Source organism: Lycium ferocissimum, chromosome 4, assembly GCF_029784015.1.
Source record: "Lycium ferocissimum isolate CSIRO_LF1 chromosome 4, AGI_CSIRO_Lferr_CH_V1, whole genome shotgun sequence".
Classification (NCBI taxonomy): Eukaryota; Viridiplantae; Streptophyta; class Magnoliopsida; order Solanales; family Solanaceae; genus Lycium; species Lycium ferocissimum.
In genome coordinates this window covers 24,020,786-24,092,230 of record NC_081345.1, presented here as the reverse complement: position 1 = coordinate 24,092,230, position 71,445 = coordinate 24,020,786, and the positions used below count along the sequence as shown (strand labels likewise).

At 37.3% G+C, this 71,445-nt stretch overlaps 4 protein-coding genes across 5 annotated transcripts; 2 read left to right on the top strand and 2 right to left on the bottom strand.

The window, feature by feature from the left end:
* Positions 1-12,972: 12,972 nt before the first annotated feature.
* Positions 12,973-23,887, top strand: LOC132051877 (protein CELLULOSE SYNTHASE INTERACTIVE 3-like). Its single transcript, XM_059443129.1, has 7 exons — positions 12,973-13,589; positions 14,208-14,309; positions 14,686-17,803; positions 18,672-21,210; positions 21,900-22,354; positions 22,959-23,075; positions 23,313-23,887. The coding sequence occupies exons 2-7, from the start codon at positions 14,245-14,247 to the stop codon at positions 23,475-23,477; spliced, it is 6,459 nt and encodes a 2,152-aa protein (XP_059299112.1). The 5' UTR covers positions 12,973-13,589; positions 14,208-14,244; the 3' UTR covers positions 23,478-23,887.
* A 388-nt stretch (positions 23,888-24,275) lies between these two features.
* Positions 24,276-29,487, bottom strand: LOC132051878 (replication factor C subunit 3). The gene is made up of 9 exons (XM_059443130.1): positions 29,267-29,487; positions 28,493-28,709; positions 27,867-27,946; positions 27,621-27,780; positions 26,467-26,548; positions 25,366-25,495; positions 25,205-25,268; positions 25,062-25,130; positions 24,276-24,606 (listed from the first exon to the last, which is right to left on the bottom strand). Exons 1-9 carry the CDS (start codon positions 29,421-29,423, stop codon positions 24,507-24,509), a joined length of 1,059 nt encoding a protein of 352 aa, XP_059299113.1. The 5' UTR covers positions 29,424-29,487; the 3' UTR covers positions 24,276-24,506.
* Positions 29,488-39,072: 9,585 nt separating this feature from the next.
* Positions 39,073-63,407, top strand: LOC132051874 (kinesin-like protein KIN-7C, mitochondrial). Of its 2 annotated transcripts, XM_059443124.1 has the most exons (26): positions 39,073-39,368; positions 39,760-39,857; positions 40,310-40,399; positions 41,202-41,254; positions 43,096-43,161; positions 43,282-43,335; positions 45,315-45,374; positions 47,923-48,001; positions 50,464-50,531; positions 51,498-51,557; positions 51,753-51,857; positions 52,089-52,193; positions 52,362-52,469; positions 52,570-52,713; positions 53,295-53,465; positions 53,647-53,817; positions 56,977-57,213; positions 58,185-58,325; positions 58,430-58,555; positions 59,567-59,617; positions 59,720-59,767; positions 59,849-60,157; positions 60,237-60,968; positions 61,873-61,962; positions 62,215-62,275; positions 63,131-63,407. In XM_059443124.1, the coding sequence occupies exons 1-25, from the start codon at positions 39,130-39,132 to the stop codon at positions 62,233-62,235; spliced, it is 3,426 nt and encodes a 1,141-aa protein (XP_059299107.1). In that variant the 5' UTR covers positions 39,073-39,129; the 3' UTR covers positions 62,236-62,275; positions 63,131-63,407. The 2 variants fall into 2 exon arrangements, with proteins under 2 accessions (XP_059299107.1, XP_059299108.1); XM_059443125.1 differs by lacking the exon at positions 62,215-62,275 and having other exon boundaries at positions 61,873-61,964.
* LOC132051876 (aspartic proteinase Asp1-like) lies at positions 63,284-67,053 on the bottom strand. Its single transcript, XM_059443128.1, has 9 exons — positions 66,760-67,053; positions 65,507-65,624; positions 65,145-65,371; positions 64,675-64,908; positions 64,451-64,589; positions 64,181-64,375; positions 64,025-64,097; positions 63,667-63,751; positions 63,284-63,574 (listed from the first exon to the last, which is right to left on the bottom strand). Exons 1-9 carry the CDS (start codon positions 66,927-66,929, stop codon positions 63,460-63,462), a joined length of 1,356 nt encoding a protein of 451 aa, XP_059299111.1. The 5' UTR covers positions 66,930-67,053; the 3' UTR covers positions 63,284-63,459.
* Between the last annotated feature and the right edge of the window lie 4,392 nt (positions 67,054-71,445).

The window sequence follows — 71,445 nt, the reverse complement described above, 5'->3', positions numbered from 1 at the left end:
CCCGATCCTATTCCAAAATGGTTTGATGGTTCCAAAACGCCGTGCTTACCACTGGGAGTTGTGGGGCACGACACCGAAGATTGCTATGGGCTCAAAAACAAAATTGAAGCCACGATTAAGGAAGGAGCAATCCACCACCGGAGCTCAGCCCAACATGAACAACAATCCCTTTGCCTACTCACGAAAACGCAAACGTGAACATGATAACTATTGAAGAAGTCAAGAATTTGAAAGAGGCCATTCCGCCAATTGGAAAGATGGAGAGGGGCATGTCTCCAACTTTGTTGCACCAGTGAAGATTGTTGCTACAACTACTCACAACACCGAGACACCGACTATCCGGGTGCCGAACCAGGAGAGACTCTGAAGAAGTGGACTTGTACTCCGTCCCTGGTTCGCCGGGAGTCTTGGTAGATTGAACTGTAGTGAACCTTTAAGACAGCACAATTTTTAAATTAAGGCTTAAATTGTGCCTTTAAACTTTTGTTGTTTTGCCTCATCTTTTGGAAGCTTAAATTGCAAAAACTATGAATGCATTTCTGATTTTCCTTAATCATCTATTATTATTTTCTACTTTATTTATCAAATCTGCCGACTCTATGATTATGACATAAACAAATAGACAACATACGCCTCGAAGGAATAACAAAGAAATTAGAGGACAAGATTCCATTTGGAAGAAAGCAAAAGCCAATAGGTGATGACATAAGCCTGAAAGCTAGCCATCAGTCAAGAAAAATCAAAATACGACATTAGGATAGACAACCTAGTTTGCAACCTTTCCTTAATACACCGTACGAACTACGCTGACCTGATTCCCGTGGTGGGATACGTAGGCAGCCCACATAGGGTTCGGTTGCATTACAACAAAAAATCCAAAATCCTTATTGCCTAAGAATAACTATATATGGCCCGATTCCCTCGGCGGGATTCGCAGACTACCAATAGGCGAGTCAGTCACATTTAGATAAAATCCAACAAACCTTTAACCATTTATATAACAGAACTACGCCGACCTGATTCCCTTGGTGGGATACGTAGGCAATCCATATCGGGTTCGGTCCCTTTATTAGAAAATTTCAAACCATTTTCACGTGTCCTACGAACTACGTTCTGACCTGATTCCTTTGGCGGGATACGTAGGCAACCTATACAAGGTTCGGTCACACCACAACATAAGTTTAGTACACCCTTCTGAGCCAAAACTGGGGCATATTTTGGAAGATTAGACAAGAACAGAGTTAGACATCGACAAGATTAAGGCTACCAGACAGGAAATAGTATAGACAAATGACTTATTAATTGTGTCACGATCCGAGGTTGGCAGAAATATTTTACAACTTACATACATATATTCACAACTTATATACATATAATTACATTTCCTTATACATATACTTACATACCTACCTTTCAAATGAAATACTTTCTTTCAATTGTTTCACTACCGTTCATCTACCGAGGCTTGAACGGAGATCACAAGATCCAAACAAACAAGACGAATGGAGTGTCAACAACGTCAAGCTTCGAGTCAACACGAATCAACTTCCCCTCCCAAACTAAGAATTTTTCTTTGAGTGCGAGAACCTAAAATCGCGAGATCAACGATCAAGTCCATCAAACATGGCCGAGAGGCCTCGCCTTGAAAGCCAAACGGCTTCACTTCCAACTTCATCTTTACTTTCATTCTTTATTACAATGACTTCATGACTTTATTAACAATTATACCTGTTTTGTAGGTTACCGAGATTGAAGATGAATTAAATCAGGATAATGTGTCGCTGTTTGGCTTATCACGATACCGTCAACATCATCAGCCAAACGGCTATATTATCACTTTCCCCTCTCTTTTACAGGAATCTACTTTAACCACTCTACCCTGAATTTTGCAAGAATCAACATGAAGTCTCCGAACACAACCGGAGGGATCATTATCAAGTCTCCGAAGACAACCGGGGGCATCATTCGGCTACCCAGCCTCACATGCATAAGCGTACGGCTACACTATAACTTTACTCTCTACTTTATCATTCACTTAACCTATTTTAACCACTTTACCCCGAATTTTGCGCAGAATCAACATTAAGTCTCCGAAGACAATGTGGAGAGATCATCATCAAGTCTCCAAAGACAACCGGGGGCATCATTCGGCTACACAGCCTCACATGAATCAACATTAAGTCTCCGAAGATAACCGGAGGGATCATCATCAAGTCTCCGAAGACAACCGGGGGCATCATTCGGCCACACAGCCTCACATGCATAAGCCAGACGGCTACGCTATGACCTTACTCTCTACTTTATCATTCACTTACCAACTTTAACAACTTTATCTTGAACCTTACAGGAATTATCATCAAGGCTCCGAAGACAACCGGAGATATCATCGAGTCCCGGAAGACAGTCGGAGGCCTTATCATCATTGAAGTCTTCAAATACAACTGGAGATATTCAGCATAAACATCGTGCATTCATTCAAGTCCCTGAAGACAACCAGAGACGACATTTGGGCCACACTGCTTCATTATAAGCCACACGGCTTCACCCTCACTCTCACACTCATATTTACTATCATGTTACACTCTTTATAATTTTATACTTTCCACTTTATTACTAATTTTGACATGAATTTCAGTCTTTGACAGAAAGTACAATCTACAGAGACATAGCACAACGTGGAACTTTATCTTACGCAGTGAACTGGGGCATAACTTGCTGAAGAGGAATATCAAACTCACGAGCAAGGGTCACGGATCTACTCTCGAACTCAACTCCGCCTGCGTCCACAAACACGTGCTACACAGGTTAATTTCTCTTTCATATCCGCCGCTAAAACTCTACTCAATTAGTTCCTATCATAATCTTGCAAGTCTTTTCTATCCCAATCTCACCATAATTCAACACTGGGGCAATTTTTGAGAATCTGCATCGTACCTAGTAGAGTCCTACTTATGGGTGTGTTGCGCGCCACATTTATAATTAGGAGGCTATAAACATACGTTCCTTTCTCGAACATTCTCATCATCTATCCTTACTCCTCGAGTGCTCAAAGCACAACTCATCCCATGTCTTTTCAAAATCATAATTTTCCAACATTCCTTCTATCCCATAATTTTCCAACATTCCTTCTACCCCCTTAATCTTTTCCACTACCTATTCTGACCCATATTTTCCCAAGTTCTTCCAAGTCATACTTGTTGGTCGGAACAAAATCGGCTACTACGTCAACTTCTTCGCCCGAAAACTCTTACATCGTCTCCGGCCGAAGAGGGGCATCTGTTGACACCCAATTTTGTCCCTTCTTTATTCACATTTTATTTCCTTGGGCTTTTAAATTAATTAAATCTAAATATTTTCGCTACTATTTTTACTGCTATTAATATCATTACTTTCATCTTCACTATTTTATATAAACGTTACTTTCATTACTTTATCATAATTTTTAAATGGTTCGTCATCATTTCATTCTAGATTTTGTACTCGTTAAATTAATTCTACTTTATTAAATCCTTTACTTTCTACATACTAATTATTATTTGTCTTCACATAATATATGTTGTACTAATTGTTAAATTAGAAGCCCAAAAAATAATTTAAATGAAGAAAGAGGAACCCATATTTTCGGACCAACATTTGAGCCCAAACGTCTAGCCCATGTTTAATTCAGATCAGCCCACACCCGTTATTTCACCCGACCGGCCCAATCTCTTTATTTTTTTTTCATCAGCTTCATCTTTCCTAAAAAAAAAACCTAGCCGCATACACTCTCTCCCTTTTCCCTCTCCGCTCCTCTCTCTCTCTCATCTCTTTCCCTTCCATTTTTCGACCACTGCTCCGCCCCCTTTCAACCATGGCAGAGTCAAACAGGCTCGTTTTCGTGCAATACCCTCTGCCCTCCTTGTCGTCTTCTTCTCTCTCTCTACTCTCTCTCACGCCTTTCTCCATTTTTAGCCAAAATCTCAGCCCCTTTAACCTTATACAGACTTTGCCCCACCATTTTGGTGAAAGTTTCAAATACTACACGAAGATATTTGTTCCACGGATCCTTTGATTCCAAATCAAATTAATGACCAGAGATTCATCACGGTTTATTGTCTCTGTTGACTCGAATCAGTCCTTTTGTCTTCTCTCTTCCGTCATGATTTTGACCTCTCACAACGACTACATTTCAGATTTCAAAATCCCGCCCAATTTCGAACCTAGAAAACCCTAACCTTCTCCTATAAATACCATCTTATGCCTCAGCCGAAAAAAAAAAAAAAAAAAAAAAAAGACGAATCCCTACTCTCTACTCTTAGCATCTGATTCGATTCATCAAAAAAAAAGGAAAAAAAAAAATACAAAACTTTAGTTCCCAGAATCCTCAATACTTTCATTCGGACTCGTTTGGCTCAAGGTTCGGGTCTATTCATAACGAGAGAGTAGATTCGACGTCGTCGACGCCCCATTTCACTGTACACAAAACAGGACTTTTCCTCCTCCGCATTCGGTGTTGGGCTAAAATCCCAACAAGATATTCTTCTCGTGTCCAGTCCATTCGAAGCAGTACCAAAAAAAATTGTTGGGCCGAAGCCCAATAGTACCAAAGAGATCACACAAGATATCGAATGGGCCAAACCCATTTAGCACATCCGTTTCTTTTACTTGATCTTTGTGTGTTTGCTTACTTGCCTAACATTTATCTTGTTTTTGTCTTTCTTAGCCTAGATGAATTTTAATAGAATCAGTGGAATAGTCTAGTAATAATGGATAATTAGAGTTTTGAATTTGCTTTCACGGTTTAATAACTCGACTTATTTCGTCGGTTCAAAGTTTCGTTAATTGCTCTTTTACAAGTCTAAACAGGATTGAGTCATCCGATCAAGAATTAAATCCGATTTTAACTACCCACTTACTTTAAATTATAACTTAACATTATTTATAAAGTGTTTAAAAGTTTCCAGGGGAATTCTATTTAAAGGCTAATAATAACTATATCTTCCAAACAAATCATGTTGATCTCAAAATATTTTTAAAATGATCATCCTTTTAAGCATTAAAATCCTCTCTCCGATTTTCGACGGTTTCGTCATATTTTGATATTGTGAAACTTTAAAATTTCACCGATACTAATCTTACAATAACTTTTTTTTAACTTATTAGTCAGCAAAATTTATTCTCCTCAAATGCTTATAAAACGTTACACATTCAGCATTTTTTTTTTTTTTTTTTTTTGTGTTTATTTAACTGAACTTTTTTTATATATACAAATTGCTATTTCTACAAGTCCTATTTTAATAGCACTCTCACAGGTCTATCTATAACTTTTGCAATACTTACAACGTTATTTTCTTTTCTATAATATTATACTTGCACTTAGCCTAATTAATTTGAGTCCGGTCGGATTAACCATTATTAATGGAATTTAGAGGATGCCTAATACCTTCCCTCTAGGTTAGTTGAACCCGTACCTAGAATCATTTGGTTTCGTAGACTTTAAAATAGAGTTAACTTTAGAAAATAACTTTAATTAACTTAGGTGCCCTAATTCACCGTAAATAATTAGGAGGCGACTCCTTAACTTTAAATAACCCCGGAATTACCGGGATGTTATAAACTATTTTGACCCCGGTTAAAATAGGGTATGACAGGTAATAAGGTCAATGACTTCCTCGAAGGATTGAAGATCAAAAAGATTTTGCCGACTCCGTATCACCCAAGTGCAAATAGACAGGCGGAGTAGACAAATAAAACCGTAATTCAAAATCTAAGAAAGCGACTAGAGTCCTCGAAGCATAAGTGGAAGGAAGTTTTGTCGGAGGTACTATGGGCCTGCAGAACGACATCGAAGTCAAGTACTGAAGAAACACCGTTTTCTCTGGTTTATGGTGCGGAAGCCTTAATTCTTGTGGAATTTGGAGAACCGTGCCTAAGACTCTGGTATGCGACGAACGAGTCAAATGAAGAGGCTATGGCCGTGAAGCTTGACTTAGCGGACGAACTTTCGCGAGAATGCGTTGGTCTGTTTAGCAGCTCAAAAACAACGAATTGGGAGATATTACAATCGAAGAACGAATCTTCAACATTTTCAAGTTGGGGACTTAGTGCTTAGGAAAATTACCATGCACACTAAGAATCCCGATGAGGGAAAATTGGGCCCGAATTGGGAAGGACCGTATAAGATAACCGAAGTAACCGACAAAGGTCGTATCAACTAGAAACTGGATACGGCCAATAGCTACACAACAACTGGAACGTGGTACACTTGAAAAAATATTATTGCTAAGGTACGAGTGATAGAACTTAAATAATGTTAAATATTTGCCTATTTTTATTTACATATTTTATATTTTCTCTGATTAATTCTCTATTTTCACAGGTAAAATGTACTTCGTGAAGAGAATAATCAAATTATAATGTGTTATGACAGTGAAAAAGAAAATTGCAAAGTCTATACATAAAGATAGAAAAGATGAAAAGTTCATATATTACATCGAGCTCAATGGTCAATATCTGCAACGTGCTAAAGAGAAGTAAAAGACTGCAACATGTTGTACATTTAAACCTATAAAAAAAGGTGTTCAGAATACAAAATGGAGGCACACACTTTCCAAGAGATAGCAAAAAGTTTTCCTTTCTACTTTTCCTGCTGCCTTTCTCTGCTTGTTTTGAGAAAGTCTTCATAGAAGAAAAGAAAGGGGCCCACTTTGGGAGGGGCCCACTTTGGGAAATCATTCTCTTGTAGGAAGCTAGAAGAAAGAAGTGATTTTAATACGCAGGGACATTTCCTTAATGGAAAAGAATTCTCTACACTGAAGATTAAGTTGGGATATGTTATGAAGAATTCAAGAAGTTGTGCTATCAAAAAGGGAGTTAATACAGTGAAATAAAATTACTATATATTTTTGTTGTTAACTTCCTTTGTTGACACTCACTATTATGCACTATATTACGTCGTCTTTTACATTCTTATCCTGCGCAAAAAATGAACTAATTCTTTAGCAGTCGAAAATATGTTGGATCTAGTTAATTAAATTGGGATACAATAAGCTTAATTACTTGCTACTGATCTTATAATTTATCTCTTTTACCTTATTATATCAATTTTTATTTGCGAAAAAGAAATTAATGTAATAAGTTATATTAAATTTGATATCCGAAAGGAGTCATCTTTAAATATAAGAATTATAGCAGCTATCTCATTGTAATCATTTTATAATTAAATTATATATCTGAAATGAATATAATTTATGAATTATACGAATTGATTATATTCGCAAGAAATATTTAATTCACCAAAGGATTCGTATCTCAATGAAATTAACAAGTGAAATCACTATTTCCAACATCTCTTCCATTTGGTAAATTCCAATCATGATATTTTAATTTTATTACTTTCATAAGGATTATCAAGCAAAAAGTCATTATTTTTACGGTAGTAATCAAAGTAAGAGCGTTAAATATTCCAATCTCTGTGGGATTGATATCTTTCTATACTATAATTTGATATAATACGAGTTTAAGTTTTATATACGCCAGACACTCGTCAATGAGCTACTAACCCTTTGTGAATTTCAGTGATTCTTACCTTTTCCTTGCAGGTTCAAATCGAAGCAAAATTCGAAGAAAGTAGAATTAGGTCTGAAAACACGTGTTGCACTCTTTTTTCCTTAAGATCAGTTTTATCCCGAAGTGGGTTTTCCGGCAAGATTTTTAACGATTCAACAATGTATAACGTCTTACTTTCTCATTTAAAACCCAGGCTAAATGTCATGGACTCGAAGACCAGCTAAGTACTGGGGACTAGGGATTCAACAACGTCGTTTTCTATAGTGTTCCTCTGCTCATGCTTCGCACACAAACACTAGGGGACTATGATATCCTCTCCAAGAATGACAAGATCGAGAAAACTCAAAGAAGTGATAAGTGAAGTTGAAGTCAAAACATTTTTTGTTTTTTGTATTTACCAAACCTTCTGCATTAGGATTCGTTGTAAGGGCCAAACGATCGAATGAATCGTGCCCAAATAGTTTTGCTACGGCAAAAGGCAGAATGAGTCGGATGAAGTCCTTAGCTTCTTGTATGAGACAATTATTTGAAATATGAAGAAAAATACTTCGGAGAAAATACGCATCAAATATGCTCTCTTATAAAAGTACCCGAGAGCAACTAATTGTTAAGGCCCATGGGCTACCCTCGACTGGGGCCTGCTGTCACAAAATAGACGAAGGCACCAAGGTAATAATTAATCGAGATCAATTTACAAAGACTTCAAATGGTCAAAAAAGGGTCGAGTAATTAAAGACCTCGACTCATATGCCCTAAGTGGTTCGGAGACGTCTGAATTCACAAAGCATAAAAAGACTCCCGCGAACAAGCCCTCATTAAGATATCGGATGAAAAAGGACCGGTATAAGTAGAGCCCAAAACTCATAAGTTAAGTTGGCTCGTTTTTTCATTAAAAAATGAAATTATTAACTACTCATCTGATAAGATGAAAATTGTTAAGGACTCAAGGTCGAGTTTAAGTCATTTTCAAACGAAACAATATCATAAATTCTATCCGACTCAAGGCTCTATTCGTTTAACTTGAGTCTCATATGACTAAGTATAAAAAATGATCAAATGAAATACTGGCAAAAAAAAGCCTAAGCAAATTTTATATTATAAAGGGCCAGAGCCTGTCCTTGTAAAGATTACAAAAATTGAAACAAAATACAAAGGTCCTCTGAGCCTATTTAATCTGCCAAAGAAGAACCCGAGTCACCAGAACCAGACTCTTCAGGGGCTTCCTCGGAACTATCATCGAGTATTTTCTTGGCTTTATCCTTGAGTTCCTTTGCCTCGGCAATCCGAGCAGAAATATCCACAATACCTCGTTGAGACGCTTCAAGCGTAGACCTTCGAGATTTCTATTTCTCATATTCTACTTGAATGATGGACCAAGCTTCGGTAGCCTCAACTTCGTCATAGGCTTCATCCAGATCGTCCTGAGCTTTTTTTAGTTTAACCTCCAGCTAGGCCCTCATTTCACTCAGAGTATTGTGAACATGGTTAGAAGCTACCAGCTCGGCCTGAAGTCCATCATTGTCTCAAATAGTAGCCTCGAGCTCACTCTTGAGTTTCTCATTAGCCCGGGCCCGTCTCTCGGCTTTTTCTTGGGCAACCTTCAAGGCTTCCTTCTAAACGGCCCTTTCAGACTCGAGCTGCCTAAACTGCTCTTTCATGTTCGCAGCCTCACCCTTAATGGATTCCAGTTCCTGCCTCAATTGAGCATTGGTGGCCTCTAGTTCACCAAGCTTTATGATATTCTCGGAGTTCCCCCGGTTGAGCTGCTTATTGTCCTCCTCCAGGTCTTTGTTATTTTGGACTGAATCCTCGAGCTCATTATTTAATCGAAGTTTCTCCTTCTTAGCTGCTTCAAGTTCGGCCCGGAGGGTTGAAGGACAAACGATTTGGCTCAACTGAACTTCTTTTTGTTGAAGGAGAAGTTTAAACTTCTCAGTCTCTTGGCCTTGGGCATCCAACTCAGCCCGTAAATCATCTATCTCATGCTGAGCTCGAAGAAAACCTTCGTTCTTGAGCATGACAGACTGCAAAAAAGGAAACAAAGTTAGGAATTAGCAAACATTGAAGATTACACCAAATAAGTAGAAACTTGTTGGAAAGGAAAAGGGAGAAAAATGTTCAACCGGTTGCCGGCATGCATACTCTTGTTGAGAAGGAATTGCCACGAGAGTTCGATCGTCTTCTCTTTATTAGACTCCGACACAAGGGGTCGAAAATACCTGGCCACCCCCACGGGGAGGGACAGGAAGCTACAGTCTTTAGGAACTGTGACCGTAGTCGACCTAGTCCTTCTCGACTCTACACTTGGAGCTGGGAAAACATCTACAAGCCGAGACCTCAAGCCAGACTCAGTAGACCGGGTAGCCCTCCTCTATACTTGTGGAATAGGGAGGTGTCCGAACTCGAAGGCATCCGCTGTTGCGGGAGGATTATCGGCGGTCCCATCCTCGGGAAACATGTGATCGAAACTCTCCTGCTCCGAGGATTGAGCAGGAGGAGGAGGTGAAGTTGTTTCTGCTCATCTAGACTTTTTTTGCTGGTGCGGGCCGAGGGGTCGAAGAACCTCTTCCCAAACCTGAATATCCTTCACGCGGTATTGCTCCGTCAGGCTTTCGCCCATTGCGAAAAATTCCCCACTACTGCCTCCCGTAGGAGTCTGGGCCGTGTCTCAGTCCCAGTGTGGCTGATCATCCTCTCGGACCAGCTACTGATCATCGTCTTGGTAAGCTATTGCCTTACCAACTAGCTAATCAGACACGAGCCCCTCCTCGAGCGGATTCCTCCTTTTGCTCCTCAGCCTACGGGGTATTAGCAACCGTTTCCAGCTATTGTTCCCCTCCCAAGGGAAGGTTTTTACGTGTTACTCACCCGTCCGCCACTGGAAACACCGGAAATAACACAACGCGAAGCAAAGGAAAATGAAAGATACCATGATTTTTTATTGTCCACCTCTCGTGGAACAGATCTTTCCATGTCCGCTCTTGGTGCGGATGTTGGCTTATGATACTCTCGATCCACTTAGGAAAGCGAGGTATCTCCTCCGGAACAAATCCAATAGCTGAAATATCGGAAATATTTAGGGGAATGATCAAAAGCACGTAAAAAGGGAATAAGCTCTATAAAACTTAAGTTTGTCGTTCCACCTTTCTAGAAAAGGCATGAACTCCGCCGGTATGATATCTGCGGTTCTAACCCAAACAAAACGCTCATACCAGCCTCGATTTCTGTTGTTATCGACACTAGAAAGAATGGGGTTCCTCCCTCGTTTGCGAGCTTTATAACTCCGCCACGAAATATCCTTGGGCAGTATAGCCGAATCAGATGGTGAAGGGTGAAATTGACATTCACATTGTTGGCCAAAAAGCGAAGGAAGGCCACGATCCTCTAAACGTTCGGACCAATTTGCGCGAGGCACACTTGATATGTCCAGCACATCTCAAGGATGACCGGGTCTATTGGAGGGTCGAGCTTGAAAGTAAAGGGGTATGTGTAAATGTACGAGTACCCCTCCCTGAACTCGGTGATTGCTTCATCATCACCGGGAGCAATGATCTCTATAGGGCGGTTGTCCCAACCGCAGTCAGTTTGGACTTTAGGGAGGTGCGCCTCTTTGATCGATGAGGGGTAACGCCTGACGTCATAGTCCCTATCAGACTTTTTTATGGCCATCTCAACGACGAACTCATGGTCGAAATTGTATTTCGAAGGGATTTTTCTGAAGAAGTCTTAGTAAGACCCCATCGATAATATTAATGTGTGCCCATCGATAATATTAATTTGTCTAATAATAATAATAATAATAATAATAATAATAATAATAATAATAATAATAATAATAATAATAATAATAAATAAGACGAATAAATGAGTTCTTTTTATGTCCTTGGCCTGGGGTTCGAAGGAGCTAGCTTGAGCTTTGACCCCGGGGCTGGCGACGACCTCGATATTCGAAGAAGAAACCGAAGGAACATTTTAGGAAGTAGAATCGGTGTTCGTGGACATTTTGTGAGGTTTGAAGATCGGAGCATGAAGATATGAAGATTTGAAGATGGAAAATATGAAGATTTGAAGATGAAAAAGATGAAGTTATGAAGATTTAAAGGAAATTTTCCAGGAACCTGAGAAGATTTTGGGACCTCGGATGGAGTTTCTCGGAAAATATCGAAGGCTCAGAATTTTGAAAGAAAATTTAAGAAGAAGGAAGAATAGAGCAAGATGGGTGAAATAATCAAGAGGTGAAAAGTGAAAATGATCGGCCTTTTATAGTAAGGAGGTGATAGACTTTGAGGCGGTTACCGAAGGATCGTCCAACCAAGAGAAGACACGTGTCCGAAGTCAGAGAGTCGTGACACGAAAAGACGTCTTACTTTCCGCCTGTTTTCAAAGGGAAGCTTTCTAAGGAAGTCACCGAGGTTATCGTTCCACTTCCCGTCACTTCGGTAAAACTTCAATCCGAGAAGTGTGGGGACTATCTGTATACGGTAAAAACCGAGGTAATTCGCATACGGTGAAAAACGAAGTAAATATCGCGGCTGTCCGGTACGAGGTCGAGGAAGAACGAGATCATTAGCCTCGGGTAAGATCGAAGCGGATAAGGGCCAAGGAGTTGTGAGTTTTTCTAGTAAAAGTCAGAAACCGAAGGTATGTCAATAGGCACGGAAACCAGAAGACACTCGACGCAGGCTCAGAGTGTCCTTTACGAGCTGGGTTACACATCGCCTAACCGCTCCGTGATTTGCGCTGACATTCGTACGGGGCGCCGTCTTATCCATTTTAGGGTTTTCTTAAAGGGCATTTTTAGGGTTGTACAAAGGCTCATCTACTATTTACGATAAATAGGAGTGAACCCCCTTTATTTTAGGGCTAGTTTTTCATTGAGATTCACACTTGTAATCAGAAAATCATATATAGAAGCTTTCTTATTGATTGGCTCGGGATAAAGACATTACTTCAAAGACCGGACCAAATTCGCAGAGTCTATAATTTGGTTTCTTAAGCTGATTTCTCTCTCTTATTCATCAATATATCGCTTATTATTGCATATTATTTTTATACATAAATCACTAATCTAGCCACATATCCTATAAACCACATATAAATTTAATTGTTACCGTTTTAAGGGAAAACAAATTTCTTTGGCAAAATCGAAGACAATTATGTATGAGAAAAGTTAATACAGCCATATTCTGGTTACAAGTACAATACGTATAATCGAACGTATTTGAGTATAATATTTATGAAGTTATAACCTCAGTAAGTTTGTCTAGTGAAAGGCTTTTGGTTATTTACCAGACAAACATGTGTGTTCAGTTGTATTATTAATTTCCTGAAAATTATGAAGTACGTACATATATTTCTCATTGCCAATATTGTAAGTGAAAAATAGGAGGAAAAGGAAGGCGTAAATAAATCACCGCATGAAAAATGAAAGAGACATGGACAGAGAAGAAAAGGCAGAATTCAGAGTCTCTCTCTCTCCTATTTTCTCTCTTTCTCTCTCTACATCTTCGTGTATCACTCCATTGTTCATCTTCTTCTTCAACTCTACAATTCCCCAAGGTACTTTTTTTTGTTTCATTTTTTAATATTTCATGTCTTAGAGGAGAATTCATTAAATACAATACATATCTTTTCCATTTCATTTTCAAGAGAATGATCATTGCTACATTGTAGATTCTGCCATATTGTCATTTTTTTTTTCAATTTATTTAATGACCAAATTATATGCATTTAAACGTTAACGTGTCTGAGTTGTTGAATATTCATATATTCTTTACCTGCATGTGCATGAATTGCTTTGATCGTTTCTGTTTGTTTTTTGGGTGATGCAGATTTTCTAGGTAAAGCCTTCTTGTACCATTGGTTCGAATTTTATACAACGCGATACATATATGTAAAAAGATATATACTATACATATATTTTGTGCATATATATGCACTTCTTAAATAAAGGGGAAATCCCGGTTCTTTCCTGGTTTCTAACCCTGGAGAGCAACAGAGGAGCTGAATTTTGCAGCATTACAACAAATTTTGGAGGCAAGGTAAATATGCAAAATTCTTTCTTATATTTTTTTTTCCTTTTGCCATGCATTGTTAAACATTTTATGCAATGGCAATTAGTGGTGGTCCGGTGGAGCTAGCATTTTACGGGATTCAAATATAAAAAAGTATACGTACAAAGAAGTCGAGGGGATTCAACATCTAATATATATACATAAATATTAACTTTGACATTGTATATACATTGTAATTTTTCAGTGTTGAACCCCTCCGAGCTCCATCCTGATGGCAATTTAGTGGTGTCCTTTAGTAGATTTCTTGATTCGTATGTCAGTCAAATGGTTTTTTTGCTGATTAACTGGACTATGTGGCAAACGCGGATATTTCTGTATGCAGCAATAAAAATGAAATTTTAAGGCTAAAATGTTGGGTAAGCATGATTCTGAAACTTGTTTGAGTTTCTTTTTATTATTCTTCCACTCACCTTTCTTCCTTTTCCCTCTTTCTCTTGCTTTTCTGCTTTCTGTTTATGATGAACTTTGGAGAAAATGCATCCACACTTTTCAATTCTTTCTTGAATTTCACTTGTTATGGTTTGTGCATATAGTAACCAAGCTAAACATATCGCTTCGTTAACACAAGATAGTTACGCTCTGTAGGAAGCCACAAAAGTGTCAAAGTGGAGGCTTGTTGCCAATGTCAGACCTATCTTCCCTTGAATTAAGGGACAAGGCAGTGTCATCCTCTTCTCAGAAGAGCAGGTTTCTTCCTCTCTTTACTGTGTGTTCTAGCTGAATTTATGTACTATTTGTGGTTGTTATAGATTTGTTAAAAGAAATTTCTATATTCTATAGTACTTTTGCTTAATAGATAGAACACATTAGTATCTCGCAGCTGTTCTTTCTAAATCCATCTTTTGTTCCCTTGTGCTTAGAGACACCTAATGTAGAGAAACTTTGGTATGTATAGGAGCCAAAATATTATGACCCCTCAGTTAATTTCTGAAAGAAAATTTTGATTCCACATTGCTTGGTTTTATTTATCCTTTTCCATGAATTTATGAGGCATGATATGATTTATCTAGATAACCTACTAAAAAAATTATCCAGAAAATTCAAATGTGTTATTTGCTTGCAGGGAATCCAATGAAACTGCAGAAATGGATGATCCGGAAAAGACACTGCCGCAGGTTGCTCAACTTATTGATCAGCTGCATCTGAATCAATCATCTGCACACGAAAAGGAACTTACCACAGCACGTCTTCTAGGCATTGCTAAAGCAAGGAAAGAAGCACGGCGTCTTATTGGTTCACATGGCCAAGCAATGCCACTGTTCATATCAATTCTCAGAAATGGAACTCTTTTTGCAAAAGTCAATGTAGCTTCAACCTTAACTGTATTGTGCAGAGATGAAGATATACGGTTGAAGGTGCTTCTAGGTGGATGTATTCCTCCTCTACTTTCACTGTTGAAGTCAGATTCACCTGAAGCAAGGAAAGCAGCTGCCGAAGCAATTTTTAAGGTGTCACCTAGGGGGGTTTCAGATGATCATTTTGGCATGAAAATATTCATTACGGAAGGTGTCGTACCAACTTTGTGGGAGCAGCTGAATCCAAAACAGAAGCCGGACAAAGCAGTGGAAGGATTTGTTGTTGGGGCTTTGAGAAATCTCTGCGGTGATAAAGATGGACATTGGAGGACAACACTAGAGGGTGGTGGAGTCGACATTATTGTTAAACTTCTTTCTTCTAGTAGTGCTTCCACTCAATCAAATGCAGCTTCTCTATTGGCCCGTATGATGTTGGCGTTCAGTGATAGCATCCCAAAAGTAATTGATTCTGGAGGAATCAAAGCTCTCTTTAGCCTCTTAGCTCAGCAAGATGATGTTTCTGTACGTGCCAGTGCAGCTGAGGCTTTAGAGGTTCTGACTTCAAAATCAACCAAAGCAAAGAAAGCTGTTGTTGACTCACAGGGAGTCACAGCACTGATAGGAGCTGTCATTGCTCCTTGTAAAGAAAAAAATCAAAGTGAGGAAGGAGAGAAACTTCAGCAGCTTGTATTTGCTCCTTCTAAAGAAAGAAAGCAAGGTGAGATCGGAGAAAAACTTCAGCAGCATGCAATACAAGCTTTAGCCAATATATGTGGCGGAATGTCTCCTCTGTTACTATATCTGAGTGAGCTTGCGCAGTCCCCAAGGTTAGCTGCTCCGGTGGCTGATATAATCGGAGCTCTTGCTTATGCTCTTATGGTCTTTGAGCACAATGCAGAAGAAGAACAATTTGATGCGACAAAAATTGAGAATATTCTTGCAATGCTCCTAAAGCCACGGGATAATAAGTTGGTTCAGGAGCGTCTTCTTGAGGCTATGGCAAGCCTTTATGGCAATGCTTATCTGTCAAAACGGGTCCAACAATCAGAATCTAAGAAGGCTCTTACTGGGCTCACAACAATGGCAAGTGGTGATGCACTAGAGTATTTAATACTATCCCTATTACGTTTATGCTGTGATGGAATGACTGTTTGGGAAGCAATTGGAAAGAGGGAAGGAATTCAGTTACTGATATCACTGCTGGGTTTATCCAGTGAAAAGCATCAAGAGTATGCTGTTGAAATGCTTGCAATCCTAACTAACCAAATCAACGAGAGCAAGTGGGCAATCACTGCTGCTGGTGGGATCCCACCACTGGTCCAGTTACTAGAAATGGGGTCTCAAAAGGCTAGGGAAAATGCAGCACTTATTATTCATAACCTTTGCTGTCATAGTGAAGACATTCGTGCCTGTGCTGAAAGTGCTGGAGCTATACAGGCGTTATTATCGCTCCTCAAAAATGGTGAATCAAAGGGGCAAGAAGCGTCAGCTAGGGCTTTAACAAAGCTAATCACAGCATCTGATCCAGCTACCACTAATCAATTGTTAGTGTTGCTCCTGGGAGATTTACCAAGCTCAAAGGCCCATGTAACTGAGGTGTTAGGTCATGTGCTTACCTTGGCATCTCACAGTGACCTTGTGAATAAAGGTGCTGCAGCTAACCAAGGGCTAATGTCGATAGTACATGTTCTTAATTCCTCAAATGCACAGACTCAAGTATGTGCTGCCTCTGTCCTGGCAGATGTATTTAGCACTCGACATGATATTTGTGATAGTCTCGCTACAGATGAAGTGGTTAATCCTTGCATGAAGCTTTTGGGTAGCAATTCTCCAGCTGTTGCAACACAATCAGCTCGAGTCTTGCGTGCTTTATCCCGTGCATCAAAAGAAAAATCTACAAATAAGATGCCTTATATTGGTGAAGGGCATGTAAAGCCTTTGATCAAGCTGGCCAAAACAGCACCCATTGATTCTGCAGCTACTGCAATGGCTGCTCTAGCCAATCTGTTGTCTGATCCAGAGATAGCTGCGGAAGCGCTGCAGGAAGACGTTGTTTCAGCTTTGACAAGAGTTTTAGGAGAAGGGTCGTCAGAAGGTAGGAGAAACGCATCACGTGCCCTTCGTAAGCTATTGAGGCATTTTCCCGTTGAAGATGTATTCAATGGAAGTGCTCAACGTCGATTTGCTGTTCTAGCTATGGTGGAATCATTAAATGTGATGAATGTTGATGGTACTGATACTGCAGATGCTTTAGACGTTATTGCACTTTTGACTAGGACAAAACAAGGCACAGATTCCACTTACCGTTCATGCCTTGCTGAAGTTCCATCTAGTTTAGAGCCTCTTGTACATTGCCTTTCTGAGGGATCTTCCCTTGTCCAAGATAAGGCAATAGAAATTCTATCAAGGCTTTGCGGAGATCAACCAGTTTTTCTGGGTAACCTGTTATTATCAAAATCAAGGTCTATCGGTGCATTGGCTGATAGAATAATTAATTCTTGCACTCTAGAAGTAAGAGTTGGTGGAACCGCATTGATCATTTGTGCTGCCAAGGAGCATAAACCTCAGTCAATGGATGGACTTGATGCATCTGGTTACTTGAAACCTCTTATATATGCATTAGTTGACATGATGAAGCCAAACTGCACTAGTTCTTCCCTACAAATTGAAGTCAGAACCCCTAGAGGCTTCACAGAAAGAACTCCATTTGGAGAAGGAAATGAGTTTGAAGCTCCTGATCCAGCAATAGTTTTGGGGGGTACAGTTGCGCTTTGGTTGCTCTCAATAATTTCATCATTTCATGTCAAGAACACATCCACTGTAGTGGAAGCTGGGGGACTTGAGGCCCTTTCCGACAAGCTTGCAAGGCATGGTTCCAACCCACAGGTAGATTTTATATCATCCTAGGTGTTCTTGATGTTTGCTTTTCGACTTTTTTGGCCCATTTGTGTTGTGCTGATATCTCTTCATAAGGAGAACTCGAGTTGGTTTTCCACTTGAAGCAAAATAGGTTGTTACATTGGTGTCAGTCATTTTTGTCCTTCCAATTTACGAACTTTAGGCCTGTTTGTTCTTCTGTAAGTTGGCTTTTGATAACAGACTGGCTGCCTCTCTGTAGTCAGCGCAATAAAACTTGTTCAAACAAGTCAATAATCCATTTATTTCACTGCTAGAATTTCTGTTTACTCCTAGATTCCATTTAATGAAATACCTTACTTCATCAAAAAAAAATCCAGCGATTTCACTATTTCTAGTCGGCCTCCATATCATTCATATAATAAATGTACATGGAGGAAGTAGTAGTGGCTATATTTTCGCTGAGTTCCTGTTTTTAGAATCAATAATAAGAGCGAGAATATCTGAAGTGCATATTTCTTCTTCTTTCTATTAGGTTCTCTGTCCTTTTTCTTTTCTTATATTACATTTGAGGACCGTTTAGTCAATATACTTATGGTGTATGCTAGCTTTAACAACACCATTGGAGTTGGTAAAATGGAAAGACTTTCCCAGCACCTTTTAATGTTTAAGTTACCCTCTCTTTTGATACACAAATATATCACTGAAAGTTCAGTTAATAAAATGAATAAAAGATGGACAAGGACATTTATTTTCAGTGTCAACTTTATTCAATTTAATCATTTGGATGTAATGTTGGTTCTCATGATTTGATTAAAGTTCACATTTGGTCATTTAACTCAAAAAAAAAAAAAGTTTATATTTGGTCATTGTGCTGAAGAGATATTTGTCATGGCAGGCAGAAGATGCAGAGGGCTCGTGGATCAGTGCACTGCTATTAGCTATTTTATTCCAGAATACAAACATTGTATCCTCTCCAACAATCATGCGCATTATACCTTCGCTTGCACTTCTTCTGAAATCAGATGAAATGATTGTCCGACTTTTTGCTGCTCACGCAATAGCCAGTCTTGTCTGTCATCAGAAAAAGGGAATAAATCTTACTGTTGTAAATTCAGGTGCAATCACTGGTCTGATAAGCTTGATTGGTCACATTGAAATAGATATGCCAAATCTTGTTTCTCTATCCGAAGAATTCTCATTAGTAAGATACCCAGATCAGGTTTCTCTGGAAGTCCTCTTTGAAATTGAAGAAGTGAGAGTTGGTTCCGCTGCACGCAGAACTATCCCTTTATTGGTGGATCTGTTAAAACCACTTCCAGATAGAGCAGGTGCCCCCCCATTAGCTGTTCGTCTTTTGACTCAAATTGCAGATGGCAATGATGAAAACAAATCAATTATGGCTGAAGCTGGCGCACTGGATGCTCTAGCAAAGTACCTATCTTTGAGCCCTCAAGACTTGACCGAGGCAACTATTTCTGAACTACTGAGAATTATATTTAGCAATTCTGATCTTATTCAACATCAAGCTGCAGTTAGTTGCTCTGTTCAACTGATTGCTGTCCTTCGTTTGGGGTCAAGGAGTGCAAGGCTGAGTGCTGCTAGTGCTTTAAAAGAACTCTTTGATAATGAGAAGATTAGAAATTCTGAAGCATCAGTTCAAGCAGTTCAACCTTTGGCGGACATGCTTGATGCTACATCAGAAAGTGAACAATATGTTGCCCTTAGTTCCTTGGTCAAGTTGACTTCAGGGAATGATTCAAAAGCAGCAGTGATGGCTGATTTAGATAGGAATCCTCTTGAGAGTTTATACAAAATTCTGTCTTCATCTTCTCCGATGGAACTGAAAAGTGATGCTGCTGAATTATGCTTTGTACTTTTTGGTGATCCAAATATCAGAATATTGCCCATTGCTTCTGAATGCTTAGATCCCCTTGTACTGCTTATGCAATCAGATGTGGAAAGAGCCGTGGAATCAGCTGTTTGTGCTTTCGAGAGGTTGTTAGATGATGAGCATCCGGTGGATCTTGCATCAGCAAATGAGCTTGTTGGTATTCTGGTTCATCTGATTTCTGGATCAAACCATCGGCTCATTGAAGCGAGTATTTTTGCACTTATTAAGCTGGGCAAAGACCGAACTCCACGCAAGTTGGATATGGTGAAAGCAGGAATATTAGAAAATTGTCTTGAGCTACTCCCTACTGCATCCAGTTCCTTGTGCTCCACAATTGCAGAACTCTTCCGTGTCTTGACAAATAGTAGTGCTATTTCAAAAAGTCCATCTGCTGCAAAAATCGTAGAACCTCTTTTTACGGTTTTGCAGCGGTCAGATTTTGGATTGTGGGGACAGCACAGTGCGTTGCAAACTCTTCTAAATATTCTAGAGAAGCCACAATGTCTTGCAACTCTAAAACTTACTCCTAGCCAGGTCATTGAGCCTCTGATTTCCTTCCTTGAATCCCCAGCTCAAGCTATCCAGCAGCTTGGCACCGAACTGCTATCCCATCTCCTTGCACAAGAGCATTTTAAGCAAGATATAACATCAAAAAATGCAGTAGTGCCCCTAGTGCAGCTAGCAGGCATTGGTATCTTGAATTTGCAACAGACAGCAATTAGTGCTTTAGAAAGTATCTCATTAAAATGGCCAAAGGAAGTTGCTGATGCCGGTGGCATTTTTGAGCTTTCAAAGGTTATCGTTCAAGATGATCCCCTACCTCCTGATACATTATGGGAGTCAGCAGCTATGATTCTCTGCAATGTCATACAATCTAACGCTGATTATTACCTCAAGGTTCCCCTGGTGGTTCTTGTAAAGATGCTGTATTCAACGGTGGAGAGTACTGTTACTCTTGCACTTAATGCTCTGATAGATCTTGAAAAGACTGATCTATCTAATGGTGAACTGATGGCTGAAGCTGGTGCTGTAGATGCTCTTCTAGATCTGCTAAGATCTCACCAGTATGAAGAAGCATCAGCAGGACTGATTGAAGCTCTATTCAACAACGTCCGAATACGAGAATTGAAGGTATCTAAGTATGCAATAGCACCTCTGGCACAATATTTACTAGATCCACAGACTACATCGCAGTCCCCAAGGCTTCTTGCTGCTCTTGCACTTGGTGATCTCTCCCAGCATGAAGGACTTGCTAGAGCAACCGATTCTGTATCTGCCTGTCGAGCACTGATAAGTTTGCTTGAAGATCACCCAACGGAAGAGATGACAATGGTGGCCATTTGTGCATTGCAAAATTTTGTCATGCACAGCCGAACCAACAGGAGAGCTGTCGCAGAAGCAGATGGAATATTACTAGTTCAAGAACTACTTCTGTCCCCTAATTCAGAAATTGTAGTCCAGGCAGCTCTGCTCATAAGGTTTTTGTTCTCAAATCATACGCTTAAGGACTATGCATCAAATGAACTTATCAGATCTTTGACAGGTACGTTGCTCATTAAATAAAATGTTCGTTCCTTCTTTTGAGTCAGTGATTCTTTGAAAAATGTCAAACTAGATGCCACCAGTTGTGTCAAATATATTAACATGAATAGAGTTGCACTGAAAACCAATTGTTACCTACTTGAAAAGAACATCATATGCGACTGCTTGAGACCTAGAAATAGACTATAGACCTAATTCTGGTTTCCAATATTTTTCCCAGGGATGTTAGACTTTTTAATCTTTTGACTGAAGTGTTCCTTACAAGTTAAAGTTGCATTCAAGCCCTTAAAGAAACCCAAAGCTTCTCAGAATCACTTAAGAAGCTAGATAAATTGGTCATAATAAGTTGGCTTTCCAAGATCAAGGGCCATCATGAAATTGTTGGAGAGAGAAACTAACAATGACTCACTCTGCTTAACCCTTTCTACTACTCCAGGTAACAGCAGAAGCTCCAAACGGAAAAGCTAAGGAGAACAGGGAAAAATAAACTAGTATATGAAGACAACTAGATGTATGATGTTTCCTAGACACTGTATTTGTTCCCATGCTATACTTCAAACATCTAAAATTTCAACTGAAGCAGTAAAACGTTCTGATTCATGAATTTCACATCAATTTCCAAGTTTAATTGTCCAGATAATTCAAGCTACAAAAGTCTGCCTAAAACATTTCTACTACGTTGTCATGCAGCTGCGCTAGAGAAGGAATTTTGTGCCACAGAAACTGCTAATGAAGAGATCTTGAAGAGCATTTACATTATATTTTCCAATTTTCCCAAGCTCCAACTTTCTGAAGCTGGGACCCTTTGTATCCCTTATCTGGTGACAGCACTGAAATCTGGCAGCGAGGCTGCTCAGGATTCAGTGTTGACCACATTGTGCTTACTCCAACAATCCTGGTCAACCATGCCAATTGACGTCTCAAAATCTCAAGCAATGGTTGCAGCTGAAGCCATTCCAATCCTACAAATGCTGATAAAAACTTCCCCACCAGGTTTCCATGAACGAGCAGACAGCCTGCTGCATTGCTTACCAGGTTGTTTGACCGTCACCATTAAGCGTGCAAACAATCTAAGACATGTCATGGGAGGGACAAATCCTTTTTGTCGATTGACTATCGCCAATGGTCCGGCACGACAAACTAAGGTAATGAGTCAGCATTAAAATGTTGATGAAATGAAAGACTCTCATTATCATCAATATTTTACTTTGTTATGGCCGAGTTTCACATCCGAACTACTCCCACTGGTTATATTTACAATTGTCACTTTCGGTTAAAATAGTTGTTCCAATATACTTGTCGTTTTAGAAAACAAAGAAAGACCCAATTAACTTTTACTACTCTAGAAGTGTTCTAGAAATAAGTACTGTATTACATTTCTTAGGAAACTCCAGAAATTATATGTAATTTGATCCAATTACTGAGATACTAATTTGTGTTGCGTGATGCACCAAAAACGCATACATCACCGATTTTTCTAATCCGATTTATACTAGCATTCTGGTTTATAGAAATTATATGTAATTTGATCCAGTTACTGAGATACTAATTTGTGTTGCGTGATGCACCAAAAACGCATACATCACCGATTTTTCTAATCCGATTTATACTAGCATTACGGTTTATAGAAATTATATGTAATTTGATCCAGTTACTGAGATACTAATTTGTGTTGCGTGATGCACCAAAAACGCATACATCACCGATTTTTCTAATCCGATTTATACTAACATTCTGGTTTATTATCAGGTCGTTAGTCGCAGTACATCCCCAGAATGGAATGAAGGATTCACATGGGCTTTTGACGTTCCACCGAAGGGACAAAAGTTGCAGATCTCGTGCAAAGGCAAAACTACTTTTGGAAAGGTAACTAGTTCCATTTTCGTAGTGTCTGATGCTAAATTTAGAATATCCAATTCAACTCCAACTACAATGTGCAATAAGTTTACTGATTGACCTGCTACTAATAGTAAAAATATATACATTATATATACAAAAGGCAGGGATAAATACTCTTATATAAATGCTGCAGCTCTTGGTAGGATAAGAAGAGTGTAGTCAATCTTTAACATAATTTTGATACATACATTGCTATGTTTTCAGTCTACGCTTGGGAGTGTAACGATCCAAATTGATAAAGTGGTAAATGAAGGCATACAGACTGATACTTACAGCCTCAGTCATGAACGCAACAAGGATGGCTCATCCCAGACTCTAGAGGTTGAGATGACCTGGTCCAATAGGACGTCCAATGAAAGTGTTAAGTGAACCAAGACTGGTATAATGCAACTTGATTCCCCATTTACGGTGCTGGACCTGGCAACCAGTCAACAGAGCATTAAGAAAAGTTATACGATCCCCTAACGAGCAACAATTTGTTCACGTCCCAGGCTAATGCAACAGCACATCAACATCTGCTGAAGGCTCAGTTTTGTAGTATTGAAAGCATTAATGCCTCTGGTGCAAAAAACTTCCAGATAGTTGTGAGGGCCAAAGAAGTCCAGGGAGAAGAAGTCCCCATGCTAGAATGATAGTCTTGTCTATTTAAGCACCACACTGTACAGATTCTTCTGTAGCTCTTAGAAGTATATAAATATAAATAGAGATCTCCTTGACAAGAATGTCCCATCCATGGCTTTGCAAATCTGTCCCGATAGCCATTCATCAGTGTACATCCCAGCACCGAATTTACCAATGCAAACCATGGCTTTGCAAATCTGTCCCGATAGCCATTCATCAGTGTACATCCCAGCACCGAATTTATCAATGCAAACCAACTGCAAGTGCAAATGTTGGTCCTACAGCTTGAGGGCTGAATCTCCAAAATGGCTTGCAGGTTTCATTGTTTTTCCTTTTCCCTTATAAATCTTTTAAGCAACATTATATTCCGTCACCATTAATACACGCCCACAGCCAATATGAAATATGGTCATTTTCCATGTAGGATTAGCGACAAACTGGAATATGGACATTTCCCCATGTAAAGTTAGCAGGACTCGACCAAAGCACAAAATATCCAGGCAGCATAGCACGAAATGCTTGAATGTACAATTTAAATGGACCAAAAAAAAAAAAACTCAAAACAGAGCAAAGCTTGTAAATGAAAATGTAGCTACAATGTGCAACAACAGCAAAGCACTTGGAACATTTGTGCACTTTACATTTGGGAGAGCTTTTCTACAATACTACCTCAAGAAGCTTTAAAACCTACATTCCCAAAATTTGGCACAGCGCAGAATCTTAAAACATCGCAAAGTTTTCAGGTGGTGGGGCAAGCCACCGGGTTGTCCGACATGATTACTTTGCAGCTGAAACAAGTGCGGCTCTTGCTCGTGTAAAAGCAGCAATCAGTGATCCAAGCTGCAACTTGTCATTGCAACCAAAAGTTAACCTATACCTGCGAGCCAGAAAATGCATAACTTACACAACATACTTTAGGAAAAACCTAGGGACTGTAATTCAATTAAATTTTGTTTTTGGCAATTAAATTTTGTTTTTGGCAAGCTAAAATATAAAACCATTGATGACCATCTTTTATAACGCGAATAGTTCTTTCTAAAACGAAAGTAGTATTTCATTCTGTGGGGGTTGGGACAGAGGTTCGATGCACCGTTCAGAAGCCAGAGAATCCATAATTTGAGATCAGCTGGTTAAGGAAATATCTGATTTCATCTTATTTAGTGTAATAATCTAATTACAAGTTCAGTACATAATATTGGTAAATGTTTTAGCAAGTAAATGAGAAAATTGACCATAAGCCGGCCTTCGATTCTGTGGCATCAAACCAGAAATGCTAGTCTAGCACAAGGCAACGGCAATAAATAATCAAAAAGAAAAACATGGGACACATACTCAATATCAGCCATCTCATTGATCAGCTGAACTCGAACATCTGCTGGCATCTTAATCTTGAAGACAAACCTGATATTTAGATGAACAGAGGTGAGTTATACCAACTAACTTTGACACAAAGAGCCAAAAATATGTGCACTTACATGGTTACTTCTCTCACGATATCCACCAGAGCTAACCCTTTTATTGTCTTGATGTCTGATATTCCTATGGACAATTATGTACAAAAAAAAGTTAGTGTAAATGGACTACAAGAGCAGATAGATAAAATGGAACAAAGTACAGGTAGGACTCATTGAAATACGTTTGCAACTGATAGCAAAGGGTTCATTCAGAAGCCAGTAAGAGATCTGCTCAATGTCCTTCGGCAATGGATTTCCAGTGCACAGATAGACAGCTTCTTCCGTAATCAGCTGAGAAGCCATGTGTGTTGACTGCATAAAGCTGAAAGTTAATGACAGTGAATCCAAAAAAGAATGGTCTACCTGCCTGAAGATAAACAAAATAAACAGTTGCTTAAAAAATTTTGTGCATGGGGTTAATAGCGCAATAAGCACCTTATAGTTTTCCAACAATGGTCTCCCTTTTTTCTTCGTCAGTAAAACAAACCCTTCCACCAATGTTTATAATGGTAGATTAATGCCAAGCAAGAACTAGACAGAAAAGAATGATTCAAAAAAAAAAAAAAAAAAATAGACCGTATGATCATTAGTTCAACAATGTAGCTGCAGTTAATCTAAATACCGGTGGTTTCATGCATGCCTGAAACTATATCCTGACAATTAACAGAGAGTAATGCCCTCCTCCCTGAAACCCACTGATAAAAAAATATATATAAAAAACGATACCATTTATTAAAAGGACCTTGAACAAGCAAAGCGGCCCCAACCACCCCAAACACAACAATTAGCTCACTGCATGTGTCACATCTAGACTCTATCATGGCCTAACAAGTCATCCAAAACTAGCCTCAGGCACAACATAAAAAGCTAGTTCTCAAGGAAAAATGCTCAAGTAATGGGTCTAAGTAACAATAGAATTTCACTTTTTCCATAAATGAGTTACTTTAGGCCCTTGGACTTTAGAGTTCACAAAACCAATTGTGAGCTTGATGAATTGCAGCGAATAAACCTCTCATTTATAACTGCAGCAATGAAGATTGCTAGCTCCTCAAACAACTTTTCCTTTTCTTTCTTTTAATAACTTGAGCCCCAGACAACTCCTTTTCTTTTTTTCTCTTTATGCGGTGGGAAGTGGGGTGTCAACCTAGAGAGAGAGCAAGATCTCTACCAGCACATTGCAAAAAGAAAGCAATTCAACTGATTCATGATGTGAAATCTCTGAACACAATAATTGAAATCTATATATAACCGAAATGAGGATAAATAGGATGAGGAGTTTGAACCTGCAAAATGTTTAAAGCTTTTCGCATGTCGCCGTTGCTCAATTGTACAAGTGCCTTTAAACCACCCTCGGGGACATCAAGCCTATAACAAAACATTGTGATGAACTAACAAAGAAAAAAAATTGCGTAGACTAAATAGAGCAGGAGTAACTATGACATTTTCAACAACTATTATACCATATCTGCTTTCTCTGGAAAGGAAGCTAAGAAAATAATCAAACATGGATAAGTATCCATAACTTTATTTGGTTTTCAAGGTGGTTTTGGGGACATACTTTTTTTGTCAATGTTCCGAGTAGAATATAGTTGTTTGTAATTCAATGAAATCATTGGGTAACACAGAATGTAGGTATGGTAAAATATCTCAAACAATCCATAGAGAAATAATAATAGTATAAATATATTTCAGAGTTATTCTCATAATCATTTCCCAAAACATTTTAAATCAGTATACTTGTACTTAGATAACTTTCTTCTCTAGTTAAGAGGATAGCACATGGGAATCTAGATTGGTCGTTATTAGATGCACAATTACCTGAAAACCAAAGGTCAATGTCATAAGGTAATATTTGACTTCTCAATGTCGTATGACAACAAAGAAGTGGTTACTTTTTCTGCTGCCTTCGAACATGTTGGATAGGACTGGGAAAAACTCTAAAACTAGTCATAAGCCTTCAAACAGGTACGACTAAAATTACATTTACCTGCTGGTATTTCAAGATACCTTGAACTTATGTGGCATTCCGACAGAAGTTTGCTTGTCTTCTCTATATCTTATTCACTAGATGTCTAGATCTATGTATTTTGCCAGTTGCATAGGCCCGACCACTATATTCAGTCAAATGATAGTCTGGTGAAAAGGTTTTAATCAAGCAACCAAGGGAAACACATGCACATCAATTGCTAGGGTTTAGTTAGTTCTTTTTCCTTATTAGTACTACATTTGTGCTCTATGAACTCCATTCATCCGATGGGCCTGTGGACCTAAGGAACATAAGAGGAATGGAGAAAGAAATTAAATGAATAGTTCCAATCACTACGACAGTCACCCACCACACTTTTGCATAACCAAGTTTTACCAAGGGACTGAGCAACCTGAAGTACGCGCAAAATAGTTTAGCAAAGGATAACTTCAAAGACAAAATGGAACTCACCGTTCAGCCTCGATAACATGTTTGAGCCGCTCAGAGACATGAACTGCATCGAGTGGAGCAAACCTAAATCGTGTACATCGTGATTGTAGGGCAGGAATAACCTTGTTGACATTGTTACATATCAAAGCAAACCTAGTGTTTCTTGTATATTTCTCAATCACTGCAGGGGAAATAATCCCATAACAATCAGCTTTGCAAGTATAGCACGGATATTAAGTCTAGCATGAGGAAGCGGTAATTTCTTGCCTCGACGCAGAGCAAACTGTGCATCTTTTGTCATCGCATCTGCTTCATCCAATAGTACTAACTTCACCGCTGACTTTGCACTAAATAACAACAAAATTAAGCTTCAATTTACTTCACTAAAAAGGCAAAATGACACCTTAACTCATCTGGCATATAGTCCCATTTCCCAGCTTTTATTCTCACAAAAATGCAAACACGAAACGAGGAATAATATAACACTACAAGTCTAAGTAGAGGACAAATTGGTAAAGCAATGTGCCTATACATGTATATTGGTATTGAGTTGAATGTCACATTGTTTTTTATAACTGTGGTGCCGGGGCTAGGTTGCGCGCACCTGGACTATTTCCACATGATACTTGCTACCTCCCACCAGTAACAAGTACCAAATAACTCTGTTTACCAAGGCTTAGACAAATGGAAATAAATCACCTAGTGTTTTTTGTCTATGCTGGGATTTGAACCTTAGACCTCACAGTTCTCCTCCCACTTCATTGACCATTAGGCCACACCCTTGGGTGCAAAATATAAGCTTAAATTAAACTTTACATTGTTCGCTTAAATACTTTATAGAAAAAAGTCCTGACCTATTTGAGCATAAAATAAGCGATTAAAGAAAAATTTACCCAAATGAGATGCTCTGAGTACTAGCAAAGTCCTGAATCTGCTGTCGCACCACATCAATCCCGCGATCATCAGACGCATTCAGCTCTAAAACCATATTGTTCATCTGAGTCCCATATAGCTTCCGAGCAAGAGCAAGAATTGTAGATGTCTTTCCAGTTCCAGGCGGTCCATAAAGCAGCAAATGCGGCAACCTATTACTACTCGCAAGCCTATCAACTTTTACCCAAAAAAACCGTCAATTATGAAAATCCTTAAGGTCAAAAATCAATAATAATATACATAATATAGGAACATACAGGTTTCAACTTGACAGTCTGGTCAAGTTATTGGTTTTCTTTTTTCTTTTTTTTCATTTGCATCAAAACTTTGTTTGAATTGTTTTTACAAAAAAAACAAAACATTTTCAATACAATTTAGAAATTTAAACTTACAAATTGCAACAAAGTTTCTACTTTCCCAGTAGTCTACTCGCAAGCCTATCAACTTTTGCCCAAAACAAACATCAATTATGAATCAGGAAATTTTCAAAAATACACATCAATTTGAAAATTATTACGCCACACGTAGCCCAATATACCTGGGGGGGAAAGCATTATAAATAATGTATCAACCTTGTATAAAAGGTGTTTTATACACAAAAAATGAGCTAAATCAGGTAACAAACTCAAAATATGGGCTACTTGGCGTAAATATTTTCTCCCAGTACACATAGAGCATAAATTTCCCTCGTTTTCGTTCGGACAATAATAATTCACAGAGATGAAGAAACGTACTGGTTTCAACAATATCACGATGAGCAGCCACGTCATCGAGGGATTGAGGACGAAATTTTTCGACCCAAGGAACAGATTTGGGTTCATTATTGGATGTTGAAAAGACTATGTTTTTACCCTTGTTTGGTTTATCGTCGATCTCCATTGTTTCCGCCATTTTCAGGTTTCTCTCTTCCTTAAACCCTAGGATTTATGAACATTTGGACTGTCGGGTCAAGTTATTGGCGCCAATTAATTTTTTCTTTTTCTTTTTCTTTTTTTCTCTCCCACGGCGCTAATAAGTTTTCTTTACAGACTTGTTTTTGCATTTAGAGTTCGGAAAAGGGCCCTGTAATATTGAAAAAGGGTTAAATATTACTCTCGTTATACTTTTGATCCAAATATACCCCTATCGTTATATTTTGGATTCAATATATCCTTCTTCCGTTAAGTTGTCCAAAGTGGACATGTATTCACAAGTGGCATTGGCATTTTAGTGAGGTGGACGCCACGTGGCATGCCACCTCACATCTGCTGCCGCCATTAACCCATTTAATACTCATCTGAGATGGATCGATATCAAAGTAGGCCCTTCTATGTGCGCCCACTTGATTAACGCCGGTTACACCCTCACTGTCTTCACCAGGACCCCATCCAAGGCCCATGGATTCATCTCCATGGGAGGTCACTGGGTTGACACCCCCAAAGGCCGTCACTTCTCAATCCAACATCGTTTTCTCTATCATTGGCTACCCTTCTGACGTTTGCCACGTCATCCTCGATTCAAATTCCGGCGTTTTTTCCGTTACGTCTAATATTATATGTATTAATAGTTGATGTATGCACACTTAAATGAATAGATTTGTGTTAGACTGTCAATTTGCAATTTTTTTGATTCATCACCAACATTAATTAGGTACAAATCTGCCTTAGCCTAGAGTTTCTTACTATTAAAGATTGGATCCATGTGTTTATTAAAGGCCGTCGTTGAAGAAACTATGTGCAGTTATCCTTTAGTTAGGTCCTCGTGTGGCATGCTTCCGTCAAGGCGGCGAGATCATCGATATGACTCCTTCTGAACTTTTACTAGCCGCTGAAATTCACTCCACCATCGGCTGCTCTGCCGTCGACATCGCCTCTGGCGTAGTGATAATGTGAGGGAGGAAGTAAAATGGTTGGGGGTGTGAAGTGGCATGCCACATGGCATCCACCTCACCAAAATGCCAATGTCACGTGTGAACACATGTTCACTTTGGACAACTTAAAAGAAGAGGGGCATATTTAAACCCAAAGTATAACAATAGGGGTATATTTGGACCCAAAGTATAACGATGGATATATTTGGTCCCTTTCCGATAGTACAGGGGTATATTTGGCCCTTTCCATTTAGAGTTTGAAAAAGTTGAGTTTGCATCCAAACTTTGCCCATACATATTTGTTTGAATTGTTTTTACAAACAAGAAAAAAGTAACTTTAACATTTTCAATACAATTTAAATTTTGTATTTAAAGTTTTAAACTTACGTTTATACTTTCCTAGTATTTTTTTTGGAAAAAGTCAAAAATATCCTTAACATTTGTGATTTGTCTCATATTTGCCTTTCGTTGACCTATCCGCTAATAAATGTCCCTAATTTTACTTTGTTTCAGATATATCTCTAAACATTAAAAAGGTTCAAATATGTGCCCGCACTAATATTGAAGGCTACGTAAAGGCATTTTTGGACCTTTTAAATTTCTTAAATGCATGCTTCAAATTATTGTATTCCTATTTTTTCAGAGAAAAAACAAAACTTCAAAGTGAAATGATAAAGAAAATGATCAAAGATTTTTATAAACTTAGTCATATCTCTCGTACTAAATTGATGAGGATCCATTAATTGATGATCTTCAATACTTATGTCAATTTGGTAAAATTCAATTGTAATGACCTCTCTGAACATTTGTTCTGTTGATTTGGTCAATAATATCTATGGCTAACTTCCCATTCAATTTTACAGTCAGCAATCGTAATAGTATCAAATTTGGGGTCGATTATATCATTGGAGTCATTTTGGTGTTCTTTGAATGTTGAAGTTTGATAAGAAGATATGAGAGGTAAAGATTATCCCACAGGATGTTCCAAAATTATAGATAGTAAAATTCTTGTTTATTTCAATTTGGTGAATGTTACAGTTTCTATAATTCTTCTCATTATTCTTTTCGGAAATAAATTCAAGGATCTTTAAACTTGATCTTGATTTGTATTTGAACTCAAGAAGTTGAAGCTTGATCTTGAATCTTCGTTTTGATCTTTTTAGGACTTGTGGAAAAATACTTGATTCTGTGAATGCTTGTAGCTCATAAAGCAATACTTGGTTCCACAGCTCTCTTTGTTTTTTATTTTGAATTATGAGGATCCCCCATTATAATTGTAGCGTGAAAAAGTTGTGATGAAGGCAAACTCTTCTCAGCCAATCATATTGAGATAACATGGGCATACTTGATTGGGCGAAACATGTCACTTTTATACATGATGCATTTTCATTAATCTTTGATTTGATTTGTCATGCTATGTCATTTTGACACGTGACATGATCCAATTTACTCTTTTATTTAGCATTCAATGAATGACTGATAAAGGATCCATTGATATTAATCTAATCCAATTAGAATGCTTGGTACTTTGTAGTTGTACATAAGCAAAGTATTGAAAAGAATACGACCCTAATCGAAATGCATATATTTGTCTCATACACCATGGGGATGGTGAGAAGAGATATATTTTACATCCCAGAGGGGCTATAATTGGAGATACCATTGTTTCTGTTACAAAAGTTCCTATAAAAATGGGAAATGCCCTACCTTTGAGTGCGGTTTGAACTATTGATTTACGTAATTGGAAATAAGCAATTAGGTTTATGACGAAACCTAGAAATGACTTGGTGTGCCATATTATCTAACACGAGACACCACTTTGGCCCTCAATGATACTATGACATCATAGGCTCAACAGAGTGACTCATCATTTGAAGCTCAACTCAATGGACTAATACACTTTAAATTCAAATTATTTTATGGATTTATATCTAATAAAATTCATATGCTTACAACAAGATTTATGTGAGCCGATCGATTCTTAAGTTTAATTTGTATAATTAGACGGCTAAAAACAAATTGTGTACTACGTACCTCGTAAGAACTAATGGGTCGTTTGGTTTGTGAACAGGTACATATACACAAAGGCAGATCTAAAATGTAATTTATAGACCTATGTGAATATTTATGGATTCATGTAAAGTCAAGAGCTATTGTATTAAAAAATTTATTAAATATTTATAAATATTAGATTACGAGTGTTGTATATTATTCTGATGTCGTCTAGAAATCATATAACTTCAAATTTTGGACTCGTGTCTAATTATAATATGAAAATATTATATAGAGATTAAATAATGATGAGAATATTCAGAGAATATACTTTTATCAGTAGATGTTTGATTCTTTGACTATAAGCAGATACACAAAATTTTACAACAAATAAACTTAATAAACTTTTATTACCAATTTTAACCATCTGTCTTAAGTTTTTATGGCAAAAGAGCTCTGGAGGAAGGCAGACATGTCATTTTGTTGTTATCGTGAGGCTATTAGTCCACATAGAACGTGAAATTAGAAAATAACATTATAAGTATGGTAGTGTTTTCAGAGGCGTTTTTGAAGCGAGTCCTGGGGCGGGGCGTACCAAAAATGCTTCGGGCTGCAAATGAAAGGCGTAGATCCATAGGGCGTACGTCCTAGAATTTGGGAATAAGTCCCGGGCGCAAAAGCGTAAGCCCCGAGCGTAAAGGCATACGCTCCGGGTGTTAAATTTTAGGCTTAAGTGACTAAAACGCCCCTGAGCTTGGCACGTTTTGCAACTTCAGTCCCCAAACTATTGATGGACTTCAAGACACCCGTAAACTCGGCTAAATGGGTTTTATTACACCCCTGAGCTCATGACCCTGAGTGGGTGTAGTCACTCGTGGGTCCAGCTGTAAAATAAGTCTTATGTGGTCTCCACGTGTAAAATATTAATGCCACATGGCATTTACATCCTATACGTCCTCCACATAGATAAATTGTTTTGAAAAAAATGTAAAACTGATTTTCTTTATATAAAAAATCTGGAACAATGAAATATTTATTTTAAATATGGAAAATTTGATTTAAAAAAAAAAAAACTGAAAAACTACGGTTTTAATTAAAATATCTGTAAAAAATGGATTTTTTTTTTTTAAAAAAAAGAACGAAAACTTGATATTTTTTTAAAAGTGTCCTAAAAAATCCGGATTTTCATGATTCTTTTAAGACACTTCTTTAAAAAAAGAATTGGAAAAACTAATTTTTTAAAAAAAATGTAGAAAACCCATTTTTTTAAAAAAAAATCCTGGAAAATTAGATTAGTTTTTAAATCTAAAAGAAATTATTAGTTTTCCACTTTATTCTTAAAAAAATCAGTATCCCAGATTTTAAAAAAGTCCAAGTTTTTAATCAAAAATTCAATTTTTTAGATTCTTTTTTAGAAAAATGGGATTATTTAGTTTTCCAGATTTTTAAAAAGTTCAGGTTTTTTAATTAAAAAAAAAAAAAAATTCCAGATTTTTTTTAAAAAAAATAACGGGTTTCTCAGTTTTCAAGATTTAAAAAGTTCCAGATTTTTTAATAAAAATTCCAGTCGCATTTATTTTTTAAAAATGGGTTTTCCACATTTTTATAAAAAATTAGTTTTTTCTGATTTTAAAAATTTATACTTTTTTATGAATTTTCCAAAATTGATTTTCTTTTTAAAAAAAAAAAAAACTGACGTGGCACCTCTCACGCGCCTATTGGCGTGTGACTACACTTCCTGTGCCACGTGGCAGCTCGGGGATGAATTAAAATCCATTTTGCCAAGTTTAGGGGTGTCTTGAAGTGCAGCAATAGTTTAGGGACTAAAGTTGCTATTCGTGCCAAGTTTGGGGGCGTTTTAGTTACTTAAGCCTAAATTTTATTTTTATTGTTTTAAAAGTATTTTTGCTATAGATTATGATTTTTATTATTAGTGTAATGATATTTATACTTTATGTTATCATGTTTTCATGTTGTAGTGATTTTTCTTAAAATATATAAATAAATAAAGCAACTCTCATAGAAAATAACACTGCCATAAATAGCTTTTTTTAGATGATTATGTCTAAAATTGATATGTTAGAAATTTCATAGCATTATGTTCCTGAAGCAACTTCATCCACTTTTTGTCATTGCCCCTACACTTTTTGTCCTTCTCCTTCTTTTAAATACATAAATAAAAGGTCAAACTCATCGATATATACCTGTGGTCGTCCGGTTCTTTTACTTGAACACCTCAACTAAACTTTGTGTTATTTATACACTTGAGGTAGGGTCTGACTGTGCTATTTTGACATTTTATTTACAAAGTGTGTGCAATACACTCGCTGCTGACATGGCAAATGACGAATAAAATGAGGACATGTGTCTTTTTTAATTAAAAAAATTATTTAAAAATATTTAATAACAAATAAAAGTAATACTCTAAAAAGGAAAAAGAAAAACTTGATTTACATCCAATCAGAAAAAGATACATTATTAACAAAAAGAAAAAGAAAAAAATGACACGTTGAAAATTCTGAAAGGAATAGTTGTTCTTGGTGTTCTTCACCATCTTTATGTTATTTTTGTTACAACCACGATTTTTAATCCAAATTTTCAAGAGAAACTCCTCCAAATTTGTATAACTTCAGCTAAAGATTTCCCACGAAGACCCAAAGACAATCCAACATTAATTTCTCAAAATTTTCATCAAATCAATTAACCCATTTTAAACCTTCAAGCTTTCTAAAGACTCCAGTAATGGCAAGTTTTTTTTTTTTTAATAATCTTTTTGGGAATTTTATTTTTCTTTTGTTTATTAAATAGATTTATCCAAAGAAAAATCATATTTCTTGTCCTGTAAATGCTTAGGGAGAGAGAGGGTGGTGGCGGACTTGACTTTTTCTGGTGAACAAAATAGCAATGATGGAAGGTTTGTTAATGGTGGCAGGTTTGTTAAATAGAGAAGAAAGTAGGAAAAAAAAAAGAAGAAGAAGGAAATAAAAAGAATTAAAAAAAAAACTGTTTTTTTTTTTTGGGCTCTTCACGCATAAGTTTGGTGTGCAAATCACGCAAGTTGCCAAGTTAGCGAAAAGTGTCTAAATGGCACAGTCAAACCCTACCTCAGGTGTCTAAATGAAACAAAGTTTAGTTGAGGTGTTCAATTGAAAGAATCAAACTACCACAAGTGTCTATCAATGGGTTTGGCCTAAATAAAAGTCAGTGTAAATATTAGTTGAGGGTGGGAATGACTAATAGATTTGGAATTTGATGATGAGTAAATGAAGATTTCATTTTAAAGATTATACAGGCTATTATCATTTTTTGTGTTGTTACCTTTCTGAAATAATAATTATAATATTTTTTTTATATTATTGGTGATTTATTTGACTATATTCGCAAAATTTTAATGAAAATTTACATTTGCTATTTTTCAGTAATAAAATTATAAAATTAAAGATACATGAGAAATACGCCCCCGTAGATTCATGGGACTTATATTCCGTGTCTCAGAGCTTACGCCGTGCCCCATGCTGCGTAAAACATCTCACTTCGCCTCGCGCCCCCGCCTCTTAAAACATTGGTACCTCGAGCTTACTTATACTGAAATAAATTTTCTAATCAAATATGAAATAAAATAATCTCAATTTTCTTCCCGAAATTATTATCCTTTTATCCTTATAACGGAACAAATTCTATTCTAATTTGACCATAGATTTTGAAGTTGAAACTTGAAGTCGTGCATGAACATGGATTTTACTTGGAAAAAATTTGAAGTTTTGTGAGCAGAAGTAAAATTTCTCCCAACCAGTTTTTAGAACTTGAAAATATTTTGATGATAAATTTCGTGACCAAACAAATACTTGAAGATAAATTTTTAAAATCTGATTCCAAAATATATGACCAAAAGCTAGCTTATCATCAACATCAGTGTTAACCCACCAAATACTTCCTTTAGCGTTTTCTTCCACATTATTGAGGGTCCTACTAGTTACTACTATATAGAAGCATGGGTCTGAACCCATGCTTCGTCGTCCGTTAAGCACTAAAAAAAAAAAAAAAAAGTATGGTCCCCATATTAAACACCAATTAATATTAAAAAAAAAAAAAAACACCAACCATTATTAAAAAAAAAAAAAAAGTAAAAAAAGTGAAACCCACCATCTCCAAACTCATGAGAAAAAAAAGTGGACCCCATATTAACAAAATCAAGCAATATAAAAAAAAAAGTGAATCCCATATTAAAAATACAAACAATGTCAAAAAAAAAAAAAGTGCAGACTTTGTATTCGTAGCAAACACTAATATAATAAAGTTTTAGATACGGAGCACAAACTACAATGTTATATTAATCGTGTTTTGAACATAGTATATATATATATATATATATATATATATATATATATATATATTATATGCATAAAAATAGTGTAAACTAATAATGTCCAAAAGGGTGGGCCCCATACTAAACAACACCAAGCAATATAAAAAATAAAAATAAAAAAAAAAAGAAACTATATAAAGCATGGGTTTAGACCCATGCTTCGTCGTCCGTTGTCCCTTAAAAAAAAAAAAGGGGGTGGGCCCCATACTAAATAACACCAAGCAATAAAAAAAAAGGAAGAGAAAAAAGTAGAACTCACCATCTCCAAACTCATGGGAAAAAATAAAGTGGACCCCATATTAACAAAATCAAGCAATATCAAAAAAAAAAAAATGAACCCCATATTAAAAAAAAAATATAATGTTAAAAAAAAAGTGCAGACTTTGTATTCGTAGCAAACACTAATATAATAAAGTTTTAGATTCGGAGCATAAACTACAATGTTATATTAATCGTGTTTTGAACATAGTATATGTAAATATATTATATGCCTAAAAATAGCGCAAACTAATAATGTCCAAAAAAAAAGTGCACCCCATAAAGGGTGGATCCCATACTAAACAACATCAAGCAATAAAAAAAAAAAAGTGAAACCCACCATCTCCGAACTCACGGTAAAAAAAAAGTGGACCCATATTAACAAAATCAAACAATATTAAAAAAAAAAAAAAGTGAACCCCATATTAAAAAAAAAAAATAATGTAAAAAAAAAAGTGCAGACTTTGTATTCGTAGTAAACACTAATATAATAAAGTTTTAGATACGGAGTATAAACTACAATGTTATATTAATCGTGTTTTGAACATAGTATATATATATATATATATATATATATATGCATAAAAATAGTGCAAATTAATAATGGCAAAAAAAAAAAAAATGCATCCCATATTAACAAATCAAACAATATTCATGTAATTTTCAAAGTATCTCATTAAGTCAATAATGATGAATTCATTGCCACGTGCGTATCAATCCATTAGTGGAAGCAAATGAAATTGCTTTTCTTCAAAAGGTTAAGTAGTCAAACTATACAATTTTCTTTCTTTTTTTATATTAGCCTGAGATCTAATTTAGATATTAAACTGTTGTATTTGCTATTCCGCCATGTCATTTATTTGTTATGTTTACTAAAATAAATATACTTAAAATATTTAAATTTTAAAATAAGATAGAATTTAATTACTTTTTTATTTTTGTTCTTACTCTAATAAATGTGAAAAGAGATTAATGTCGTAAAAAAAATATATCAAATGAAGATCAAATAATGAATAAGGTAAATTAGTCAAATTATAATTCTAATCGACGTTTTCTTAAAAAACCATACAAAAGACAACATGACAAGTAAAATGAGCTAAACCGAGAATATTTACCAAAAATTAAAAAATAGTATTTATTCGTTTAAATAGAAAATCAATTTCTACTTTGTTTCGTTTTAAACATGTAAAATTAATTTAATAATTTGAATTAGAATTATCCAAATCAAAATTTGATAAAAAATAATAAGTATTTTACACCTTTAAATTAATCGAATTAAAATTGAAAGTATCAACTGATGCTTAAATATTGCTATTGTTTTATCTCAAAAAGAGGAAAATAGTTTCCTTTTAAACAAGTCTTCTCTTTTAAAAAATATTAATAAATTTGCAGATTTTGTATTCGTAGCAAACATTAATATAATAAAGTTTTAGATAGGGAGCACAAACTACAATGTTATATTAATCGTGTTTTGAACATAATATATATATATATATATATATATATATATACACTATTCAAAGACAATCTAAAGTGTTGGGCCCGTGCGCAGCATTGGCATAGGCCGTCTAGTAATTAAGATAAGAGGAAATCCAGAAAAAGAATGAAATTTGAGCATGTACTAATCAAACCTTACTAAGGTGCCGTTTGGCCATAAAAATTATTCATTTTTTTCCGATTTTTTTTTTTTCATTTTTGAGCGTTTGGCCATAAATATTCTGAATACAACTTGAAGTTGTATTTGAATATCAAAAACTCAAAAAACTTATTTTTTAATTTTTTTTTACTTTTTTTACTTTTTTCCAACTACATTTCACTAAAAACTATAATTTCAAGTATTATGGCTAAATACAACTCCAACTTCAAAAATTCCAAAAAAAGTGATTTTTTTGGTATTCAAACGCCTACTAAGATGAAAATGATACGACAAACTGACAAAGACAAGAAAAGAATCCCTCCCCCTTAATTTTGAACTAAACGGTCCAGACTCTCCAGGTCAGATAGAAGGATATTTCCGTCATTTGACTCACCCCACACGAGGACCCAAAAAATTCGAAGACCCGCTTAAAGCTGGTATGATATAACAAAGGGCGGCAAAATTCGCCGGCCTGCACGTGACTCTCTCTTCCGAGATGTCTTCATCAAGGTCGTCTCTCCGATCATCAATCTCGCCATTCCGTTCACGCAAAACGCCGTCGTCTTCTTCTTCATCCTCCAAGCGTCCAACTACTCCTTCCTCAACTACTTCATCCAAGGTTCCGGCAAAATTATCTCTTTCTCCGGTAACTCCTACATTTGACGGTTCAGCGGAATCTTCTGGAAAGAGTAATAAGGAGAATGTTACTGTCACTGTTAGGTTTCGTCCCCTCAAGTGAGTCATTTCCACACACTTCTATATCCTGTTTGCCTAAACTTTTAAAATCAGCTTATTTTGAAAAATACTTTTTAAGAAAAAAGTGTTTTTCAAAAAGTAGCAATTTATGTTTGTCCAATTAATTCAAAAACATTTTTAGCAGCGTTTAGTGTCTGGTCAAGCGACTCTTAAGTGTATTTCTCAAATGTGCTTTTAAAAAAAATGTTTTTTTGGGGAAAAACTACTTTTGTTTTTAGCTTTTACTCCCTTGAAGCATTTATTTTCTCTCAAAAGCTTGTCCAAACAACTCACTTTTGGCCTCCACAAGCTTGGACAAATAGGATATTAAACCGGTCCGTTAGCTGAGTTGTTGCTGATGATGACCAGTGGATTTTTAAATCTTTTGCAGCGCTAGAGAGATTAGGAAAGGGGACGAGATAGCTTGGTATGCGGATGGTGATCATACGGTTCGCAATGAGAACAATTCCAAAATTGCTTATAGTTTTGGTTAGTGCTTAAGACTTGGTGGACTGTTAGCTATCATTTTCTATCTGTATGTATGGAAGTATATGTACTAGTTCATTTGTCGAAAAATACGACTGATGCTGCAGGAGGTACAACTCATTCAGGCAGGGCTGCTGTCTGACATTCCCCCATTTCTCTTTTTTCGCCAAAAACCTTTTTGTATTGGTCATATCTGCCTGTTTGAAAGGTTCAGTCTATGTTGCTATATGAGGAAAACTAACTTGCATAGGTACCAAGCTTAAAATTTGCTTCAGTGGGAATGTGATGTAAAGGAAATAAGAATTGGAGGAAGAGAAGGAAAAACAAGGGCGAAAACTTTTGATTCTATCATAGTATCATGTTTAAATATTAAAGGAACACAAAGGAGATGCAAGCATGGACATGTCATTTCTTTTATTTATTAAAAATATGGAAATGTCATTTCTTTCATACAGATAAAGTTTTTGGTCCTGCAACAACTACACGCCATGTTTATGATGTGGCAGCTCAGCATGTGGTGGGTGGTGCCATGGAAGGAATTAATGGTAATGATTCTTGCATATATGTTGAATTTAACTTGCAACGTTAGAACTGGAACAGAGCCATAATATACCTTTTCCTTTTAATTTTGGTACTTTAAATAGAAATTAAAGAGGATGATGGCTCCTTTTTTTTTTTTTTTTTTCTTCCTGGGGTTCCACCTGCTGATTTAACTTAGTGGCAATTTCTTTAACTGCAAACTGTAAATACAAGATCTGTTTACTTATTATAAGTTTTTATATCATACAGTAATATGTCAGTGCTGGAGAAAAACAACCAGTATATCCTGACTTTAGGGTTTCTCTACCAAAGCAATTTCCATCTTCCCTTCTTTTCCATAGATGTATCAATTCATCCCTTGGTACTCCTTTGTGCACTAATTTCTTTGGGAGGCAAACCATTCGGAAATAATATAGTTGTGCTTCATACTGCAACAAGTTAATTGAACAAGGCCTTTTACTTGTTTGCAAAATTCGTAAGATTTTCACATCCATCTCTTGTTAGAGGAACGTGGAACTAAAGTTACAACTCTTTAGGGAATTTTATGTTCTATATTTTGTTGCTTTAATGAGTAGGATAATTTAGTCATTATTGTTTTTTTCGAAAACAAAAATGGCTATATTGTATATGCATTGAAGTGACAGATTGAACATGTGAGTCATCAATTGACATGGTATTGGGGCTAACTAAGTGAGAACTGAGAATTATGTTTAGGCATTAGTATTGTACACTAAAGTACTCTACGGTATGGATATAGGAGACAGTTCTTGAGACTAAAGACACCGCTCATTCCTCCACATTTTACAGGAACTGTATTTGCTTATGGTGTAACTAGCAGTGGAAAGACTCATACAATGCATGTAAGTCATTTATTTAAGTTTTCGTTAATCCTTTTAATCCCGCCATGCTTTTTGGTGTCTTTTAATCCCGCCATGCTTTTTGGTGTATTTGCTTGAATAAGATTATAGATCCAACACTACAGGCATTTTGAAAATGATTATAGCTCCAACATTGTTGTCAATTTGCTGGCAGTGAAAAGTAAATCATTCAGCCCTCGAAGAACTTATGTACGCAAGTTGTAGAGGCCATATGTTGATATGAAGAACGTGAAAAAGGAGAAAGAAAAAAATACGGAATGTGCTTCTTGATTATTCCCTCAAGGAGTTGGATATTTAAACAGTGTTTACAGGAAATATGAAAAAGAAAAGCGTACAAATAGCTGTATAATTGAGCTTGTCAATAAGCCTCGAATATCGACTTGGGAGCTTCAAAGCTCCCCTTGTACCATAACTAGCTTAACATTTTGATAATTAGAGTATCCACTAGTTCGCATTCTTACATGCTGGTTTCTTTCAGTATAGCCAAAGTATACATCCTTCTTGAAATGAAAATATTTTTATATTTTGCCACCCTGATCTCTCGGAAGTCTTTCAGTTTACCCAAATCTTTAGTCTGTAATTAACGAACAAGATGTTGCTTGAGCTGAACAATGTCTTCATGATCATCACTTGCTATGACAAAGTCATCAACATGAACAACCAAGATTATGCGTCTGAAGTTGGAAAATGCTTATAAAACGCATAATTATCAGTTGGACCTCAAAGCATGCCAAATTTTAGACAACACTGCCAAACCATGCCCTTGGTATTTGCGTAAGACCATGGAGGATTGACGCAATCAACATACTAATTCAGACTCCTCCAGAGCAGCAAACCTAGTGGTTGCTTCATGTAGACTCTTCATGAAGTTTGCTTTTCCTAGCAATTCCTACTCCAGCTCTTCCCCACCACTTCAGGCTTTGAACTTAGGAAGCCGAAGCTAAATAATTTGAACTTCCCATTAAGAGTTCCGAAGTAATCGTGAGACTTGAATTTCTAAATCCCGCATTTTGAAACCAAACACATCAAACCCAAAAGATATGGTTGGATTGCAGAGAGTTCTAACTAAATATTAGGAAACAACCATAAAAAATAGCCAAAACATCTGGCCAAAGAGTATATTTCAGAGAATAAAATCAGATTTTGCCTGAAAAACTTCCGTGAAAACTGAACTGGTACACTGCAGACTCCAACCGAACCCCAGAGTGCAAGAAACAATCAGAGTCGTCGCCGGAAAATCAATGTAATCGCTTGAAATCGAAGTTGGTAAAAAGAAACGCTACCAAATAGCATCCGAAGAGTTTGGGGAAACTCAACTGGGGGAGGCATAACTCATGAAAAACTTCCAGCAGCGACCCCCCCCCAAAAAAAAAAAAAAAAAAAAAAGCTAGCAAGCAGCATCTAAAGAAGATAAACTACTCTTTTAATCTTGCCACCATGATTCAAAGAAATTATTTAGAAGGCCTAGATTTGCCTGTAATCATTATCGTTAGAGTAAACTATGAGAGCGATTCATTTGGTGAGAGGTGAGTGCTTAATTTATTATGAGTGGACACTTTGACTCTGTACAAAGCCATATCTAGAAGAAATATTAAAGACAAGTTTCGCTGGACAAGAGGTTTGTATTAATTTCATGCAGAATGCTTGTTTATATGAACACGGGAGTGATTTCCAATCAAGTGTTAATACGGAAACTTTAATTCTTGATTTTATCTGCTGGTTCTTAATTGTAAGAGTTATTGGTTAGCTCCACCGTCAAGTTAGACATAGATATATCCCTTTCCATCTGAAATATTCTGCTAAGTTTTCGTCATGTTTTATAGGGAGAGCAAAAGTCCCCTGGTATTATTCCACTAGCGGTGAAGGATGTCTTTGGCATTATACAGGAGGTACTGGCTACCCAGTTTTCACCGCTTAGCAAAAAATTGGTTCTGTCGTTTCATGAACTTCAATACTATTTCGAGAACATTTCATACTTTATAGCTAACTTTTAAATGTATTTGTATCAGACAGCTGGGCGGGAGTTTCTCCTTCGCGTCTCTTATCTTGAAATATACAATGAGGTAAGGCATGCTTTCACATTTTTCCTCAAGTCATTAATTTGATTTTAGTGTAGCTTACGTTCCAATTTTTTCGTTCTGATCAAAACAACATTTAACGTACTTATTACTCTCAGAGGGAGATAGAATTGAGGGAAGATGAAAAACAACTGCAGACCTTGAGGAGCTCTGTATAGTTTAATTCTATGTCTTGTGAATAGAGTTGCTCTAATACCAACTGGCTCATCTTTTTGTACTTCAAAGGCGTGAAATGTAGGTGTAATATTCTTAAGTATGAATGGCATATGCTGAAAAGCTGGCTTACTGTTAAATTTGTGCTCCGACTGTACCTGCTGGAGGTATATATCTCTACTTTGTATCCTACCCTCGTCCATCACCATATCCAACCTGAATGAGCTTAGGCATTTGGGTATCCACCAGTTTTGACTCAATTTGATGCCCCAATCTCAGGAAGTTCTTTTCTTACAATATGCTGGACACCCAAAAATGCTGAATGAGTTTAGGCATTATAAGATCTTTTTTACTTTGAATTAGTATATTGAAATGCTTAGGCGACCTCAAGCTTCAGTTCTAAAAAGAGCAGCTTTAAGAAATTGTCTCGTAGGTGAACAGCAATTTGGCCCCCAGGGAAATAGCGCGAAAAGAATAAAATACATGTATAGGGATGCCAATGCCTTTTCTATGGAATTTCTTTCCTTTTCAGCATGAGGAGTCAGATTGAACTCTACACTTGTGTGGGACCTTTGCTATAACAGCAGCTAATGGTATCTGCTGAGAAAGATGGTTGAGTAGGATGCTGTTGGCAGCCTGTATTTGCATAATAGTTTAGCGTTTAAGCAATGAGTTTCTGAGCTAGCTTAACTGATCATTTATTTGTGTGGAACACTTTACTTACCATATTTCAGAAAAAGGACCCCCACGACTTCGGTTTTATCCTCTTCCTTCTGATTTGAAAATTTGAAAATAGAACTGGTCTAAAAATGTTAAAACATAATCAACAAAGGTCGGCAAGCTTATTCAGTGTCATCTACTTGCATATCAATCATTAAAATATTGAACTAGTATGTCTTGCCATTTGAAAATGACCCGAGGTAGAAAACGCCACCAACATCCAAATGAATAAAATGTTCTCACTCATCTCAATTTTGTTAACATTAATAAAAATCCCAAGTTGCATTGAATTTGCTAGGTGTGTCTCCTTATATGGTCTTGGCAATCCTGATCTCATGAGCTAAGCTTTTAGGGCTAAGTTATGATCAATGTCCATTTTCATTACATGGTACCGGAGCTAGATTCATCCCAATTCTTGATTTACCCAATGTTGAGTTAAGTGTCTTACATTTGGGTGAAGGAATTCACTGTTGTCTCCTTATACGGTTTTGGACGATCCTCACATCATGAGCTAACTTTTGGGTACAAAAACTTTCATCGAGCCTAAAGGCTTGATGAGAAGCTTGCATACCGTTCTCTGAATCTTGCTGCTTCAATACACAAACACATACATTTATTGCGGTGTATGTGTTTGATTTGTTTTGTTTAAATTTCAGTCCTGACTTACTGCCTTTAGTAACTTCTCTAAACTTGTCAAGTTTACTAGTGTTACATTTAAGTGATCAGCGCGCTGGTTGAATAAGCCACTTAAATGTTTATGCTTGTCAAAATTGCAACAAGATTAGCTGGTTAATCCCAGCTATGAGCTGGAAAGAGAAGCAGCATTCGACTTGCTTTTAGCTCGTAATTCTGATAAGCTAATAACTTAATGCATCCAAATTTTATAAACTGCAGCAAAGGGGTATTAAGTGATCAAACATTAAGGTGATAAGCTGCTCAGATAGGCACTTGTTAAAGGGTTCCACGCTGCACTTTGAACCAATTAGCAAATTAACATTGAAATCTCAGGATATCGGTATATGATGCTGTATTCGTTTCTTATTTTAGGGTTCAATACCAATTCATTGAAATTGACCTTATGTTTATTTTAGGTCATCAATGATTTGCTCGATCCAACAGGGCAGAATCTAAGAGTACGAGAAGACGCTCAGGTTCGTGTGACTGAGTGCATGTTCATGGTTTTTTATACAAGTTTACTTCATATTGTTTTATCATGTAATAAGCTTTTTTAAATTCTTGTTTTATGTTGTCGTTAGTGGCTTTTTATTCTCTATTAATCAGTGTTATCAAAAGCGAAAAGCGCAATAAAGCTCTAAGGTCAGCTGGGGCTTTAAGCGCAAAGCGTAAATAAAGTGTGGGCTTTAATGAAAAAAGGCGCAATGGTGCAAAAATACAAATCTATGCAAGGTAAGGCTGCGTACAATAGATCCTTGTGGTCCGGCCCTTCCCCGAACCCCGGGCATAGCAGAAGCTTAGTGCACCGGGCTGCCCTTTTTATATGTGTTTAGTCCAAGACTAATAATAATAAGCATGAACAACAAATATGTGGACAAATGAATTGTAAAAACATTACGATAAGTGAAATTTGAATTATCTAGTGTCACCCCTTCAAGAGAGGCTCATTGGCCAGGAAAAGTATGTCTTAGAGCCTTGATGATGACATGAAGCGCACATAAAGCGAGGCGAAGCGCTCAACGCATTTTGAGCCTCGCTTCAGGGCATAAGCACGCCTTTGACAACTCTGCTATTCATATGCATTAGTTTCTTCTACTGTAATGAGCTACTTCCTGGAAGTTGCACGTCTATGTTTATGATCTGGTTAATGGTAACTTTACCAAACATTTGTAATGGATGTTTGTGCTGTTTGACACTAAGATTTTATTTGAATGTAGTCTAAATATTAAAGCTTTTTGACATGGTCATGGAGGAGGTGCTTATGCTAATCCTTCCGTTCCTTGCTATTAGGTCTGGTTCACATTATAGGCATGGTTGTAATTTCACGTGTCAAGTGTTCCACGTTTCCCCTTATATGATCATGGCAACCCCGACTCACAAGCTAGCTTATAGGGTTGAGTTGGACCTGAGGTCTTAAGGGGCAAACTTTGATGAGCCTGTTTTCAAACGTGCTTTCTCTATTCATATTCGATCACCATGGGGCTTGTTTCTCTCAATTCAGCCTATTAAGGTGCTATGCGCTTCTCTATCTTTCTCCTAATTTAGCCCATTGAACCATTAACATTACTTCAGGCTCACTTATTAGCTTGTTGAGCATCATATGTCTAGGCCCACTCTTGTTGAGCCTCCTCTCTTCTACATAACGAAAAAAATAAAAAAACAAAAGTATGTCAAAACAAATTCAAATCCACGTGTAAACCCTAGAACCGAGTTACATGTGCAACAAGATAGTTATAGTTAGAGAATGCTGCAATTTTCTCTTATCAGTTGTGTAAGCATTTCCAAATAAGTTTAAATGGTATTGAACTATTCTACCCATCAGCCAAAGTTTTGCGTTGGGTACGCAAATTCTTTTACATGGTATCAGAGTCAGACTCGTCCCTATTCTTGGTTTACCCAATGTTGAGCCTCCATGTTATGTTGTCCACGATCGAGATGTCCAGCTTTTGGGAGGAGAGGGTTTTAAGTGTGTTGCATTAGGGAATAGACTGTTGTCCTCTTACATAGTCTTGGCAATTTTCACCTTATTAGGTAGCTTTTCAGGTTTAGTTCGGGCTCAAGATTCATTTTTAACACTTTGTATGACAACTTTAATCATGTTTAAGCTCCCGAAAGCTTTGGTCAAGCTTTTTTTGAAGTTTCTTGGGGACTTACATATATGATGTGATCAGAAGCTGACAAATTTAATGACATTTCTGAAAAAAACAAGTGCAGCGAGTCAATGTGTAATTTAGGATTAAAAACCATGAAGGGATTGATAAAGCACATATACAGTATACTTTGTATGATTGGTTCTTATATCAGCCATAATCATCATGAAGTTATTGCCAATTCGGACTGTCTTTTACAGAGGAGGAACAAAAGAAATCATAGCATCTTATGTTTTAATTTGAACATTTGGGTCATTTAGCTGTCCACTTTTTGTCTCGGAATTGAATGTTTTGGGGTTGAGTTGGGCCCATGATCTATTTCTTTACATGGTATCAGAGTAGGACCCATCTCACCCGATGTTGGGCCCCCACATTAAATTTCCCACGCACTAGATGTCTAGCCTTGGGCGTGAGGTGGGGTTTTGAAGAATAAAAAAAGTACCGTGGTTAATAAGATGAGTGGTCTCCTTACATGGACTTGGGCAATCGCCGCAATCCTCACCTCATAAGCTAGCTTTTGGGGTTGAGTTAGGCCCATGATACATTTCTTTACTCTTTTATATAAGAGGCTTGTGAAGCATCTAAATGAACCTATGGTCCATGAGTTGCACGAGTACTGGAATTTAGTTATTTTGATCCAAAGTTGTCTTTGAAGTCACATTTATTCTCTTTTCTTTTGTTTCCATGTGGACTTCCTTTTCCATGATCCGGTTTCTATTCAGAAGGGCGATGGGGAGCTTTCTTTTATGAAGTCAGTTCATTAATTGCTAAGAAATTGGAGAGCAAATTTCCTTTTTACTGTTTGATGTGATTAGTTTTCTTGAAAGCTGCTTATTGTTCGAAGTTCTAACAATTTATTTGATGAAAATTGCAGGGGACCTATGTTGAAGGGATCAAGGAGGAAGTTGTTTTGTCTCCGGCTCATGCACTTTCCTTAATAGCATCTGGTGAAGGTTGTAAAAATTCGCTCTCGTCTCTTTATACTAAAGAAAACATTGCTATCATTACCTGCATGTTTCTTTTCTCATCGCAGTTAACAATTTGTGATACTTTTTGTTATAAGTAATCGTATTCTATTGATCAGGAGGTCATGGTTATATTGACAACCATAAAAAAATGTTTCATGAGGGAATACCTCAGGGACAGCCTAGGAGATGCATAGAAGTGTGGAAGAAATGTCTTCTAAAGTAGGAATGACTATTTCGAGATGGAGAAGAAGAAAAAACTCAAAAGTACAAAGGAGGGACTTACTAACCACGCTTTGATACCGCACAGAAAAATAAAAGAGATTTTGGAAATGTTTAGCTTGATTGATATCTCAAACCTTTGAGGGTTTAAACAGTGTTAAATTAGGAAAACATTGATAATACAGTTTCCCTAATTGATACAGAAGAATATGTAACTAACATAAGCCACAAATAGAGAGATCGATATCATAAATAGATTTTTACCAATCTTTACCATAATTACAGAGACTGATATCATATTTACACATTCTCTCTGATTGTTAACATGATTCTTGCAGATTCTTAGTAGAATCAAAGATAGAAGTAGGTCGGTGTATTGCTAAGAGCTGTTCGTCAGTGGAAGATGTCCTCTAGTAGATACACATTGCTTCTTCCATGAAGTTAACTTTTTCTCAAAATTCCCGAACTACATCCCAAACCATCTTGATTTGTGGTTTGTGCAAGTGGTATACCGAAATATAGTAGGAAAAGTTCCTATGAGCCCTAATGATCCCGCCATGATACTTTTGTTTCCACCACCTCCACTTTTTTGGGTTTCATCTTTCGAAAGACTGGAATTCCATTTTGTAAGATCTTTCGCCAATTATCACTTGTTTGTAAATAAATGGATCATGGGTCTAACTCAACCCCAAAAGCTAGCTCATGATGGGAGGATTGCCCAAGTCCATATAAGGAGACCACCCATTTCATTAACCACCGATGTGGTACTCTACCTATTTCATTAACCACCGATGTGGTACTTTTTTCATTCTTCAACACCCCACCTCACACCCAGGGCTGGACATCTGGTGCGTGTGCAATTTAATTTGGGGGCCCAAAATCGGGCGAGATGGGTCCTCCTCTAATACCATGTAAAGAAATGGATCATGGGCCCAACTCAACCCCAAAAGCTAGCTCATGAGGGGAGAATTACACAAGTCCATATGAGGAGACCACTCATCTCATTAATCACCGATGTGGTACTTTTTTCATTCTTCAACAAGCTAAAACGAAACCTGACTCCTGGCTTCCTTCTGCTATTTTCGGTTATTTCCGTCTGTCTATGTTTTATGGTTTTCACCTGACTTGTCCTTTAGCTTTTAAGCTGTTCAGATAATATCAACTTTTCTAGTTTAATCTACTCTAACCAATGTTGGAACCATCTCATGTATGGTACAAGTTTTTGGGCGATGTATCACAAAGCAGTTGGGGACATTTTTTTAAAACTGGTAACTATTGTGTGTGTGTGTGTCTATATATATATATATATATATATATAGATATATAAAAGTGGGCAACACAGTACATGGGTTGTACTGAAACCATATTTACAATTGTACTTCAGAAGCTAAACTGATCTACCTCATATTGAATCTAGCTCATCAATTATGGTAGCAGTATCATCTGAAAATATCTGTTTACACCAAAAACATAAAGCAAAAGACAATTCAGTTTGATCTTCTGCATACTATTCTCTATATTTTCAAAACATCTTGAATTCCTCTCCTTCCAGATTGTCCACCAGATGCAAGCAGGGACAATTCTCCATCTACTTTTGTTCTTTGCCATAGACCCTGCTTCCTCCCAACTCTGTAAAGCTTCTGTAATCTTTCCAGGCATGATCCAGGATGTGCCTTTAAGGTTAAAGAAAATTCTCCACAGCTGTTCAGTCACTTCGCAATGTAGGAATAGATGGTTAGATGTCTCTGCTTTATCTCCACACAAAAAACATTTGGGACACAATGTTATCTGTCTTTTCATTAAATTTTCCTCGGTGAGGACAGCTTCCTTTGCAAAGAGCCACACAAAACAAGCTACTTTGTGTGGGATATTAGTTCTCCAAATATGTTTCCAAGGCCAATTATCAATCTGCTGATTAGACCGATTCATCAACGTATATGCAGTTGGCGACATTTTTCATCTACACTTATCTTAAAATGTACTGATAGGTAATGAGCTCTCCCCAAAAGTTTGTGCCCATCACACAAGCCAGCTCCAATGAAAGCAAATCGCGGAGTCTGTTTCATTTGCTAATCAATTAGCTTGGTTTGTCTTCTTCAAGACATCTTAATCATTTATATGACCTTGATATTCTTGCTTTATCCCAAGTATAGATATGCCACCATTTCACTCGATTCCAAGGCAAACTTCTTAACATGTATCTTTGGCTTTGATGGCACACTGAACAGAGCACAGACATGTGGGATCCACCAACTTTAATTTACTGAGCAGTCGGAGCCATACAATATTCACTCTGGTAATAGCTATTTCATTTGTTCCATTGTAACTGTGTTCTTCTAGTGTATTCATTGCGTTCAGAAAATTGGCAAGGATGTCTTCCTATCTCTGTTCTAGCTGATAAGCAATTTATCTGTTGATAATGATTTGTTGTTGGATATTCAATAGCTAATGATTATTATCTCGCTGTTTGAACGCACTTTTGTGTAAGACTAGTGCAGTCTAGGTAAGTGATGGAAGCAAGGAAAAACATGTATATAATAGCGCAAAACTCAAAGTGAATAATTCTGGCACACATTTAAGGGAAGTACTATTAAGTTCGCACTTATATGCTCTGGTAATTTTAATATGTTTTGGAACTTGAAAATTGGGGGCGATGACAAAATAAGTAATTAATTCAATGTGTTGCTTTGACTTAAGATCAAGATGCATGCTGACTAAAGCTGCCAGAGTTGGATTGTCAGCCAGTAATTATGGAGGGTACTAAGATTTTCGAATGCTGTGTCTTTGTTTCATAAAGGAAATTTTATGAAATCATCTTCTGTGTGATTTTGAGAATAATGTTGATTATGTTGCCGACTACAATCAGAAGCTCAATAGGTTATATTTATTCCTTTTGTCCCATTTTATGTCACATAGTGATTTTCCTTAAGTCAAATTTGCACTATTAAATTGAATATTGGACATGGTTTGATATTTAAATTAGCATAAACAGATGAACATCGTTAGAGTTCCCTATGGTGGTAAAACATAAAAAACTCTCAAGAAAATTCTGGTCAAAGATAAAACTTGTTTGATTCTCAAACAGCAAATCATTGGTGAAGCCAATTTGCAAGTTCCACTATAAATTTAGACCTAGTACTGTTCAGTATCTCCAATATTTAGCTTTTATTGTTTGGCATTGATGGAAAAATCCTGAATTGCTGTTGCACATCTGCATGATTTTTGTATATATGGAGTTCTAACGAGTGGTTTTCTGTGCCAGACAATTGAAAGCAGTCCACGAGGAGGTAGTCAAGGGGAGGAAGTGGCACTATCACAACTGGTAGCTCGTGTTACTTTTGTCTAATCCTTTTTTAAAATTTACCAGTTTGCTATTTGATGTTATAGTCCTATAGTTCAGTAAAAATACAAATTTTCTACTAATGTTGTCATTATGGTGTTCCGGCATTATAATTTATCTTTTCGTTCTGTTTTCACTATGCTGATCATGCATGCTGTCCTCGAATCTTGTTTGTAGCATCTAATTGACTTGGCAGGCTCTGAAAGTTCCAAGACCGAGACAACTGGGTTAAGGAGGAGAGAAGGTTCATTCATAAACAAAAGCTTACTCACTCTTGGCACTGTAAGATATTTCTTTCACATTTTTACCCATTAGGTCTTACCTCGTCTAAGTTGATGTATCTTTCACTTTATCTTAGGTTAAAAATTTTCTTGAGCATCAACAGTCCCTCTCGTTTCCCCCAGATTGAATGCTGAATTCTTCTTCAGAATGCGCAAAATAATTTATTTAGCTGTTACCTATGGAGTATAATGCTGGAATTTGTATATTGACTTACAACAATGCACGATGCAGGTTATATCTAAGTTAACAGATGAAAAATCCACTCATATCCCATATCGAGATTCAAAGCTTACACGTCTGTTGCAATCATCACTCAGTGGACATGGTCGAGTTTCTGTAAGTTTTAGTAAATCAGCTCTCCAGCTGTTGGTCATCTATTTACAATGTTTTGAAATGTTCCCCTCTGAGTTTGAGTTGCATGGACCCTGCCCCTCGTTTACCCCAGCAAAGAAGGCAAAAAAAAAAAAAAAAAACGCTGATTCACTCTTTTGAATTTTTCTAAAGCTCATTTGCACAGTAACACCAGCCTCCAGCAACACAGAGGAGACGCACAACACCTTGAAATTTGCACATCGAAGCAAGCATGTGGAAATAAAAGCATCACAAAATAAGGTGAGATTATGAAGGAAATATAAGGAGCAAAATTCTGTTGCTATAACAGAACTGTCCAACCATTGTAAGTATACCCATTATGTGTTTTGAACTGTTTCAGATTATAGATGAGAAGTCTCTCATCAAAAAGTATCAGAGAGAAATATCCTGTTTGAAAGAAGAGCTTGATCTTCTAAAGCGCGGAATTATGGAAAATCAGAAAATGGGACCCAGTCAGGATGATCTGGTTAATCTGAAGCTCCAGGTACGTTACATCAATACTGTGAGAAATAAACACATCAGCTTGTTAATCTGAAGCTCCAGAGAACCCTTTTGTATAGAAATGGCGTCGGTAACTATTTTGTCCACCTGATCCACGTCTCTTTCAACAGAGGCTCCTGTGGACCTAGGACTCATGGAGCTCATCAATAATGTTTTTGCTTGCTTATTAGAAAAAGACCCGCTCTGATTCCTTTCTCTCCATAGGGTGTAAATATGCAGCAAGGGGGTGGTACACCTTTTTTGTATAAATTGTTAGGAAACTATATGAAATACAACAACATACCCAGTTTAGTCCCACAAGTGGAGTCTGGGGACGGTAGAGTGTTCGCAGACCTTACCCCTACCTTGAGAGGTAGAGAGGCTGTTTCCGATAGCCCCTCAGCTCAAGGAAAATATATGTAATTCCAAACATATATACAGAAAAAGATATGTAGAAAATAAAATGCAGCGATGACTTAAAGATATACACAGAAAATAAGAAGGCAGCTTCCCAGGATATTATGGCTTATTTTACATGCCCATTTAAATGGTTTATATTTTTCATTATTTCTGTATGTGATGCAGTTGGAAGCTGGGCAATCACGATTGGAAGAGGAGGAACAAGCGAAAGCAGCATTGATGGGAAGGATTCAAAGATTAACCAAACTAATCTTAGTTTCCACAAAAAGTACGATGCAACCTAATATCCATGAAAAGCCTGGCCACAGACGGAGACATTCTTTTGGAGAAGACGAGGTAGCAGCTGGCTTCTTATACATGATGCGCTGACTAGTAAATCTAACTGATAATACCTTGTCTTACACAAGTATTGAAGTCATATTGCCAGATATGGAGCGCTTTATTTTGTGAATGAATGTATTCATATGATCATAAAATTTTCTCATCTTGTTCATGTCTATCTTCATTGATCATGCAGCTGGCTTACTTACCGGATAGAAAACGAGAATACATGATTGACGAGGATGCTGCAAGCATTGATTCCGAAATATCAGCCGATGGAAGAGAGGGTGTCATGAACCTTGATGAATTGGTCAAAGATTTTAGAAGAAACAGAAAGAGAGGGATGCTTGGCTGGTTCAAGTTAAAAGTAAACTTCTAATATTTCTCCATACTCTTCATAGAGGTGTGTCTATTTCAGAAAACCAGTTCGGATTCATGCCGGGACGTTCAACTACAGAAGCCATCCATCTTATGAGAAGGATGGTGGAGCAGTATAGGGAGAGGAAGAGGGACTTACACATGGTGTTCATCGACCAGAAAAGGCTTATGACAAAGTTCAAACGGATCCTATGGAAATGCTTGGAGGCTAAAAGTGTACTGTGGCGTACATTAGGGTGATCAAGGACATGTATGAGGGAGCAAAACCGGGGTGAGGACGGTAGGAGGAGACTCGAGCACTTTCCGGTTGTGATGGGGTTGCGTCGAGGATCGGCTCTTAGTCCGTTTTATTTTCCTTGGTGATGGATGGATTGACACGGCAAATTCAAGGTGAGGTGCCATGGTGTATGCTTTTCGCGGACGACATAGTCACGATTGACGAGACTCGTAGCGGAGTTAACGATAATTTGGAGTGTTGGAGACATACTCTTGAGTCTAAAGGGTTTAAGGTGAGTAGGACCAAGACGAGTACTTGGAGTGTAAGTTCGGTGAGAGCGCCTCGGGAGAGGCCGACTTGGAAGTAAGGCTTGGTACCCGGAGCCGTCGAAGAAAAGTAGTTTCAAGTACCTTGGGTCTATTGTGCAAGGCGGCGGGGAGATTGACGATGATGTCACACGTCGTATTGGGCGGGGTGGATGAAATGGAGGTTTCTTGGGAGTGCTATGTGACAAGAAGGTGCCACAAAACTTAAGGGCAAGTTCTAAAAGTAGTGGTTAGGCCGACTATCTTGTATGGGGCGGAGTGTTGGCCGGTTAAGATCTCTCGCGTTCGAAAAGATGAAAGTTGCGAGATGAGAATGTTGAGATGGATGTGTGGCCACGCCGGGAGTGACGAGGATTAGGAATGAGGATATTCGGGATAAGGTGGGGGTGGCCTCGGTGGAAGACAAGATGCGAGAAGCGAGATTGAGATGGTTTGGGCATGTGAAGGAGAGACACGGATGCCCCGGTGCGGAGGTGTGAGAGGTTGGCCATGGATGGTTTCGGACGAGGTAGGGGTAGGCGAAGAAGTATTGGGGAGAGGTAATTAGACACGACATGGCGCGACTACATTTTTTACCGAGGACATGACCTTAGATAGGAGGGTTTGGAGGACCCAATTAAGGTAGAAGGCTAGTAGATAGTCTCGTTATCCGTTCTTATTAGTAGTCGCATTATTGCAATATAAATTTTTATGCTCCGATTTACATCGTTATTATACATTATTTCCTATGCTTTGATTATCCTGTGTTCTCTCGCTCCGATTTACGCTATTATCTGTTATTTCCTGTGTTGTGATTATCCTGTGTTATCTGTGATGCTTGCATTATTTCTTCCATATCGCTTTGAATCTCTTTTCCGAATCTCTTAACTTTATCTTACTTCTTTTTATGCTTTTATTGAGCGAGGGTCTTTCGGAAACAGCCGTCCTACCTTGGTAGGAGTAAGGTCTGCGTACACTCTACCCTCCCCAGACCCCACGATGTGGGATTTCACTGGGTTGTTGTTGTTGTTGTTGTACTCTTCATAGATGTATGGTATAAGACCTTGTCAGAATATGACAAGTCAGAAGTGCGCCATTAAGTTTCTAATGCTACTGCAACACTGAATCTCAGTCATTAAATTTTTAGCTGGTAAAATAGAAGATGAATGTTTCGTATTAGGAAATCAACGAAAGAAAGTTTAAGAATAAAAGAAATTGGCATATGTAAGGTTGGGTGCAAAAGATTCAACTCTTAAGAAATGTTAGCTAGATATCAGGTGAGTATGAGATTGATGCACAACAGATGGATACGTCTTTTCTGGTTGGCATACTTTTCAGATATAAGAAGATCCAACAATTCACTTCGGTGGGCTGGTAATCTGTTTCCCATACACAGACTTAAGATAGAAGAATAAATTTGTTATGGCATGAAATGGAACATTATTGTCAAAACTAAAAGGTAAAATGTGCAGTACTAGATGACAAAACAATAAAATAAAATAGAAAAGGTAAAAAGGGAATAATTTGGGGAAACAAGAAGAAGAAAGCTAAGATGAAGGGCAAAATGATACATTTATGTTGTGTCATACAAGAAAGATACATTGAACAAGCTAAATCTTTTGATAAGGTTTTACTAATGTTGGAGAAATCCCCGTACACAAGAAGTATACTACAAAATAGAGAATCCTAGACCAAAGTATGGTTCTCTACAAAGATCACCCTGTCATCTATACAGAACACAGACAAGAACCTCATGGTTGCACCAAAAAGAAACTATGGACATGAGGGCTTGAGGCTACTCCTAACATGTACAACATTGTCCTCAACCCCTTCAAAATCTCTCCTAGTCCTCTCCTTCCAGACTACCCATATAACAGCTAGTGGAGCTACATCCCATGCCTTGACTCTTCTCTTGCTTCCTCTGAAAGCCGAGCTATATATGTCTCCTTAACTATTCTCGGCATGATCTGTAGTACTCTAAAACCAACTCAAAATCTCCCACCACAGGCGCATAACTACTTGACAATGTAATAAGAGGTGATCCACATTTCTCCCAAATATCTACACATATAACACCAACTAACATGTAAGATTCTCCTCTTACAACAGTAAAAAAACATGTAAGATTCTCCTCATGTTCTCGGCAGTCAATATTGCTCCTTAGCAGCAAAAATGCGCAAAGAAGCATACTTTTCTGGGCCCTCTGGGTATCCAAATCGAAAGATGTGGAATATCCACTTCATTCCTTTCCAATAGTATATGGTAGTATGATTTGATTGAGAACTGTCCATCGTGCCCATCTCCCATCTCCACTCGTCATGCACAAGACCCACGAGTTGAACAAGCTAGATGAAAGATCAAAAGAGCAAAAGGAAAAACACAATAATAGCACAGTAATATTCATCTCCTAAGTATCAGAATTTTATCCTCTGTGTTTGTCCTTCAACTATGATCTGTGCAAACAATGATTCTTATTCAGAAGTTATTTTTTTAAAAATCAGCCAAAATTTATGTTGATTATTCAGGTACTCTGTTCTAAACTACTAATGATTACTGTCTTGATATGATATCAACGGAAGACATTTGACTCATAGAAAAACATACTAATGAATAGTTGATGGTGCAGAAGCCCGAAAATCTGATTGGATCATCACCAAATGCTGATTATGAAAGCTCTGCAAGTGGTTCCCATGCATCTTCATTGAAGTCATCACAAAGTAGAGTTACTTTCAGTGATATGAAAGAAGGGCGGAGAAGATCTGTTAGTAAGCGAGGGGATGATGCTCCAGCGGTGGATTCTGTTCCAGATAGAACCCAAGCAGGTGATTTGTTTAGTGCAGCTACTGGAGGTCGACTTCCACCAGTAAGTTTTCATTGTTGTTTTAATTTCTGGTCGGTTGAATTGAAGAATGAAGAGAGCAGATTGGAAATCTTTTTGTAGAAGTTAGTTTGTCTTGGGCATTTGATGTAATTAGATGACATGTCCCACCTTGTTTCTTCAATAATATGCTTGGCTTTAAATTCTTTGCCGAAGACTCGGTAAATTTCTACAATCACTATTGATATGACTCTACAAGTAGGGGAGAACTGAGAGGAATAAATGTAGTTGATCCAGTAAATTCATTCACTTGTTTTAATCTGCCAGTTCTTGCAGTTATCTGAAACAATCTGCTCTGCACCACCCCTTCAATTTGAGTTTTCCTCTTATTATTTAAAAGAATTTAATTCAATACAAATTATTTTTTATAAATTGTGAAGATGATTCTTGCCCGTTCTTATGCTACTTATCTTAACCTGTGATTTTCAGCACTTATTATGCTACGAAAAAAGGTATGTTCTCTGGTCCTCCTTAGCGTCTTCATAACTTTGAGGACATATCAGACATTTTTGCTGTTACACAAAGCATCAAACTCATTACTCATCTATATTTTGCTGTAAGAGTGTAAGAGTTAGATTAAATGGTTATGCATGCTTTTTCCATATGGTCAATCTTCAGTTGAAGCAGTTGGATTTAAAGCTGTTCTTCTAAATAGGAAGAGATGGAAGGCTTTGTTTAGAACTGCGTTTTGTTTTTCGTCAGAAGTAAATGATTTGATGAACTTATGACGGTGCATATAAGGTGAGATCAAAATTTCACTTTAGGTTGAAGATGCTTAGAAACGGAAATATACAATAGCTTCCAGGATTGACTGTCATGTTTTCGAAAATTATGCTTTTTTGCACTCTGTCAGGTTAATTTATGCTAAACCGTCAGCTTCTGCAATCTCATGGATAATGGTTTTACAGTCGTCCTTTGCTTATAACTCTGCTAGGATGCTCAATCTTCTTTTGCAGACTGGGACCACTATAACTGATCAAATGGATCTTCTACACGAGCAAGTGAAGATGCTAGCTGGTGAGGTTGCATTATGTGTTAGTTCTCTTAAACGAGTATCAGAGCAAGCAGTTAAGAATCCTGAGGACTTGCAACTTCAGGTTAGCCATTTATTAACATTGATCTTTATATTATCTGGAAAGATTATAATGGATACTGAATGTGTATATTAGTAATCATCCCTATAATTTTGTCTCATGATCAGGAGCAAATGCGAAACTTAAAGAATGAAATAAGAGAAAAAAAGCTTCAGATACGTGTTCTAGAGCAACGTATGGTTGGATCAGTGGAAATGATGCCACAAGGATCAACCAATATTGAGATACCTCAGGTAAATTTGAAAAAAACATGATATGCATAAATACTTATAATCTATCTGGAAAACTTAGGAGTTTCATCGGAGCATACATACTTCTAGTGAACCTCTACAGATGCTACCTAATCCAGAATGGCCTAAATTGATAAAGTCCAGAATCCTCGAGCATTGTTGTGATGGATGTATGACCAATGCGATTCACTTGGAATTGGGCCAAGTCCAGTAAAACCTTATTCTTTCACTTTCTTGCACTTGTTGGTTTGGTTCGTAATGGGGCAGGTTCCACTGGTCTCCCAATTTGAGAGAGAAATTAGCCCTTTTTGAAGGTTTGTTTGATCTTCTTGGGCTCATTTCTTGTCATCTTTCACTTCCATCTTCGGCAAATACTCTTCTTATAAATATTCTTAAAGAATCTTGCAGTTTCTAAAATGACCATAATTTCTCAGAGATAAAATCCATAATGATCTCTAGTATAACTCCTTGGATAGAAAGAATCTGAGCATCCAACTGAAAATCTTAAGGCAATGGATGGAGTAGTTTAGGACCATTTAAACCCCTTCGGAAACCCTTTCGCGACCGATTAGGAACAGATGTTGCATTCTGGAACACACTCCTGCACGTGTAATCCCGTTGTAGGGTTTCTACATGGATTTGATTTTTTCTTAAAGTAGTGAGAAGAGGCTCAACAGGAGCGGGCCTGAAACAAAGATAAAAAGCGGTTGTTCAAGCGGGCTTACCAGTATTTAGCTTTGATATCATGTAAAGAATTTGAGCATCCAACCCGAAATCTTAAGGCAATGGGTGGAGTAGCTCAGGACCAGTAAACCCCTTTGGAAATCCTAACACTATTCACTGAAAGGTGTCCAACTCCTAGGGCAAGCAGGAGAGTTAGAGGGATGGAATAACAAAAGGTTATGTTAGTGCTATCCATTGCTGGACGCATCCCAAGTCCATGTCTAGTTTCTTACCATGAGAAATTTCTTATCACATAATGGCATTTGAATTGTGATCCTCACTTAATTGCAGGTGTTGTCCAAGTTAGCTACTCAACTAAATGAAAAGACTTTCGAACTGGAGGTATGGTCAGCTCTTTGAGCTGTATTAAACTCGATCATTGGATATTAATAACCTAGTTAAATGCTGCTGGACTAACTCAACTTAGTTTGTCGCCATGATTAGATTAAATCTGCAGACAACAGGGTACTGCAAGAGCAACTAAAATTGAAGGTAGATTTGTAGTCTTTCTATGGTCTGCTATTCAGATGTTACATTCTTCTGAACTCTAATGAAAATCGTTGGTCCCTGAAGATGATGGAGAATTCTGAGATGCAAGAAACTATCCTTCTGCTGAGGCAACAACTTGATTCCTTGTTATCAGAAAAAAGTTTTACATGCCAGCAGCAGGATGCAGACTATGACGCTGCCACACTTGCAGTGTATTCGGAGGGACCTATAGAAGCTAAATTTGAAAGGGGGGCTGGGGTTAAGTCATATGAAGACAGAACTACGAATGAAAATACACAAACTAGTGATATGAGATCAAACAAAAGATTTGTGCATGAAGTCCCCAATGACTGTAGTGTTGATGCATTTTTGAATTCTCAGCTTCTTTCACAGGTAAGCTTTCCTTCAATTCATATGCTCTTGATTTAAATTTTGTAAATATAATATTATATTATGTTTTTCCTCCTCTTAGGCTGCTGAGATAGAGTCCCTGAGACAAGAGAAGGAGCAAATTATCGAGGAGAAGGAAGCAGTAGAAATTCACCATCAAAAGCTAGCTGAGGAAGCTTCTTATGCAAAAGAGCTGGCGGCAGAAGCAGCAGTTGAACTCAGGAACATAGCTGAAGAGGTAACAAAGCTCTCCTACCTAAATGCCAAACTTGCTGCTGAAAAAGATGCGCCTTGCAAAAATAGCTGCTGTCAGAGATCTGTTTCATTTGCTATGAAGCAAAATGGTGATGGTGGAGGTCGACCTAATGCACATGTCAGGAAGACAGAAGATCATTTATCAGTGGATGAGTTGGAGCAAGAACTGAATGCACGACACCAAAGAGAAGCTTCTTTGGTTGCTGCATTGTATGAGAGAGATAAAATAGAAAGTGAACTGCGTAAACAACTTGATGAAACGAAGAGGCGAGAAGAAGATATGGAGAATGAGCTCGCCAATATGTGGGTGCTTGTTGCGAAGATGAGGAAATCTGGTCCTGTTCCCCAGACTGTCTCATTTGAGGGGTCTGATGTGTCTAATATCCTGGAAGCAAAATCAAGAAATGACATTTCCTTGTCCAACAGTCATTTGGAGAAAAAAACTAGTGAGACATTTGAAAACATTCCTGCTGCGGATACATCGGAAGAATTGAAGGCTCGTTACCATAAGGAAAGGAAAAGGTGCAAGGAACTAGACGATTTAGTTTCAAGATTAAAGGTATGTTTTTCCCATTTCCACGCCTTATTTAAGTTGGTGTCTTTGATTAATATGCATTTTTCCAGTCTAATGAATTCAAAAAAAGAAGAATCACTTAGCAAATTTTTGCAAGAGCCAAACGAGAGAGAGAGAAAGAGAGAGAAAAGGGTGAATTTTTCACAATGAATCAAAGATTGAAGAGATTCATCCACAAGTTACACACTTTCACAACTGATTCTAACTGAATTCAGGAATACAACTAACCAACTCTGTGAACATTGTAGCCAACTAATTCTGTGAACTATAGGGTCTTTCATCACATGACCATTATTTGGCTTTCTTTTGCTTCTTTATTGTTTGTTTCTTCTACTCTTTCTTGATGTCAATAATTTTCTTTTTTCCTTTTCTCGTCTGTCCCGTGCTTCATTTACTAATCTTTGCTCTTGATTTATAGGCTGGTGTTTTGAAGAAGGGAAAAAAAAAAAAACTGACCCTTGCCATTGAAGCTAATTAAGTAAATAATTAAAGCAATTAAATGCATTAACTTAATTCTTTATATGGCTGATTGATTGAAAAGTAATCATCACTTTTTCAATTGAGGTTATCTTTTTGTGGGCATGTTGCAATTACATTTTAATGGTGTTTGATTCGTGTTATTAAGCTTAATATTGTCATAATTGTTTATTGGATGCCAAAACTAATGATTTGAATAGCAACTTTCTTGTTATACGTACCAACTTTTTATTTGTTACATAACTTTTGTTTTCTATAAATTGTGTGTTTTACTTTGAAGAACTCTATGAGCCTTGCTTCTTCTTAAAGACTCAGGAGTCTTGTCGTTGCGTATTGCGCTCCGCTTAAGACAATGTCATCAATATGGCATTTTAATGATTACAAGATAAATCACGTTTTTACTGGATTTTAGGGTGATGATTTGGGTGGCTTGGATATTAATGCACTCGAAGAGCTGCAAAGCCTTCATGTTGAGGCCATTACTAAGATTTGTCGTGCAAAGGTTAGAGCGCTCCCTGTTCTAAATTTATTAATTGAATGAACATGAAATGTTCTTTTTCCACTTTATTTGTTGTTCTGTTAAGAATCTTTAGATCATTATCGCTGCGTGTGTTACTCATGCTGTCTTGCAACAATTGTCATCTGAACTTGCATCTACTGGAAGGGATAAATTTTTTTTTAAAGAATATTTTTTTAATACGATCTTTTTTGCTCTTGGGACTCACATTTACATTTTTCTCTTCTGAATATGCAGTGCTTAATTGATGTTTTATAGCATTTCACTTGGAGTTCCTCGACTCACTGACATCTAAGGTGAGTTTGCCACAACTCAAAGCAAAGGATTCTCCAACCACCTGATGATGTTTACTCTGGAGATAGCTATGTTATTTGGTCCCTAGAATTAATTGAGTAAATGCATAGGTAAGATAATAACATGATTTAAAACCCTTCCATTCATGAAGTGAATTGCATTCTATTTAATGAAAGTTTGATTTCTTTGTCGATTTTCCCTGTTAACATAACCCTTGCTTGTGCTCAGCTAAGTTTGGTCTCCAGCTTCTATTTCCAGTCTGCCGAATATGGTAGGCTCTCCCTTTGTCTGGAAAAGATTAACTTCAGCTTCTATTACCAGTCTACCTGATATAGTAGACCCTCTTAGTCTAGAAAAGCTTCATTCCCGGGCTGTTCAGAAATGCATTCCTCCCTTATATGTGAATCTCTTCATTTACAATTGTGTCCTATTTCCTTGGTTAATTTGTTTGACGCATCCGGTTTGTCAAGTCATTTGACTAGAAAACTCTACTAAAATGGACTTAGATTAATTCATATTTTTTTAAAAGTAATACACAGATATCCAGAAACCTGATGAACTGTACATTAAGTTGCACTTTCTTTATATCAAAATGACAAAAGAATACATATTAAAATGTAAATGAAAATTTACTTACTTTGGATCTCAGCCAAAAATGTCGAAACAACACTAGTATTTTTAATTTTCCAGATGAATTCTGTGTTTCAGCATCAGCACTAACTAATACCTCCTTTCATTGTTAAATAAATTTCTGCATTGCCGTTTTGAGTTTACAATTTTATCTTACTATATCTGAATGTTAGCCGCAAGAAATTGTTTTCAATCTATCTAATATGTAGGTTCCATTTCTCACAGGTAAATTACGCCAATTTCACTAAATTGCAGATGTAAAGTCAACTGGTCAACTCATCGTTTACCGCCAAAATTTCATATAACCAACAGACACAGTGGGGGTCCAAAGTGTATATAGCTAACTGAAAGATTCAAAGCCAGTAGAGGATATTAGTGGACATGTACTATAATATGTATTGGGATAAACCCGATATCTTTGGTGTAGCCGTGTAGGTCATAGGGAACATTTCAGTGTAAGACATTTGTACTCCCAGTGACTGATCAATTATGTAATTGTTACTCTACACATTTGCACAAAATGGCATGAAAGCCGCCATAGCTTCTCATTTTGTCGCCTTACTTCCTGGCTTTCCGCTTCAAAGAATCAGACCTTGCTGGGCATGTCCCTCCGTATATGCCCAAGTTCGTAGGGTATGTATCATAATAGTCTTCACCATAATCACGACCGATGCTGTTCATGAAATGAAAAAGTTTTTGGTTAGCAATACACTAGCCCCAGTAGTGAAAAGCAAGAAAATGTATAATAGAGTTTATGGTGTTTACGGGAGCTTGTTGCAGTTTGCTGGAAGCCATCCAATGCGTTTTTTCTCGTTATCATATATCACCATTTTGTCTAGTAAAGAAACATCTGTGTATGAAAAGAAAGAACAGAATTAGAAAAGATCAAATGGACAAAGAACTTGGACGACAGTATCTCTTTTCAAAAACTAGTTTTCCCCTTGAGTACTTATGCAGAATAAGAACTGCATTTTCTCTTAATTTTGTTGATGCTTCTCCATCATTATTGTTAAACATTATGACAAAGAAATCCTGCAATATGCCAGATCCTTTAAACAGGACACTATTCTGGGATACACAGACTGATTTCACAAATGTAAGATTTTAAGCAGTAATCTCGTACCTCCAATCACATTATAATTTCCTAATCCAACTTCTGTACCATTCAATATGCCCAAGCATACATTACCATGCTCCTGAGAGAATAAGGGCAAAAATCAGTTGACGATATCGTCCAGCCATAATTTAATGCCTAGGGAGCAGTTCAAAAATTGCTTACAGTAAGAATAAGATAGGCCTCGGGCAGAAGCTGGAGCTCAACATTCTTGGCTTTCATGAAACTCAGTGTTACTGGCTTGAAGTAGATAGCAGCGTCATTAACAGATTTGAAGGATTTGGAGCCACTCCAGCAGACAGGAAGGCTTTTGTCGTCCGCTGCATCAGTCAGCTGCTTTGCATTTATGTTTTTCTTTATCTGATGAAAGATTATTGTCAGCGCACAGAAAGAAAGCCAAGCATTTAGGACTATAATAACACTTGCCCATCTTACCGAAGACACCAAAATATCATAAGCTTCAGAACTAAAGTAACTGAAGGTACTTCCACTGTCAAAAATAATTGGAAGATCCTTAACTCCTGTGGCCTGCCCGTCAAACAAGAGCTCCGCTGATCCCAAAGAGTAGTGCTTTCTGAAATCATAGAAATACATCAACATCTTGTTCAGAATGTTCCAAACGTCCAAATACAAACCGCATAACATAGCAGGGGACATACTCCGAAGATGTTTGCTCTATTGGTCTCCAAGCAATTCCAGAAGAGGGTAGAACATCATCACCGAAGAAAAGAAACCCTCCACCTTGCCCACTTAAACAGTGACCCACTACATTTCTGATAAGACCCAAGCCACTCAATTGTGATACAATACTTGATTCTCCATCCCCAAGACCAAGAATTCCATCCGTAAAAGGTGCATGAGTAGAAGCTGGCACTTCTTGACTGTAACCGCAACTGCAGAATATGACTCAATTCAGTTTTATTTTTGGCAGGTCAAATTTTTTACTGATAAACAACAACTTGATATCAATTGAAACACCGAATTGGTGTCAAAGGGTACGTAAGACAACTCATTCAAAGCTCATAAATCAAAAGCATCGCATATTTAAAAATGAATACAAGTGGAAGATACAGAAAGGTCACTCGAGTTGTTATTAAGGTCAGCTACAGGTACTCTAAATGTTTCTCACCCAAATACTAGATGTGGAACAACAATGCTACCATTGGTGAATCTTAGTGGAAATGTGTCTTTGACCAGCACGCCCAAGGATGAACCACGATCTGCATACGCAACCTCATAATCGCATTGCTCCTTAGGGTCATGACAAGGATGGTTCTTGGGCCAGTGAAGGGCCGTGCATACAGGATCCTTACATGTCACAAGATTTTTATGTGGTTTGTAAAGACTGTGAGGGGCCTGCAAAGGTGCATATGCATGCAGATGTTAAGACAAACATAGACTAATGCAAATATCAGATGAATTGATGATCTTTCAGGGTGACATTTACTTCAAAGATTTAAGTTACAGAACAAGGAAAAGGAAGTAATTTACCGGGGTGCATTTTGCACAAGGTGCATCACACTGTAACCAAGTTAGGTCACTACCAGTGTCTATATCGAGGAAGTAAGGTTTGGGGGGTTGGCCAACCTCAAGTGTCACCTGATAATACCTGCACGTAAAGACACCACCCGGATTTACAAGAAAGAACATGGATACAAAAAGTATGAGTGTTTCAAAGTTTCAGACAGAGAAAAAAAATGAATGTCAGATCTTGATACGTACAGATATTCCTTTTTCTCTAGTTTCTCGGGTTTTTAATAACAGTGGTGTCTGGTTAACTACCTCTCACCTTCACTAGTACTGCATAACTTTGTCTACCAACACTTGAAATGTAGTTTTTTCCCCTCTATTGAGATTTGAACCTTGTGTCCTATAGTCTATTGGTTCTTACACATGGGCGGAGCCACCTTAGGCAAAGGGTGGTCCAGTACACCCTTTGCCGAAAAATAACGCAGTGTACATAGGTTAAATGTTAGCTATTATGAGTATATATTTAATTTTGCACACCCTTAACACAAGTGAGAAGAAAATTTGCACGCCCTTCGCCAAATTCCTAGCTCCGCCACAGTTCTTATAGATGATTGTGTCTTGATTAATTAAGAATTCCCTTCCCCTACTTGCAAGACCCCTATAAAATTACATGTTGATATAAGTGTGAAGAAAAATTTGAATACTAGGTCCTATAAACACAGCAAAATGCCATCACTTACCACTCTTTTGGAAGCTTCAAATCAGTCACAAGCTTCAAATCAGTCACAGCTTTCCCTTCTCCTCTAGTACTTCCATTTTATTTCTTTCTATATAGCTAAGATAATCTGTTTGCGTGATATCAATTCCCGGACGCACACCCCCACCCCAAATTTCTACCTAATCAGCAAACTATATAAGAATGTAAATAGACCCTTCCCTTTAACAAGCACAATTTGATACCTTATCACTAAACCGGTATTAATTTCTACACAAACAGAGAAGAGAAAGCGTACATGCAATTAGCAGAAAGATGATGCAACAGAGAACCCTTCAAGAATTTATGAACTTCAATCAAGAAAAAAAAAAAAAGGCTCACCGACAATCAAGAAGCTCATATTAATGAAAACACAGATACATTAGAAGAAAAATATGATACAACAAATCCCTTCAAGAATTGGTGAACTTCAATCAAGAAAAAAAAAAAAAAACCTCATTGATCAACCAAATTACCATGAAATGACATTACAAAGAAATAAGTGAATAGTAGTAAGTACCCTTTAGGATAAACGTTTCCAGAGAGAGGGAAAACAAGAGAGGAACCATATTTTAACTGCTGCTTTTTCCATAATATCGGAACACTAAATGCACTGAAGCAGCCTTGAAATAAAGTGGATAGTACAAACACCAGCAGCATAAAAAATGGTAGTGAAAATGGCACTTTCATGGTGATGATTTTGGAGAGACCACAAAATTCTATAGCAAAATCAAGAACTTTCTTGATCTCAAAAAGCTTGTGATCATAAGCAAAAAGTTCAATTTATGCTAAAGGATAATAATAAAGAGAACACAGAGTTGGAAGAATTAACTGAAGGTGTCGTTTAAGTTTGGAAATTACTAGAGGTGACTTGTAGGGACCACATTAAGTCAAAACCCAATTAAATTTGGGATTAAGAAAATTGGGGTTGAAAATATATTTTGCCAAACTTGTTAATCTTTTATAAAATACAAAAAAGACCCCAAACCATTTAATCCAACCCCCCATTTATTTCAAACTCCACATCGGTCCATATCAAACCACACGAACTTCATTCAAAACACACGATCATCTCAATCGCTCCTTCAAACTTTCAAGTTCAAACCCACGAACTCGATCTCAACCGCTAAATGTGCTTCTTCAAACCGTCATCAACCTCTTCAAAGCCGACTCAACAACGAATCGTCGCTTTCTCCATTTCTCTCGTGTAAAATCGCTCAATATTTTCTTCTTTTAAAGTTAGGGTTTTGAAATCAAAATGAGAAAATGATGATTTTGGTCAGAGAAGAAGAAGAATAACATGGGTTTGTCTGCAATGTTATTTATTTTGTTGTTCAAATTCTTGAGAAACCCTTATTTCTTTGTATTTGTTCGAGTTGTTGGGGTTTTGTGTGTTTGTAAATAGTATGTGGTTGTGAAATTCGGTTTTTGGTGTTGTTTGTGTTCTCTTTCTCCTGTGAGTTCGAAAAAAGGGCTTGTTGGGCTTACAAAACCCGTATTTGCTCTATTTGTTCCACTTGTTGGTGTTTCGTGTTGTTAAATAGTGTATGTGGTTGTGAAATTATGGTTTTTGGTACCGTTTGTGTTCTTGTTCTCCTTGGGGTTTTGAAAAAGGGTTGAATTTTTTTTGGATTTTGTCCAAATTCGAGTAAGTTGTTGCAAAGAACAAGAGACTTGTTTGTGATTGAGGTTGGTTTATTTTGTTTAACTTGTGATGGTTGTGTGTTTGTATTAAAACAAATGTTTTTTCCGGTTCAAAAGTTAGGGTTTTGAAATAAAAGTACGAAAATGATTAATTTTGGTTAAAGAAGAGGAAGAACATGGGCGGGGGTGTGTCATGCACCGCCGTGTATTTTGTTCAATTTTTTACCGTTGTGTGTTTGTAATGCACCGAGATTGCACCGACAGCTGAAATAGATGTTGTTGTCTTGTTGTTGTCCTTGTAAGGCTTAGGAAAAAGTGGCCTGCCTTTTTTTTTTTTTTTTTTACCCAACAAACCGAGTAACTGTTGCAACGCATTTCTAGTCTATTGGTAAAAACCCAAACAGCTTGTCGAGGTTGTTGCAAAAAGTGAATATGTTATTGCAATGCATTTAAAATCGTTGAAAATTGTTAAAACGATTCTTTGCAAAGAATCGTTTCGATGGTTTCCAACAGATTAGTCTGTTGGAACAACTCAATCATATGTTCCAACAACTTTTGCCAGTTGTTGCAAACAGATTATCCGTCGTTGGAAATAATCAATACGATTCTTTGTGGAAGCGCAACAATCGTATTGATATTTTCCAACAGATGTATAATCTGTTGCAACAACTTATTAAGTTGTTGGAACGTATGATGGAGTTGTTCCAATATATTACACACTTGTTGCAACATATGCTTCAGCTTCATTATTTGTTTACTTTAAATGGTGCACAAATCAATTGAAAGTGTTTTTGCTTATATCCCGTGTGCGGATAAAATGTCTTCACGAAAAAGAAAAGGGAGAAATCATCTACAAGCTAGTAAAAGATATAAGGGGCATCATTAGATGATCTTGCTGAACAGGCAAATATTCTTTCTGAACAAACTGCTGAACAGGAAACCTCTCAAGTAGGAGTTTCTGGCCAAGAAAGTAAAGAAGATCAAGTAGAAGAACAAGAAGAAAAAGAAGAAGAAGAAGAAGAAGGAGAAGAAGAAGGCGAAGAAAAAGAAGAAGAAAAAGAAGAAGATAAAGAAGAAGAAGAAAAAGAAGAAGATAAAGAAGAAGAAGAAGAAGAAAGAGAAGAAGATAAAGAAGAAGAAGAAAACAATGAAGAAGAAGAAGAAGAAGAAGAAGAAGAAGAAGAACATGATGTAAATAATGATGACAATGAAGAGGATAAAACTGCATCTTTTGAAAGGTCGGCGATCGGATCGGGGTCGTTGATTCTTCTATTGGGACCGATATTGACAGATCTTCCACTGATGAAGTTGTCAAAACTTTCGATATCGAGAAGTTAGTGTGCAGATGCCAATGGATAAACTAGGTGATTTGAATGGTGATCTTGTTGTAAAATCGACCACGGGCAAGCCCCTTGATTACTTTATAAGATACTTCGTGAGGAGGACTTGGAGGATTTCTTCTGGTGGCCACATGTTTTGGCATGTATCTAGATTTGCCGAGGACAACAATGCAAGGTTTCAAATGACCATTGTGTATGGTCTTCTCAAACGAAGAATTATTTACAAAGAAAACCGATGAGATATGGATAAACTATCGCGGCATGCCGCCTTGTTTTGGCATCAAGGAGTTTGCCATAATCACCGGATCGAGGTGTCGCGCCCTTCTCACCTCTTCCTACGCTTACATTAAAGAAGGGAGCCAAGACACCCAAGTCATCCAAGGAGCCAAGACACCCAAGTCATCCAAGGCAGCCCAAGAAAGGCAAAGAAAGGCAAAGCCAAGGTTGATGATGATTTGGATTTAGTGGAAGTTTGTGGAAAGAGCTACAAAGCGGATTTGGATTGCTTAGCGTACTTGAAGTCGAAACTATCTCAAGAAAGCACAAGGAGTCATTGTGCTTAGTTTGGTTTGTGAATTCTATTCTTGGGCAAGGGATGTAAAGAATAATATAGAACTTGGTTTGATTAAACTCTCGGAGGATCACGAAGCATTCAATAACTATCCACGGGGTCATAAAAGTTTTAAGTTGATCGTTGAATATTTGTGCAAAGCTTTGAACCCTAATGTGAAGACTTCCAACATCTATGGCTTCCCTCGGGCCTTCATGGTAAACTTTCTTTCTTCAATGTTTTATCTTTTTAATTATTTTCCTTCATTGATTATTCGATTTCGTGGCATAATTTTTTCTAGGCTTGGGCATTTGAAGCCATTCCTCACCTACGAAGTCAAGTCGGGACTATGCGGAAGAAGTTTGTTTTCCAAGGATCCTCGTATGGTTGACTACCAAAAAAAGAACAAAAAAATGAATCTTGATCCTTTTAACCCCCCAACGAGTAAGTCAGAATCTGTTGGAAAATATCCCTGAATAGTTTTATAACAAGTAACTACTTGTTGCAACAGATACATTTATCTGCTGCAACAACCTTAAAATATGTTGGAAAAATCAAAACAAGCTTGGTTTAGGCAAAGTTAAAGAATCGTTTCGATATTTTCCAACGTATAGTGAATATGTTGCAACAACTCATAAGATGTTGGAACAACTTACTCAGTTATTTGCAACAGTTCACAATCTGGAAAATATCACAATAGTTGCGAGGAAAGTCATAAAGCACTGCTTTTGGTTTTTCCAACTGACTCAAAGAATATCGCCGCAACAACCTAGGAGGTTGTTGAAACATATGTGGGGGTTGTTCCAACATATTACACACTTATTGGTTGAATATATCTGTTTGTTTGTTGTAGGTTGTGCACCCAAGGCTTATCCCGACAAAACGAGAGGTGCAGATGCCATGTCTTGTTAGTTTAGGTCATAGGGAATCATGGTGAATTGAATTGATCGATAAAAGTTAAGAATTATGTCGGAGCCACAACCATCATAAGTGGCTGGTGTTGTTGATGGTGGTGGTGATGGTGATGGTGATGTTAATCTTTGTTGAGTGATGGTCTGGGCGCTTGGTCTTGGTGCTTTGGTGATGCCGTTGATATGAATATTGTTGTCGATGTTGCAAGACGAACGTGGAAGGTCTTCGCCGATAAAAAAGAGATGATGATGGTGGTGGTGATGGAGTTGGTGGCGAAGTTGGTGGATATACTCCCAAGTGGTGGTGGTGGGCAGACCACGATATCCCTTATAGGTTGGGTAGATATTCTTCGGTTGGTGCCGGTTCCTCCAAGGTGTATTCTTGTGCTTGTGAATGCGAAAGACTTGCGTCGAAAATGGAAGGTTTGATAAATAAGGTTGAAGAGTTGCTTGAGGCACAAAAAGAAACGAATTCAGCTATAAAGAGTTTGATGTCCAAGAGGGTGTCCGCCATCCAAAAAGCTAAGCTCACCCTACACTCCTATTGGGATTCGCAAGAGGCAAAAACAATTTCCAAGGCACTTGCCGATTCAGAGCAAGGAAAACAAGTACTCCACAGAAGTCTATTGCTACTCCTCCCTTTGGTTGCGCTTACAAGTGCTTTGAAAAAAAGTTGATATTTTCAGCCGTGTAAACCCTCAAAAAGAAAGAAGGTTGAAACCTTGATCAAATCCAAAAAGGGCGGGGAGAGCACTATACTC

Coding starts and splice junctions, on each gene's coding strand:
- LOC132051877 (XM_059443129.1), top strand. CDS start 14,245: ATGTCAGACCTATCTTCCCTTGAATTAAGGGACAAGGCAGTGTCATCC. Junction 14,310..14,685: donor TCCTCTTCTCAGAAGAGCAG/GTTTCTTCCTCT, acceptor ATTTGCTTGCAG/GGAATCCAATGAAACTGCAG. Junction 21,211..21,899: donor ACTTATCAGATCTTTGACAG/GTACGTTGCTCA, acceptor GTTGTCATGCAG/CTGCGCTAGAGAAGGAATTT.
- LOC132051878 (XM_059443130.1), bottom strand. CDS start 29,423: ATGGCGGAAACAATGGAGATCGACGATAAACCAAACAAGGGTAAAAAC. Junction 28,710..29,266: donor TCGTGATATTGTTGAAACCA/GTACGTTTCTTC, acceptor TTTGGGTAAAAG/TTGATAGGCTTGCGAGTAGT. Junction 25,496..26,466: donor AAGCTTTAAACATTTTGCAG/GTTCAAACTCCT, acceptor AGCTTTATGCAG/TCAACACACATGGCTTCTCA.
- LOC132051874 (XM_059443124.1), top strand. CDS start 39,130: ATGTCTTCATCAAGGTCGTCTCTCCGATCATCAATCTCGCCATTCCGT. Junction 59,768..59,848: donor AAGAGCAACTAAAATTGAAG/GTAGATTTGTAG, acceptor TGGTCCCTGAAG/ATGATGGAGAATTCTGAGAT. Junction 61,963..62,214: donor CTAAGATTTGTCGTGCAAAG/GTTAGAGCGCTC, acceptor CTGAATATGCAG/TGCTTAATTGATGTTTTATA.
- LOC132051876 (XM_059443128.1), bottom strand. CDS start 66,929: ATGAAAGTGCCATTTTCACTACCATTTTTTATGCTGCTGGTGTTTGTA. Junction 64,909..65,144: donor GTTCCACATCTAGTATTTGG/GTGAGAAACATT, acceptor CATATTCTGCAG/TTGCGGTTACAGTCAAGAAG. Junction 64,590..64,674: donor ATAGAGCAAACATCTTCGGA/GTATGTCCCCTG, acceptor CTATGATTTCAG/AAAGCACTACTCTTTGGGAT.